This window comes from Rhinopithecus bieti, unplaced genomic scaffold, assembly GCF_001698545.2.
Source record: "Rhinopithecus bieti isolate Rb0 unplaced genomic scaffold, ASM169854v2 scaffold_7398, whole genome shotgun sequence".
NCBI lineage: Eukaryota > Metazoa > Chordata > Mammalia > Primates > Cercopithecidae > Rhinopithecus > Rhinopithecus bieti.
Window position 1 is genome coordinate 657,587 of NW_016805783.1, and position 72,089 is coordinate 729,675.

A 72,089-nucleotide genomic window follows, 5' to 3' on the forward strand; every position below is an offset into this window, starting at 1 on the left:
TGGTGGACCCTTGAGAGATTACTTAGCCCAGATCTTCTCAGCTGACAGATGAGGAAACTGAGGCCCAGAAAGGTTAAGTGACTTGGCCAAGACTGCACAGCAAGGGGGCAACAGGACCAGGATGCACTGTTGGAACCGTAAAGTGCTCCTTTTCAGCCCCCTATGCGACCTTGGGAAGAGAAGCATCTGAAGACTTTTTTATTTTTTTATTTTTTATAATGGCCATTGTGTTGTAAAGGCTAAACTCAGTAAGAATAGAGAACAGGAAAGAGCAGTCTTCTTATTTTAAGCACTTACTTTGGGCCACGCCTCTTATATAATGATCTTATGAAAGCCCAGCAAGAACACTGCAAGGCAAGGTATTGCCCTGCTTTACCAAAGAGGAAACAGTCCCAGAGAGGATGATGCTGAAGACAGCTCGGTAGGTAAGGGGGCTGGGGTGGGGACACAAATCCAGGTCTGTAACTACAAAGACTCCTCTTTCTGTTAAGCCATTCTACCTGGGGAAAGGAAGAGCAACTGGCAACGGGAATTCATTTTCTTTATTCTTTTTTTCTTTCTTTCTTTCTTTGTGAGACGGAGTCTCACTCTGTCGCCCAGACTGGAGTGCAGTGGCGTGATCTCGGCTCACTGTAACCTCTGCCTCCCGGGTTCAAGCGATTCTTCTGCCTCAGTCTCCGGAGCAATGGGACTATAGGCGCCCGCCACCACGCGGGAATTCATTTTCAGGGACTCTATGTGAAATAAGAGAGGCGTGTCTTTAAACATGCGTTTACTGAGTTCCCATATTAGGTCTGGTACTGCGAAAAATGCTGGATGATTGAAGAAGCAAATAAGCCATTTGGCCTGAATGGCTTTAGAATCTGTGGAAACATTACAGGTGTGCCTGGAACACAGGAACTAGGAAGCGCGATGTCAGATGGGAACTGGGATCGTTTCCTCTGCTATAAACGTGACAGGGGCAGGTCAGCTCCAGCCATGCCCACATGGGCCTCCCAGAGGATCAGCTGCTCCTATGCAGAGGGCGAGCAGTCTTAGGAGGAGGAAAGAGAAATGGCGGGCTCAGCCAGGCTGTTGGGTGGCCATTGCAGGGCCGGGTGGGGAACCAACTTGGCAAATAGGATACTCATATTCTCAGAAGTCACAGGGCATTGTTGCAAGTCCCTAGGAAGCAGTCGTTGGATTCAGCGGAAGCTCTGGGGCTACAGTGCTGATCTCAAAGCCCAGAAGCAAGGCTTACAGTCTGTATGACCCCGGCACGGCACTTAACCACTCTGCGACCCAGGTATTTCATCTGAAAAGAAAAACAGTAAAAGTAGCTAACCTCATGGAGTTATTGCAATTGTTAAGTAAGATTGATAATACAAACCAGGCACTTAGAAAAAATGAGTGGCCCAGGAGGGGCACTCCACAAATGTAAGCTGCTGTTGCATAATGGCTGCTCCCGTGCTTGGTACTGGCTTATTTTCAAGATGCTGCTCCTCACGTGGGTTGGGGGAGAGTTGAGGGGCAGTGGTCTGCATCCTACTGGACTGGATTTGCATGTGGGCTCTGCTGCTCAGAGTTATGTGATCTTGAGCGGGTTGCTTCACCTCTCTGAAGCTCTGTTTCCTCATTGACAAAGGGGGAATAATGTACCTATCTTCTAGGGTTAAGGAGAGAATCGAGTGGCGCAATCTACACTGAAGTACCTAGTAGAAACTCAGTAAGCATCCTTCTTCCTCCTCTGAGATGTAGGTGCTACATTAAGATTACATTATACTTGACATTATTAGAACCACTTTGCTGCTGGTTAGATAACGATGCTTTCCATCTTGAAGAAGCAGATGTTCTTCAAAGGCTTTCTCTTTGCCCAGAGGAGACCTTGCCTCCTAAAGTTACTGTGATTTGCTGAATGACTTTATCTCTACTCCTCCTTTCAGTCTGACTTCCCTGACACCCAATGTGGGCCACTGTCTAACCCTGCCTTGAGGAACCCTCGTAAAGCTAGGGACCAGGCTGTGAGCGGGAGAGATGGATTTTTGTTGATTGATTTTTGACTTATGAATCTTCTACCATGTGATTTTCTGGTTAGGACCTTTAGCCTCAGCTCAGCTGCTGCTTAAAATAACCTGTTTTGCCTAGGAGAAAGGCCAGGGCTCTGGGAATCACTGAAAATGGCCAGAAATAGCCAGAGCACTTAGACATGAGCAGAGGTAAAATGACACGTTCAGCTCTGCCTCTGACAGGCAGCTGAGATGTGCTGTTTAAGGAGGGACTCTCACCCTCTGGGTATGAGGGAACATAGGTAGCATGGCCAGCTGCTGGAACCCTCATTGGTTGAGATATTCAGCACATTTTTCCAAATCAAGGGGGAAAAATCCCCAGCTTTCCATGTGTAAGTGGATGGAAGAGACTTTTTCCTTTTCGGATCCTTGGTGCGACCTCCCTGAAAGGCTGGAATGTCATCTCTTTCTTCCTTTAGAAGAGCAGTTCTCACAGCATTCCCAAACAAACAGGAATCTACATTACCTCCAGGGGGATAAAGGACATTTGAATGAGGGTACAAGAATGCAAGGGAACCAGAGAAATATGTCTGGGAATAGAGAACCCAGCAGGGCACATCCTGTGCTGTGTCATTAGGTTTTATCTCTTTCATCTTGAAGTTTGAATTCTCTGCTTAATTGGGTCTCAGAGGATGTTTGTATACAGACCACTAGGCATCTATACAATTGCATTGGAAATGCATCTTTAAGCCAAAAATAAAGTCAATCTAACAAGTCCACCAGCTATGAAAATTGCATCATATTAGAATTTACTAAAAAACAAAACAAAAAAAAAAACAAAAAAAAAAAAAAAAAACCCAAAAAAACTAGTGCAGAAAACTCAGCTTTTAAAGGAGAAATTAAGGCGAGATTATTGGTTGTATAAAAGGATTTGCTTCAGGCCACATTTAAATAACAAATTCCCTAGTGCTTGTAGAGTAGAATTTCAGCTGAGAAAGAAAAAACCCATCAATTCCTACAGAAATTTTAAGAAGAAATGATTAGGTAAAATGAAGCATGTTTCCAGACCTTATGACATAAATTTTATCTTAACATGAAATAGGAAACAGATGTTTCTCCTCCTTTGCTTGCAGTATTTTCCTCTCTTATAGTCTAGATTTGTAGATTTCTAATTATAAATCACTTTTTTTTTTTTTTTCTGAGATGGGGTCTTACTCCGTCACTCAGGCTGGAGTACAGTGGTACGATCATAGCTCACTGCAGCCTCAAACCCTTGAGCTCAAGCGATCCTTCCACCTCAGCCACCAGAGTAGCTGGGACTACAGGCATGCACCACCATGTCCAGCTAATTAAAAAAAAATTTTTTTAGAGACAAAAATCTCTCTATGTTGCCCAGTCTGGTTGTGAACTCCTGGCCTCAAGAAATCCTCCTGCCTCAGCCTCCCAAAGTGCTGGGATTACAGGTGTGAACCACCATGCCTGGCCTAAATTGCTTGTTTATAATCTTTTGGTTAAAACCTTTATTGAAACTTAACAATGAGAAGGAACTAATGGATTAGGAAGAGTAAGGCCTTTGGGATTAGATAAACCTTTACATTTTGCCTGGATCACTTACTTGCTGTTTGACTTGGGCAAATGTATTTATTCAACAAGTATTTAACTTCTAGGATGTGCTGAACAACGTTTCAGGCACTGGGAATAGAGGCAAAGGGAATAGGCAAGGGCTGTGTTCCCTGGGAATGTATTCCAATGGGGAGGACAGTCAACAGGCAAATAAACAAATAAAACTCAGGTTGTGCAAAGAGCTAAATTTAGAATATTTAGTAGTGACGGGGGAGAGAAGATGCCAGTTGCCCTGAGTTGGTCAGAGAAAACCCTTTGGCAAAGGTAATGTTTGAATGAAAGGAAGGAAGGAGCCAGCCTAGAGACAGGGAAGTTATCTGTGTTCCAGAGAAAATGGCAAGTGCAAAGGTCCTGAGGTCAGACTGAGCTCAGTGAAGTTGAGACCCAGAAAAAAATCTAACATGGTTGGAATATCATATGTGAGGAGTCTAATAGGAGACGAAGGCGGAGAGGGTTTTAGGGATCAGAACACATAAATGTGTAGAAGATGAGAAGGAGTTTAACTTTTCTTCTAATTGTAAGAAGAAATTAGAACTTTTCTTCTAATTGCAAGAAGGGTTACTGAAGTTTCTGAGCCTTGGTGCGCTCACTTGTAAATGGAGATAATCATGGTGCTCACCACTTGTGAGGACTGAGGCAGCTAACATAGGTGAGGCGGCTAACATCCCCTTGGCACTTTGGTTGCAGAACTTAGTCCAGGATTTTGCTTCCAAGGATCAGCAATCCACTGTGTAAGCTAATGTTTAAAGGAGTCACTGTAAAGATTCAGAAGACTCTAACAGCTCAGTTGCAGGAAGTACAGAGAAATCTCAGAGGAAACAGAGTCAGCAGGCTTCTTTCCAACTCTGTGTCTCCCTTCATGTTTACTCTGTTTTCCTGGTTCTCTCTTCTCTCTGCAAGACTTTTAATTTCTGTTCCTTTTTTTTTATTTTTTGGAAATGCATCTTTAAGCCTGTCACCCAGGCTGGAGTTCAGTGGCATGTTCATAGGTCAATGCAGCCTCAAATCCTGGGTTCAAGTGATCCTCCTGCCTCAGCCTCCTGAGTAGCTAGGATAAGAGGCACATGGCACTGTGCCTGGTTATTTTATTTTATTTTTTGGTGAGACAGGCTTTTGCTTTGTTGCCCAGGTTGGTCTCAAATTCCTGACTTTAAGTGATCCTCTCACCTCAGCCTCTCAAAATGCTGGGATTACAGGTATATACCACCATGACTGGACTCAATTTCTGTTTCTTCCAAGCTTTTCTATATGCCCTTTGGATTCAAGAGATCACCATCATCAGACTGGCTCACTTTCTCAGTGCCTCAACTGCAGATGCCTGAGAAAGAGGGTTTGATGGTCTTTGGTCTGGAGTCCATATGTATCCCCTTCAGATGGACTTTGGAGGGTGGTGACTCTGGAGGGTGGGGTCTCTAAGAAGAGGTAATGGGTAGAGCCATCAGGACTGATGTATATTCTCCTCTGTATAAATAAATACATGAAAAATGAATGAATGGTTGGATGATTCACGTGTGTATGAATGGAAGATGAATAAATGAATGAGAGGTGCCTGAGATAACTGACTACCAAGCCCAAACCAACCCATTTAGGAGAGAGGTGGGTGGGATTACATGGCTTTTCTCTGTGTCATGGGTTCTTAACCAGAGGTTCGTGGATAGGCTTGGGAAGGTCTGAGAACCCTTCAAAATCATCTATTAAAATGTTGTGTACATGTGACTACATGTATTTTCTGGGGAGAGTGTTCATAGTTTTCATCAGAATCTCTAAGAGCTCTACAATCTAAAAAAAACCAAGGATCCCTGATTATGAATCCTTGGGATTTTTGTTCTTCCTAAATAGGAAATGCTGGTTGGGCACAGCGGCTCGTGCCCGTAATCCCAGCACTTTGGGAAGCTGGGGCGGGCGGGTCATGAGGACAGGAGTTCGAGACCGGCCTGGCCAACATAGAGAAACACCATCTTTATTAAAAATTCAAAAAAATTAGCCGGGTATGGTGGCAGGTGCCTATAATGCCGGCTATTTGGGAGGCTGAGGCCAGAGAATCACCTGAACCTGGGAGGCGGAGGTTGCAGTGAGCCGAGATTGCTCCATTGCACTCTAGCCTGGGTGACAGTGTGAGACTCCATCTCAAAAAAAAAAAAAAGATGTTAACATGGTGACATCCTGAGAAGCATTCCTTCAAGCCCAGTATATTGCAAAACAAATTGAGGCAGAAAAAGTCAGAATTCATTCATTCCCTTTTCTGCTATCCCTTGTCCATCCAATTGACTCACCAAGTTTCTTACCCCTTCTTCAAGACTGAAAGCCCCTGTCCCTCCATGTTATCTACTTTTCCCATAAATAAAGTCTAGTTAAAAAGTAGCTGAAAGGGCCGGGCACGGTGGCTCAAGCCTGTAATCCCAGCACTTTGGGAGGCCGAGACAGGCGGATCACGAGGTCAGGAGATCGAGACCACCCTGGCTAACACGGTGAAACCCCGTCTCTACTAAAAAAAAAATACAAAAAACTAGCCGGGCGACATGGCAGGTGCCTGTAGTCCCAGCTACCCAGAGGCTGAGGCAGGAGAATGGCGTGAACCGGTGAGGCGGGAGCTTGCAGTGAGCTGAAATCCGGGCCACCTGCACTCCAGGCTGGGCCACAGAAGCAAAGACTCCGTGTCAAAAAAAAAAAAAAAAAAAAAAAAAAAAAAAAAAAAAAAAAAAAAAAAAAAAAAAAGTAGATGAAAAGCAGAGAGTTTTTATTTATTAACTTTGATCCAAAAGGTTGCCTGTCTCCCCACTTCTGTCCCGTTCCTGACCACAAACGCGTTTGCTGGTTCATCCAGCTGCCTGAAACCACAGCCCCTCAGAGCCAGAAGGGCCCTTAGAAATCAATCTAGTCAGAGCATTTCACCTGGAGGACTCGGCCTCCAACAGATCATATGAGAATATCTGTGGGAAATTCTAAAAATATAGTGAATATTATAATATTAAATACACAAAGCAGAAGTGTTTTTTTTTCTAACAAAAGCTGTTGACGGTAAAGCTTAAGAAATATTTTTGTTTAGTAGGACTATATGGAAGATAAACTTTTTTCTTCTTTTCTTTTTTTGAGATGGAGTCTCGCTCTGTCACCCAGGCTAGAATGAAGTGGCGCGATCTCAGCTTACTGCAACCTCTGTCTCCCGGGGTTCAAGCTATTCTCTTGCCTCAGCCTCCCGAGTGGCGGGGATTACAGGCATATGCCACCACACCCAGCTAATTTTCTTATTTTTAGTAGAGACAAGGTTTCATTATGTTGGCCAGGCTGGTCTTGAACCCCTGACCTCAAGTGATCTGCCCACCTTGGCCTCCCAAAGTACAGGGATTACTGGCATGAGCCACTGCGCAGGGCCTGGAAGATAAATTTAGTAGGAGTAGAAACAGATATCATGAGGCCTGGAGCTTATATACTGTGGGAAGCCTCCTTTAAAAAGAATATAATTACAAATAAAACTTTAGCTACAAAAATAAGTACTTTTTTAGAATTAAGGAAGAAAACTTTAAAGCTGACAGATAACATAAACATCGAAAGCTGAAAACATGTTTTTATTATTACTATCATAAATTAACCCTCTTTTAGAATATGCTTTCCTGCGTCTTTGGCTGTATTTTGCTTTTTCTGTTCATCGGACAATGATTTTATAATGTCATTTTCTATAAAGAGGATAGAATGAATATTCTAGCATGGCTGACTGAAAATTGTTTTTATTGTATTTTGTTTTCATTGTTAGTGTAGACAAATTTCTTTATGCACATCCATAACTTTCTCAGCAGTTTCTTACTGAAGTGTGCTTCTTTCCTGGTGGCAAGTCCTGGGAATACTCCAGCCTTTGATCTCCCTCGACCTGTTCCACCCCTCTCCCCTACTTTTAGGCAAGTCCTCTTGGACCAGGCAGTCCCCACTGGGAATGTGCAGTCTCTCTTTCAGATGCCTTTTTAGGGGTCAGAATAGAGTCTGGATGTGTGTTGAGTCTACCAGAAGCAAATGGTCCTGAGGACTGGGTGGTCTGCAGCCCCACCCACAGGCACCCAGGACCACCATCAGGGCATATAAAGTGACCTCTCAGGCTGGGGATGGCTTTTAGCTAGAGGGGGCCAGGTGGGGCTGCTTCCTCCCTGTCCTGGAAGCCTCAGCTTCATTAGCTTCCAAAGCAAACCTAAATCACTCTTGATTTACATCAGAAGTTCTTAAACACTTTGGTCTTCAGAAGCCTTTATACTCTCATAAATTATGGAAGACCCCACAGAGCTTTTGTTTAATCTATGGGTATTTATGGTATTAGAAATCAAAACAAACAAATTTTAAAAAACATTTTAAAATTCATCTAAAATAATTATATGTTATAATATATAATTATGGTATAATACATAATACTTGTTAGTGTAATGTATTTTTATGATAAATAACTATATTATTCAAATAAATGAATGACAAGATGGCATTACTTTACAGTTCTGGAAATCTCTTTTAATATCTGATGAAGTAATGGAAGTGGGATTCCATCTTCCACAATGTATGTATTCTGTGATATGATTTTGGTTGAAATTTATGAAGAAAATATGGAAGGAAGAACAACTTTAATACTCTTTTCAGATCATTGTGGCTATTCTTTTAAACCTCACAAAGGCTTGACAAGTGGTAGTTTCTCAAAGGTCAGTTATAATGTTGAATCTGTAACTGTACGGATGACCTTCTTCATACTCTGTTATATTAAAATCTCTTGATCTGTGTTACATTTGGATATAAATTTTTAACATCATTTGGTACTAGCTTGCATGAGATATTTGGAAACTTAGCTCACTGACTTGTGCTAATCTTACAAATGTTGACATGTTCCACTATACAATATCAAAATTGCATTTGTCAATATCATCACAATCTTAGCCTCTAAGGATTGGGATGCTAATAAGCTTACAGTATAAGATGCAATTTTTTCCCCCATATTCTTATTTTTGTTTCAGAGCATGAGTTTTGTCACTGGCAACACATTCTGCCAGTTATTTTCCTTGAAGTGACAGGCTAACTTTGTTCTTTTCTTAAGAAAATGTCTGCCAAATATCCAAGTCTGAGTAACCATGGTTCGTCTGTCAGTGGTTTTTTAAGTGGAAATGATGTTCCATTAAAAAAAGTGGCTAATTCAGCTCATAACTCAATCGTGTAAGTCCTTTTCCTGGAAGTGGCCATTCACACTCCTGCATATAGGAGAAGTACTTTATTTGAGTGTGTACTTCTGATTCTGTTACACAAAATATTCCAAAGATGTATACTCAGGGTCAAGATTTCATAACACTGGTAATTTTTACTACCTCAAAATGAACAACCTAAAGTGAAACTGGCATTTTTTTTTTTTTTACTGCACATATGTGACAGTGAAGAATATGATGACTATAAATAATACACTGAAGATTTAAAAAAAGAATATAATAAATAATATAATAGTTTTGTGCCACTGTCTTGATTGATGCTATAAGGCACCAAATTTTACTCACCAAAGCTTATGGGCCATTAGTGCAAACACCAATAAGTACAAAAGGCAAATAACGTCTTAATTTGGTTTTGAAAATAGTTTGGCCTCATGGATTCCTAAAAACACCTTAGGTTTTTGCACCTTAGGGTTCCATGGGTCATACTTTGAGAACTGCCGGCTTAAATGTCTTAAGCGTCCTTCTAAGTGAATCAGAGGTCAAAGAAGGAGACATCATTGGTGGCTGAGGGAGAGAAGGGGAGGACCAGACATGACAGTCTTCATGACAACAATGACCTAATTGAATACTAACATTGTAAAAATGAAGAAATGGAGGCACAGTGAGATTGGCTCCAAGTCATCCAGCTGGATGGTGGTAGAGCCAGGGTTAACTCCTAGGTCTCCTCCCGACACACAGAGTCTGTGAGCCTCTGCCAAGTTAGGTCTCTCACCTAAATTATCTTACAATTATTTATTGAGTACCTGTTGTGTGCCAGGTACAGGGCTAGGTATTGAAGATGTTAAATCAAATGACATTGTTGCGATCCTTCCACTTGGTAGTCTAGGAAGCGTGCAGATGGGCGAATCAATTCCATGCACAGTTAGCCCGAAGACAGGTGATACAGAGAGCCACGGGGGCTCAGAGCAGGGATGCCCGGATCTGCAAGTGGCTGAGAATGTCCAGAATTGGGATTCCAACACTGAGTTCGGAAGGAAGAATCAAGTTAGCCAGATCAGGGGAAGTGAGAGCTTTTCCAGTGGAGCAGAGCCTGTGGGAAGTCAGGGAAGAGAGGAGCTTGAGAAGCTGGAGGAATGAATGTATGGGAGAAATGGCTGGAGGTGAGGACTGGGTGCAGGGGCTGGGTCACGGAGGCTGGGTATGTCCACCTAAGAAGTCTGGATTTTATTAAGAAAGCTGTGGGGAGCCAGACAGGCCAGCTGGAGGACAGGCTAGAAAGACAGTCTGGTGCTTTTTCTAAATACCAGATGGTAGTGACACCAGCACAAATCTTTTGCCTTTCTGGGCCTGTCTTTCCCAAGTACCCCTTGAGTCACACAGTGACAGGCAAGTTTGTTATATGAATTCCCCACCTACCATTAAGAGAGCTGCTGAAAAATGAGTTCCTATGGCTTAAATTGATCCCATTCTCTTGGCCTGAAACTTGCTACAAAGTGCTGTTCATTTTTCCTATGGGCTTTATAACTCACCCTGGACTCTGAAAAACCATTACATCAGTTTAGTAAGGTTGAACCACCTAAAATGTATCATTTGTAACCTGTTGCCTTGCCAGACTGAATCCTAGAAAGTGTTTCTGTGCAGTGGTTATTAAACCTGGACAGTCATCTGAGGCAAGTGGTTAAAAAAATATGGATTTTCAGACACCACCTCCTGGGGCTCAGGAATCTGTGTATTTATTTTGCTCTGTGAGTTGCTCTGCTATAGGCAGGCTGGCCCTGATTTTCTGCTCAGATATTTTGGGTATCGCTAGTTGGAACTAACTAAAGAGGAACATGTATTGAATGCCTGCTGGTGCCAATTAAACACTGATTCCTCAGTCTTCCGCACATGGATGCATACAAGCACCTATGTGGCTGACATTTTTCATGTTCCATGACAGGTGCTCCTCTTTGTGCGAGCTGGAAACATCTAACTCTTACTTCATTTCCTACATTTGTTGCATCTTCAACTCTCAATCTCTTCAAAACACTTTCCAATAGTCATTTTTCTCTCTTTCCCCTCTGCACACGAGAGGCTTTGTCATCTCATTGGAAGATATCAATTGGTTTATTTATTTTTAAAAAATTCTTGGTGAACAGACTGTTTTATTAAAGCAGCTTGAATGACTACATATGCAAGTGTGCACTGGCTCTGTGGGAAATGTTATATGCAGGATTGTGGAGATCAATAAACAAGGCTGAAAATCCCTGTATAATCATAACAGTCTGGGCACGTCTGGCATCCCAGCAACGTGCAACATATATACAAACCCAAATAAATATTTGACACAAAAATATGATCAGTGCAGCCTACAGGAAAGAACAGGCTGCCAGATCCAGAGATGGGTTAATGGGTGGTCCTATGAGAGGGCTGGGGAGCGCCATGGAGTTTGTTACATTTCTGACAGTCCTGGAGGTCACTTAACCCTTTCTAAGGTCTTCAGAACACATTATGACAATGTGTCAAGTTGAAATCGGGGTCTTGTCCACGTGTTTCTGTTTTGCTTATAGGCGCAGAAGGAGGGCACATGTTTTCACTGAGACTTGTGAGCCCGTGGGGGCGAGTAAGAGGCAACTCCAACGTGGTGGAGAATACCCCACTTAGGCAGCAGTGGTGGTGTACAGTGCTCCTCGCCCGAGCAGGCCTACAGCTGGTTCTCTGAACAGCTGCCTCCAAAGATGCTTAGGAAGCACTGTATAGGCATGGGCCAAAACTGGAACTCTTACAGGCAAAGGAGAATTCAAGCAGCTTCTAGTCCAGGATCCTTAAGTGCGTGCACAAGTGTTTCTGGGGATGTCTGAGAATCCCTAGTGGATGCGTGTGTTGCAGAGGTTAAAAAAGGTTGAGAAACACGAATCTTGCCCAGTATCTCCCTTATTTTACAGATAAAGAAATCAACGCCCAGAGAGAGAAGTGATTTTCCCTCAGAGCTTATTTGTGTAAGGCTTAAGCTTGGAACCAACGTCTCCTAAACCCCAGCCCTGGTCACCTCCCACTCACCACGCAGCCCCTTTGTTCTCCTTGTCATCACAGCTCCCCTTGGATTTGCATGGTGGTTCTCATTTTCCTCAAGCTCTTTCACATTTGTTGTCCTGTTTTATCCTTACCAACACTCCTGGCAGATAGGAACGGCAGGTAATAATAATTGCCACATTTTACTGAGTGGAAGATGAAGTCCAGAAAGATGATAAAGAGATAATTAAATTTAGAGGTGAATAAGGATCCTGAAACATTAGAAGGTTAGGCATTAAGAGGAGGGACCAGCCCAGTCTGCATTTTCCTAAAGGGTAGAACTAAGGGCAGTGAGTAAATTCCCAGCAGCACAGTACAGGAGTGATGTGGGCTTTGAAGTCCAGAGCCCAGATCCTTCTATGGTCAACTGGTGACCATAGCAAGACATTTAATCCCTCTGAGCATCAGCCTTCTCAATAGTACGAGGAATGATAAGTAATAAATTGGTCATCTCTTGGGCCAAAAGCTCAACAAATAGGAGTTATTATGAGGGCCCAGAAGGGGGTTTCAGTTGAACATAAGAAAGACGTTTCCGGCCGGGCGTGGTGGCTCAAGCCTGTAATCCCAGCACTTTGGGAGGCCGAGACGGGCGGATCACGAGGTCAGGAGATCGAGACCATCCTGGCTAACACGGTGAAACCCCGTCTCTACTAAAATACAAAAAAAACTAGCCGGGCGAGGTGGTGGGCACCTGTAGTCCCAGCTACTCGGGAGGCTGAGGCAGGAGAATGGCGTAAACCCGGGAGGCGGAGCTTGCAGTGAGCTGAGATCCGGCCACTGCACTCCAGCCCGGGCTACAGAGCAAGACTCCGTCTCAAAACAAAACAAAACAAAACAAAACAAACAAACAAAAAAAAGACGTTTCCATCAAAGAGAGCAGTTGGTAAGTGGAATGTGCTGTCTTGCAAAGGAATGAGCTTGTTGTCACTGGAAGCATTCAAGAAGAAACTGGAAAACCAGCTGTCAGAAATAGCATGTAGTAAGAAATTGGACATTTAGAAAATCGGACATGTAGAATATTCCACACTTCTTGCAATGCCAAGATTCTATGGTGTGTTCTGGATAAGCTTGAATGCTCTGACCCCTCTCTGTTCTCCAAGCATGCTCTCTGCTGCCTAGGAGCCTATTCTCTCTGTCCAGAAGGCTCTTCTTTGCCTTCCCATCCTTCAGTCTCAGCAAAATCTCCCTTTCTTAGAGACACATTCCCTGACCAACCTCCTTCCCCATTTGTTAACTCAATTGCCAGTTACAGTTTGATGACTCACATAAGGGCCAAACCAAGGGTGCAAGTCTCAGACTCCCAGGCTAAGCCTCTTTTCAGCAGGCTTGGCTAGCTGTTGAAGACTAAAGTCCATCAATAACTCCTGCAACATTGCCAACTACACTGCAAAACAGTGAGAAACTCAAGCAGTCGCTCTACCATCCAGAGAACAAGACTCTGTGACCACTGGGTTCCAGTTTACTACCATATATTAAGTTCTGAACATGTGCTCAGTACAGTGCCACTTGCTGGGGGTTCAAAGATAAAAATAAGTCACAATGCTTACCAGGCTAGTGGGTAAGGCCAACAATCTTTACATAAGTTGAGGAAGTGCATAGCCTATCCTGGGTACTTGAGAAGGGATCTCCAGGCTCAAACTGAGGTCCAGGGAAGGCTTCTTGGAGGAGCTGACACCCAAACACTCCAATGTCTCACATTCCTTATGATCAAGAAGGTTATTGCTATGTATATCTTGCTGGGTCAGTGGATATATTCCTGGGGCAAAGCTTCAGCTGATGAGCATTCATTGCACCTCGATTTATCTTCCAGAACTTCTGCAGAAGTACAAGATGCCTTCATGACCTACACAGTGTATGATGACATCATCACCATTAAGCTCATCCAAGAGGCCTGAAACATTCTGGGTAAGTATGAAAGAACTTGTTTTGCTTTCTTAGAGCTGCTGTAACACAACCCAGTTGATTCTCATTTTTGCCGTGGTTATAGTCTATAAAGCTGCTGCAATGCTGAATTAGTGAATACTGAACCGTTGTTCCCAGGGGAAATACCGGGTTAGTTTCCTGAAAGTCTAATGCATAACTTTGTTTCATATGTGCTTCTGTGAAAAAAATATATATTTAATATACATAGCTGATTGATTCACATTGAAGTGCTGGCCAACAGTACTGTAAGTCATGCTTGAAGGAGGCTAATCTAACACTGCCTGTTCTCTGGAAGGATGTGACAGTCTTCTTGTGCTTAAGGACACTAGAAGGCACTTCAGCCTACACTTTGGGGTCATTCTAAACAGCAAAATCACTAACAAAAGCAGAAAATGTGAAAAACATGACACTAAATAGATTGCAACAAGGACACTTGGTTATAGTTCGAACTAAAATAAGAACATAGAGCACAGCCTTGTTCTGCCTTGGCTAGAAGCATTCATGTTGGCCAGTGGAAATTCTATGTCTGTGAATGACCTTGACAGCTCTGTGAGTATTGATGTTGGGGCTACAGATAAATAAGTAGCCAAATTTGTGAATATGAAATCCTCAAATAATGAGGATCGATTGTATCATAACCTGGGTGGCTTAAAACTACAGAAATTCATTTTCTTGTGATTCAGGGGACCAGAAGTCCAAAATCAGGTTGCTGGCAGGGCCATATTCTCTCTGAAGGCTCTCAGGAAAAATTCTTCTTTCCCTCTTCCAACTTTGGGTGGCCCCAAGCTTTCCTGGGCTAGTGGCAGCATAACTCCAATCTCTGCTTCTGTCTTCACGTGGCTGTCTTCTCCCTGTATTTGTGTCTCTGTGTCTAAATTTCCTTCTTCTCATTAGGACATCAGGCATATTGGATTTAGGGTCCATCCTAAATGACATCATTTTAACTTGATTACCCAATTTCCAAACAATGTCACATTCACAAGTTCCTGGTAGACATGAATTTTGGAGGGCACTATTTAACCCAGTACAGGGCTCAGGCATGACCCTTTCCATTTGAGTGACCTTGGGCTTCTTACAGACAAAAATGATGAGCACCACCGTCTGCACCACTACCATCATGTTTGGCTTTGATGTTGGCTTTACAGGTGTGCTAATGACTTTAGAATGGTCTGCTATGATTACCTCTGGTTGTCAGGAGGAACAACATGGAGAATCCACGTATGCCACCCACACTCATGCTTACCTGGAAATGGATGTGGGGTGCTCTGCAGCGTGCTGAGGGCCCTTTCCCTGTCTGCTCTCCATCGCATATTTTCCCATCTGCTTGGACATGAAAATGCCATTGACAGGGTCATAGGAGGGGGACTATGTGTGGATGGTCCTACTGACAACATACATGTCCTCCCAGGATGGTTTTTCCCATGGATGTATTAGCATGGATTTTTTTTATCTTGTTAATCTGCTCACTCCCCAGGCCCTGAGGCCATGAGGGGAAAAGGTACAGAACAACAACAACAACAACAAAAAAAAATAGAAAGAAAAAATAAATTAGCTCTGCCTCATTCTAGTTTAATGACCAGAGACAAATGACCTAAACAGTCATAGTTTTCTCATCGGTTGAACAAGATCTACTCTTCAGAGTTATTTGGAGGATTAAATGAGAAAATGTATGTAAAAATATTGTATGTGGTACCTGGCATATAATAGGCTCTCAAAAAACATTCCCTCCCTCCCTCCCTCCCTCCCTCCCTCTTTCCCTTTCTTCTTTCTTCCCTCCCTCCCCTTTGTGTTTCCTGGGCTGCTGTAACAAAGTACCAACAACCAGGTTGCTTCAAACAACAAACATCAATTCTCTCCCAGTTCTAGAGGCCAGAAGTGTAAAGTTAAGGTGTTGGCTGGGTTCATTCCCCTGGAGGTTCTAGGAAGAACTTGTCTCTTGCTTCTCTCCCAGCTTCTGGCAGTTGCTGGCACCCCTTAGCCTGTAGACATATCTCCCCAATCTCTGTCCCCATCTCCACAGGCCTTCCTCCCTGTGTGTTCACGTGGCCTTCTCAAGTGGACAGCAGCCATTGGATTTAGGGCCCACCCTAATCCCTTATGTCCTTAACTTATTTTAACTAGCTACATCTGCTCTCTTTTCAAATAAGGTCACAGTCTGAGGTTCTGGGTGGACATCAATTTGGGGGCACACTATTTAACTCAGTATACGCTCCCTGTCTTTATCCTTCCTTCTTACCAGCACCGAGTCCACAGTGAGCCAGGGCAGGCCTGAGGGGAGGGAGGGGCAGGCAGCCTCCAACATCCCAGGCTCCAGGGATCTATGCAGGAAGCGGAAGCCCCACTCTGTACTTCCAGGATCTTTGATGAAGTCCCTTTTTCCATTCCCATTGAACTTCCTTTACCCGTTCCTCACAGGCGGTGCTGCCTTCGGTCACTGTGAGAGTGTGAGATGGCATTTAAGGATGCTCTCAGGCAGACGCTGCATCAGGCCTCATGCTTGGCACCTGGAACCCGGGTATAGCCTTGTTGGAAGTGTCTGACTAGGCCCAGTCCCTGGGAGCATTCAAGCTGGCTCTTATGCAGCCTGCAGAGGGTCCGGCAGCAGGGGCCATGGTTTTGAGTTGGTTTCACGGTGCCTCTGAGGGCCTAGCAAATTGACTTGCCATTCTCAGGAACAATAAACCTAAACAATGATATAGGTTTAAGTCAGTGGCAGGTACCACAGTCATCAGCCCAGCAGGCGTGCCTGAGAACACGCCAGGGCAGCTAGCTAATGCTAAGCCCACAGGGACAGGCAGCTTCTCCACAGCACAGCAGTGATGTGTAAAGTGCCTGTGCCATGTGAGGCATTAAGCGTATTTCCCTTTCCTTTGGATTTCAGAAAAATTCTTTGATGATTAAAAAGATAGTGCCAGCTTTACTCGCAGGCAACTGGATCTGACAGATGCGAGGGGTTTTCCCATGGCTTTCACAGGGTGATGTGACTGACATCTACATCTCTTCTCATGCTCCTGGTCATCTCCTGAATGCAGAAGACCTTCCAGGGATCTGTATCCAGGAGAGGCCCAAAGACTCTGCCAAGCTGGGAGGGGGAAGTCATTGAGGCTAAGGAAGCTAGATGTGTGTGGTGCTCAGAGTCCTCTCCGGTAACAAGTGGTCACCTGCTTCCCCTGCCCACTCTGGGCCACCATCTCATCATGCTGCTTTCTTGGAGCCACAGAGCCAAGAAGGGGCCAGAGCTGCCAACAAGACCTGGCAGGTATTAGTGATCAGAGCTAGGAGGAATCTGGTGCCCCAACTGGTTGTTAAAACAGCTTCCAACCAGATGTATGTTAGCCCCTGGTCACTTCCCACCTGCATCTTTCGATAGAACCAAGGTTGTGTCTGAGGCTGGAAATAAGGCACAAGGAGTGAAACAGTCGTTTGCTCCTTCAGCTCCTGGAATTCAGGCACCAATAGCAGCAACACCTCCCGGATGCTTCCTAAAGCCAATTCCCAGCCTCCCACCACGGCAGCACTTAGAGGGAGGACACAGGCATCTGGCAGACAGGGCTCATGTGGCCTCCCAAGAATCACAGCTGGGCCTCTGCCCTGAATCCACCAACGAACTCCGCTTTCCAAAAAAGCTTACAGAGAGATTCTAGGCCGAAGCTGGCCCAGGAACTGGGACGTGTCAGTGATACCTGTAAACCTCACCCCTATCCTGTCTGGCCTGTTTTGGGGGGACTCCCAGGCCCCTTTGTCTCTCCAGCAGCTGACACCAGGGGAGGTTTCTGTGGGGCCGGGTTATCAAAAAGCACACAGCATCGAGCTTTCTGCGCTCGAGTCTGAGCGCGGGGTGTGTGCTCTTTACAGCACTGTGCTGCTCCCAGGGGCTGCAGGCCTGGAGACCTGGGTTCTAGACTCAGCTCTGCTCCCCAGCTATGGCCTTGTTCAACAGGTGGCAGCAGCACAGCCACCCTAGAGGGTCACCTCTCAGCCTTCGTGCTTGACACGCCTGCCAAAGAGATTACCTCTTTTATTTTCTTAAGCATCACTTTAGTTTTTTAAAAAGTATGTGATTACAATGTTAAATATACTTTTGCAAACCAGACAGACAGATCCCCTCTTGATCCTAATATGTCCACCCCATATAGGCAAAGCCTAGGTGCTGCCCTTATGGCTGACTGTGATCCCAGTGAGGGCTGGAGGCCCACAAGTAAGTCCAATGGTTTGCAATTGCCTCCTTTCTTCTAACTAAGAGGAGCATCTAGTAACCTTCCCTCCACAGAAAGAATACGCAACATTAGGTGGAAATTCTGTAATGAGAGGTGATTGCTTTTGGGCTGAAAATCTGGAGTTTTGACAGAGCTTAGGAAATAAAAGGGCAAAAAAGCTTAGAATGGGTAGTGAAATTAAGCCCACCTTTAGTCTTTTCTTGATTTTATTCCAAGGGATCCCAGCAGCAGAAGGACATAGTGGCTGTATCGCGTAGTCTTGATTTGGCCTGAGCCCTCTGCCAAAGAGCATCTCGTTGTTATTCCAGAATGAGAATGGAGGGTGGATTCTATTCTGTCACACCAGCTGTGTGACCTTGGGCTAGAATTTCATTGAGAGTTGATCTCCTGCAAAAGGAATAATACCTTACAGGGTTGTGGGAAGGAATGAATTAAATCAAATAACAAATGTAAGGCACTTAGCAACATGCATGGCACAGATTGGGTGTTTGGTAAATGCCAGCTGAATGTTGAATCTGAAGGAAGGACGGGAGTCTTTCTATGTTTTGTACCTCTGGATACTGTCCCTTATAAGAAGAGACAGGCTTTGCTATTCACTTCAAATGGCTGTGGTAAAAAATTATGTTCTATATGTACACAGGGAGGGAACAACACACACTGGGGCCTGTTGTGGGGGTCGGGAGTAAGGAGAGCATTAGCAGATTTAGCTAATGCATGCTGGGCTTAATACCTAGGTGATGGGTTGATCCATGCAGCAAAGCACCATGGCACACATTTATGCAACAAACCTGCACATCCTGCACATATTACCAGAACTTAAAATAAAATAAAATAAATTATGGGCCAGGTGCGGTGGCTCATGCCTGTAATCCCAGCACTTTGGGAGACTGAGGTGGGTGGATCACCTGAGGTCAGGAGTTCAAGACCAGCCTGGGCAACATGGTAAAACCCTGTCTCTACTAAAATGCAAAAAAAAAAAAAAAAAAAAAAAAAAAAAAAAAAAAAAAAATTTAGCAAGGCATGGGGGCGTGCCCCTGTAATTCCAGGTACTCAGGAGGCTTAGGCAGGAGAATCACTTGAACCTGGGAGGTGGAGGCTACAGTGAGCCAAGATCATGCCACTGCACTCCAGCCTGGGCGACAGCTCTCTGATTAGTGGTCAGCAAACTACCTACAGACTAAGGGCCAGATCTGGGCCTTTGCCTGTTTGTGTAAATCAAGTTTTATTGGAACATGGCCATGCCCCTTTGTTTACACATCATCCATGGCTGCTTTTGTGTTACGTGGCAGGGCTGAGTAGCTGCACAAAGACCATATGACCTGCAAAGCCGAAAACATTTACTATTTACTATCTGCCCTTTACAGGAAAAGTTTGTCATTTCATGCTCTCAAGGGTAGATGCAGATCTTTTCAAGATTCTAAAATATCTTTTAACCTAAGAACTGCTCTGGACTGAATTGTGCCCCCATTCCCCAAATTCATATTTGGAAATGAAGCCTTTGGGAAATAATTAGGTTGAGATGAACTCATGAGGGTGGGACCCTCTTGATAGGATTGGAGCTCTTATAGGAGAGATACCAGAGCGCTGGCTCTCTCCCCTCCCTGTCACATGGGGACATGGTGAGAAGGTGACCCTCTAACAAGCCAAGTAACCATGTTATCACCTTGATCTCAGACTTCTGACCTCCAGAACTCTGAGAAAATAAACATCTGTTGTTTAAGCCACCCCATCTATGGCATTTTGTCATGGTGGCCCTGGTGGACTAATATAAGAACTTGAATCGGCTTGTTATCTCCAGAAAGAAATACTCTGTATATATCATATCACCCCAGTCCATTTTTGTGGCTGTCTGTGCTCATGTACATCAAATGGTGTGGCAGTACCTTCAGCAGTGAGATGCCATCACATACCTGCCCCACTGCCGTCACATTCCCAACCCAACCAACCTGTGTAGAGGCAGCAGCCAGTCTACAGACCAATGTGTGGGCTGGCCCACATCACCTTTTCACCTAAAGTCAACGTACATCACTGTAGTTTCTCTCTGCCTAGCTTTGAGTGTCAGAAGTGTTTTCTTCTTGTTGTTTATTTCCATAACATCTATTGGCCTATATCTATCTGAAAGAGCAAATGAGTATGGCGAATGCATTTTTCAAATAAGAAGTTGAGAGGCAAAATCGAGTGAACACATGTATGAGATGTGAAATCAGGACAGCTCCAGGAAGCCCGTGGTGATTCTGTATGTCTACAACGCCCATGAGTATGAGAGAGCAAGAGCAGGACCCAGCCAAAGGGAAGGCTACAAGAAGGACATTTTACTCTCTAACAAAGTACACTGGTCAGTTGAAAATCCTCCCCTTGACAAAGGAAAAAGTGTGCTTAGTCACCAATAGCAAGGGCTTTGCTTTCCATGTGGGTTTCAGAATGCAATTTCCCTACCTTGAAGCAATTGCTGGGACTTTTCCAGACCGCTCTGTCACTGCATAGCTCTGTGCTTTCCAATTAGCATAATTCAGGAGGGGACCAGATGGCAGGTTGAGCACTGCATAAGGAATTGTTCTGTGTATGAATAAGTGCCTACTTAGTGTGTAAGTGGGTTATTAGTGATCTGAAGTGACAAAATTCAAAACAACACACAACAGCCATTTGGCACAGCTGTGTCCGTCTAGACTTTGCTTGCGAAGACACCCATAGTAAAATGTGTTTCAACAGTTAGCTATCAGCAAATGCCAGCAAGCCTCTCTGCACTCACATCTTTAAAAAGAAGAACAACATAAAATTGACAAAGTCTTGAAGTCAGGCATTGTAACATTTGCTCTGCACCATACTCCTCTGAGGGTGGGACAAGTAACTCAGGCTGCAGAGCCAGCCACGAATGGAGACCTGAATTCAGGTCTGCTGATTCCAAGGCTGGTGCTTCATGCTGCAGACTGGAGGGGAAGTTGACAATGTCTGGAGCAAAGGCTTTGGAATCAGACTGACCTGGATGAGCCCCCTGGCTACACCAGCTCCTGATAATGTAACCCGGGGCAAATGTTCCCCTGGTTGTGCAGCAATGATACCTGTGACACTTTGCTCACCTTATTTGATTTCGTCTGTAGGACAACAACCCAGGGAGTTTCATCTGTCCTACAGAAGAAATCAAATAAGGTGAGCAAAATGCCTGACACCCCGTGGGTACACAGCAAGGTACCTCACCCTATCCCTCACCCCTCCTCACCACCCGATAGACCCCTGGCCCTCTGCTGTGGCCCTGGTAGGGCTGATTACTCTGTTCCAAGGTTTGACGGGAATCAGGCAGCTTCTTCTCTACCAGGCTTCAGTGGAACTGCTTCATCCCTGCAGGGCACCACTTTCTGAGCTGCCTTAATCGACTTCCAGTTTATTTTTTCTCTATGCCTGAATAAACTTACTACTACTTCTGAAACTCAACCCTCCCAACTGAGAGTCTTTTTCCTCCTTGCAAACTATGGCATGGACACAGGTAGATGTTTCTTTCCTTCTCTTAAACTGCTCTTTCTCCTATTCCAAAATATTTCCCCGTAAATTAACTGATGCCTGACATTAGTGATATAATTGGAGAAAAAGAGTATGTGAGATTATGGCTCTTTTCAGGTATCTGAAGAGTAATCCTTTGAATACCAACGCTTTGGGGGAAAAATTACCACTTTTCAATGGAAAACTTTGTCAAAGGTAGAGCATGTACTTCCCTCTGCTGTTGAAGAGCATACGTTTTGCTGGGTGACTCGGGAAGGGTGCCATGAGGAATAGCTCTTGTTGCCTGTGACTTGGGTGACGGGAGGCGGGCAGGGGTCTTGGCAAGTCTGGCCCTGAGTGAGCTGTTTGCCTAGGAGGCTCTGCTTTGGTGGCTATGCTGTCCCTGCCAGCCTCACTGGGGCTTCAACAGGTTCCCTCTGTCCCCGTGCCCTAGACAGGCCAACTCTACTCTTTCCAGTACCTTGAGCTGAAACGCAGCAAGAAGCAAACGTTTCCCAGCGACAAAGAAGACCCATGCTTGTTAAGTCAGAAAGTTTGAGTTCATGCAACATTCCAATGTAAAAGCTTGTTAGAAATTTCAACACCTGGGGAGCCAAGCATAGAAGCTTTGTGACCATTGTTTTCCTTCCGGAAAAAAAGTCTTGGCTGGGTGCTGTAATCCCAGCACTTTGGGAGGTCAAGTCAGGTAGATCACTTGAGCCCAGGGGTTTAAGACCAGCCTGGGTAACATGGCAAAATCCCCATCTCTGAAAAAATACAAAAATTACCCAGGCATGATGGCACACATCTGTAGTCCCGGCTACTTAGGAGGCTGAGGCAGGAGGATCACCTGAGCCTGGGGATGTTGAAGCTGCGTGAGCCATGATGGCGCCACTGCACTCCACCCTGGGCAACAGAATGAGACTCTGTCTAAAAAATAAAAAAATAAAAATAAAAAAAAACAACCAACCAAAAAAACCCCAAGTCTTTTATTTATTTATTTAAAAAAAAAGAAGTATTTTTTTTAAAAAAAGAAGTATTTATTTATTTAAAAAAAGAAGTATTTGTACTAAAAGTAGTACAGAAGTAGAGAGAATTGTGTACAGAAGCCCACATACCCTCCACCCAGCTTCACTAATGAACAATATTTTGCCAATCTTACTTCATCTATTTGATTCCTCCACTCTTTTTCTGGTTTTATTTTTTCTGGAGTGTTTTAAAGCAATTACCAGGTTTCTCACAATTTCATCCATAAATATTTCAGTATCAGTCTCTAACAAGATAAAGACATTAAAAATATACTGATAATGCCCCGATTATAACTAACAAAATTCATAGCATTACAGATGCCTGGGCTGCAGGTGTATTTCAGCTGGCCATGGATAAACGTGGTCTTTATGGTCTTATTATGTAAAATTCTCTATGGTCTTTTCAGAGCAATCAACAGAAACTTTTTTACTTTGACATAATTTCAAACTTGCAAAAGGCTTACAAGAATAGTACAAAGAATTCCCATGTAGTCTTTATCCATATTCCCCAAATGTTGACATTTTACCATATAGTGTCTATCCTTCTCTTTATGTCTAGATTTATACTTTTTTCTTGAAATTGTTAGTATATTGCAAATGTGATGCCTTTTGTCCTTAAAATTCTCTTAAATAACTACAGTACAACAATCAAACTCAGGAAATGAACATAGATATAGTGCTATTATCTAATCTATAGAACTTATTGAGATTTTTCTAATTGACCCAATGATGTCCTTCAGAGCAAAAGAAAATCCTGGATCATGTCAGTTATCATGTCTCTTCAGTACTCTTTGGCTTGGAACAGTTTCTGAGTCTCTTTATGTTTTATAAAATTGGTATCTTTGGAAAGTTCTGGTCAGACATTTTGCAAAATGTCCCTCAATTTAGGATTATCTGATATTCCTCATGATATAATTCAGGTTATGCTTTCTTGGCAGGAAGATCACAGACGTGATCTTTTGTCCTTCCCAGTTTATCATATCAGGAGGCATATTGCATTGATGTGTCCTATTATTAGTGAGGCTAACCTTGATCACTTGATTTACTTAGAATTTGCCAGCTTTCTCCACTGTAAAGTTACCTTTTCCCTTTGTAATTAGTATCTTGTGAGAAGATACTTTCAGATTATGCAAATATCTTGTCGTTTCTCAAACTCCCTCTTTCATAATGTTAGTATTTATTTGTGATTTTTGTCTGAATCGATACTTATGATGGAAGTCAAATAGTAATTTTCTAAAATATTATTCCTTTTGTATTATTCATTGAGTTTCTGTAAGGAAGAATTTCCCCTCTCCCCTGTTTTATTTACATATTTCAATGTAGATTTGTGATACTTATTTTTTAAAAACAGGCTGTAATACTTTCCTTTTATTATTTATTTTGATGCTCAAATTCTGCAAGAGTTAGCCAGTGACAGCCTCCCTAAGCTGGCCCCTGTGTCCTTTTGACATGTCCCCATTATTCTTTGATCACTTCTTTACCTTCTTGCATAACAAGATGTTATGGGCTGATCTCATCCTTTCCCTGCCCCAGCCCTTGAATCTGCCATTTCTCCAAGCCCTGATTCCTTTTACAGGAGAAGGGCATTTAAAAACTAAGATCTAGACATTAGGCAACCCCACTGCTACTGGGGTGTCACTGCTTTTAGGCCCTCTTAGTGGACAGTGCTGGAAAATAGATGTCATATACACACACCCACCCACACACACACACATACACACATCCATCTCTCTCTCTATATATATACATAGGTTTTATATAATATTATATGTCTAAAATTTATAAAATATGTAAACATATTAGATACATAATATATTAGATATATATATATCTAAAACCATGATACATTTCATTGTCTTATTATGTTAGATTTTCTAATCCAGAGGCACAGGGTTCATTCTAGTTTTCTCCTTTCCATAATTGTAACTTCGTTCTCAGATAGTGAAAAACCTGGCTCCCACTATCCACAACATATTACTTGTTCAGAACATAGTTTCAGAATTGCTAACCCACACTGCTGTGAAAAGGAAGCCTACTAACTGCAGTAAAATATTTGTTTAAAGTTCTTTTTGCTTTTGGCCTGAGGACACAGTAGTGTAAATACTATATTCAAATATTACTGGGTTAATTTTTTTCCTGGGTAATTATGTTATTCAAAACTGTTCTGTTGAAATGCTGTTCTGTGAATTTGTTTCTGTTTGTATTCCATCTTAGGGGTTTTCTCTATCCTTGTTGATCTTATATTTTATTTGTTTTAAGCATATGAAACATTAACGTGACCCCCCAAACCAGAACTGTTCAAAAAGTTATGCTCAGAAAAACGTCGTTTTCCCCAACTCCACAATTTTTCTAATCTTTCCACCTCATTCCTTACCAATGTCCTGTAGGTAACCAATCTCAATAGATCCAGGTTTATCCTTCAGGTTTAATTTTGCACAAGTAGGCAGACAGATGATTATTTCCTTGTTTTCCCTTCTTTCTTACATGAAAGAATACTAAGCATAGCATAAGTTGTCCCCTGCACTATCAAAAACCATTTTAAGGCACTTTAGTTTAGTTCTTTCTTGCAGTTTCTAACTATTTCCTATATATCTTGGATCCCCTATGACTTAGCGGGCTCTTGGAATCTTAAATACACTGAGGTGAAAGTGTATAAAAGACTAAGACAGGTGTTGATTTTTTTTTAAAAAGTGGGCTTTATTCTCTGCTGGACAAGCATTCTCAACTAATAATTCTAGAAAAAGCTCCAAACCCATTACAGGTGGAAAGCACCACGCTCAAACCCCAGATCTTTGTTTTGGAAACAGTTCATCTCTCAGCCAGATGTCCTTTCCTGTTAACAGAGCTGGTCATCCACAAACAAAATAACCAGAGCCTGGAACAAACAGCTTCATGGATTTTTGTAAGTTTAAAGATTTAAAAGTCAAACAGGCAGTCCTTTACCCAAAGCTGCCACTCTCACTTGAATATAACTTTGCTTGGCTTACAGGCAGCCCAGTCCTCCTGGCAGAGGTTCTTGGGAGAAGGGGGGCCACTGGGACCCTTGCTTTTCCTGGCAGGTAACAGGATGCACCTGCTCAGAGCTCCAGCCTCCAGGATGCACAGCACAGCTGTTTTTTCTTAGTCTGAATAAGCTAGATTTAGAGGTAACAGAGGGATGGAAGCAGGAGAGCAGAAGGACAATTTCCCATCTGTCTGTTTACCTTTTAGCAGTTCTCCACCCAGAGACTCAAGCATTGAAAAGGAACGTGGTAGAATTTGTCTCAGATCCCCTAGGGGTTAGCAGGTGGCCCCTGAATACTGGTATAGACAAGCCTGCCTGCAGCCGGCCAGGATGCACCCACAAGCAAAGAATCCAACGGAGGCAATTAACACAGGCCATTACCACTGGTTCCTTTACCATCCCAAGCTTTGTCTAGATTCAGATCGGACTAATAAAATTTTGGAAAATATGTGTAACTCATCTTGGAAAATATGTACAACTCATCTCTGACAAAACTAGACCAATTCAGTGGGGACTCTATCCTGCTCAGATTACAGAACAATGATCTGCCCCATGGTCTGGCTGTGGATTATGAGCTGTAGGGAAACTGCTCTTCAGACCATCCTAGGAAGCAAGCAGGAGCTGGAGAGTGCCCAGACCTCCTTGGTCTGTCCTCTGTAGGATTTAGCCCTGGATAGCTCATGAGACCTGGAATGTCCCTTGCTGTGAATTTCAAATCCAGCCAGAGCATCAGAGTTTTTCAAGGATGTAACCATAGATACTGGTGACGGTGAGCTCTTCAGGCCTTCTATAAACCTGGGCAGTACAGACATTCGCCCCAGCCCCCAGGACTTACATGTGTCACAGCCCCATTGTAAATAAGAGGGCATTTCTCACAGGAGCTCCAGACCAGCAGCATGGATGGATGCCCTCTCTCCCTTGTCAATGATGCCAATGCATAAGCAGCCCTCGCCTTGGGGAGACTCCTTGCTTCTGTCATTGCTGCTTCAGAGGCTGGGGGATGTGGTACAAAAAGCACTGAACTTAGAGTTGGAGCCTCTTCAACAAATCTGGCCTCTGCAACTCTATGTGACTGGAGTCAATTCACAAAGATGGCTCAGCCCCCATAGGCTCAGCTGTAAAAAGGACATGAAAATAATGTTAGCTACTTTGTAAGAGCTGGGTAAACATTGAGTAACAGAACCATAATTAATGTGTGTTGTCAGAACTATAAAATATTCTTTTAAAATGTTTGCTGTCTCTCCCATAAAGTGGACACTTGCCCAGTGTCTATTCCAACAGTGCAGCCTGGGGAGCAGGGGGGTGAGCAGCAGTCCCAGCTAACGCCGCAAATCTACCTCCAGGTGTTCATCAGTCACCTACGCTGTGTTTAGCACAGAAAACATGTAGGACCAGGTTGCTTCTCTCCAGAATTACCATGAATTAGGAAGAAAAAAATGCAACATTTAGGAAGAGAGAATTCCGTGTGACCTGGACTCTTCAGAGAAATCTTTATGGAGAATAGAATGTGAACACTGGGCCTCACAGGGAGGCCAGGATCTGATGAGATCAAGAGAGAAAGGAAATGTCACTGCAAGTATTTGGTATCATCTTTTTGGTAAATCAGGATCCTATAGCCTTGAAGGCATAGGTTTTTCACTGTGTATTAATTATTTCTCAGAGACATCCTTGTAGTCTTGTTAGAGACTGTTACATTTAAAGATGTGGGAGGTGTTGGGAGTGATCGTGGAGTGCGGCGCCCTCCCCACCCAGAGTGAAGCTTGTTCTGGGTACTGGCTTCAGCAGCTAAGCAGGTGCAGCATCTCTGCATCCCCTTCTTGACTTTGAGGAAATATTTGTCATGGAGACTCATGTTTCACAAGCACCTACCCAGTGCCAGGCTGCACTGGGCTCCTCACAAAGGCCCCATGATATCAATGTGGTTATTGGCATTTTACCGATGAGGCAAGTGACGGCTTAGAGAGTAGCTCAATAGTGTCACACAGCCAGGATGTGAACCCTCTGGAAATAAATGAAGACCACGCAAAGGAGAACACACACCTCCCAGGGATTTATTTAGGGGGCATGCTTTGGTTTCTACAGGTGTCTCCATGGAAGCCATCCTGAAACTCTTTGGAGAATACTTCTTTCAATTCTGTAAGATGTCTGGCTGTGACAGGATGCTACGGACACTGGGAGGAAATCTCATGGAGTTTATTGAAAACCTGGATGCCCTCCACAGTTACCTGGCACTCTCTTATCAGGTAAGGCCACTTGAGTCTGGTCTTGGCTGCCCAAGAGGAAGCAAATACTGTGGCAGTCCTGGGCCAGCTCCCCACCTCCCCCTACGGAGGTGCAGTTGCAGGAGAACCCTCCCATCTGCAGAATCCTTGGTACCTAGTATTGGTGGGCCCAGGAGTTCTTTTTGGAAGAGAATGAAAAAGAAACACCTGCTGGCCACTTTTATAAACTGGGTCACAAAAACCAAAGGGATGGCCTTTTCAGATAGGGTGTGGTGTTGATTTGGAATTAAATCCTGGAGACTGATTACAATTGGAACAAAGGCTGGAAAACAGTCAGGTTTCAGTGCATTTGCAAAAGCTCTCCTAAGGTTTCCTGGCCAGGATGGAGCTGATAAATTGCATATGCAGCCAGATTCATGTTATTCATGTATCAGAAGGGAAGACTTGACAGGGCTAAGAGCCAGAATCAGAAACCATCCAACTCTGATTAACCCATGGGTGACCGACTGAGGTGTTAGGAAACTAATTTCCCTACTGGGATATGCCCTCCTGGAGTTCTTTCCTTGGGTTTCTTGTTTGTAGAGATCACTGGAAATTCAAATATCTAGATTCTCTTTTATTTTTTAGACAAGAAAAGGTGAAAGAGCATTTATATATATCATAATAACAGTTTATTACTTTATAGAAAATAGTTTAATTTTAGGGCCTTTGTACATCACTGAGATCTTCCTTCACCATTTCTATACTGGTGTTCATATCCTCCCTTTCAGGGTTGTCATGGGGACAAAATGGGATTGTGGATGTTAAAAAGCCTCAGCAACCCTTACACCTCTCATAGACAATACATGGGAAAAGTATTATTTTCTCCATTTTCCATATAAGGAATCAGAGGCTTGGAAGCCTTAACTGACTTCAATTACGAGTCATGAATAGTTGGGCATGAATAGCCAGGCCTGTCCTATTGTTATCATGTGAACTACTCAAGGGTAGAGGGAGTGGAAAGAGCCCTGCTTATGGGGTCAGATGGGCCCACGAGGCTGTCCCACTGGCTCTACAATTTAACAGCTATGCGATTCTGGCAAGTTAGTTGCGGTCTCTGAATCTCAATGTATTTTATTTAATAATATTTATTGGGTGACCAATATTTATTGAGTGATAGTATGTATCAAGCACTTTTTAAGGTATTGGACACAAACAGCCAAAAAGAAATAAGTAGGGAAAAAAATAACCTACCTCATAGCAATATGTGGATTATGAGAGATAGGATGTAAAAGTCTCTAGCATTGTAATCAGTCCAGAAAAATCAGCTTTCCATAAATAAATAATAACTCTATTCCTTCCCCTTTCTTTTCTCTCTATTCAATATGGCCAGTTTAATAATTACGATAATTTGCATGACAACCTCCTTTCAATTTCTTAGCTAAAGCACAACAATCAGGATATAAAGAAATACAGTTAGGCCCTTTTAATATTTTTTTTGCATATATTTTTTATTCTATGATCTTTTTTCTTTGCTTTTTTACAATTTCAATTTTTTAAAAAAGACTCAGAGGGTACATACGCAGGATTTTTACATGGGTATATGGCATGATGTTGAGATTTGGGTATGATTGATCCTGACACCCAGGTAATGAGCATAGCACCCAATAGTTTTTCAACCCTCGACCCCCATCCCTTCCTCCCTCCTCTAGTAGTCCCCAGTGTCTGTTGTTGCCATCTTTATGTCCATGTGTGTTCGATGTTTAGCTCTCACTTATAAGTGATGCTGGAGAAGCAATAGAATAGAACTTCTCTGGTGGTATTTGAGGACATTTTGCATATAATGAGATAAATAAAATATTTAAATATTATAATATACAAGTTGGAAGAAGATACATGCAATGATACCTAACAGCTATATAGTGCTTTATTCTGGGAAAAGTATTATAGATTGTCTCTTTAGGCAAAAATAACAAATTAAAATAATGTTCACTTTTTTTGTGTCTGTCTAGTAATTTGGCAGTGCCTTTGAGGCATACATTTCTGGTTATAACTGAGCCTTTAATCTTCTTATGCTTTAGCTAACCTTTATTGAGCGCTAATTATGAGGCAGGTGTTGGGCTAAGTAATGTGTCAACATTGACTTATCTTCCTGATGCCATTAGAGTTGGCAGTCTTATTTTTCCTATTATGCAGATGAGAAAACTGAGGTCCAGAAAGGTCAAGTAACTGTCCCCAAATCACCCAGGCATGGTGGCTGAGCTGGATCCAAACCCACACATGTCAAATATCACATGGCTTTAGGTGTACAGCCTTATTTCTGGGCTTTCTATTCTGTTCTGTAATGTTACCTAACAGCTATATAGTGCTTTATTCTGGGCAAAGTATTATAGATTGTCTCTTTAGGAAAAATTTTTTTTATTCTGTTATTCTTTGCCCTGATTCTCCACTTTTAAAAAGTCCTATTTGAAGCAAGAAATAAAAGTATAACTATATTATTTAGAGACTTAGTGACATTGACCAGAAGAACTAAAAGCACCAACTTTTGGAAGTGTCTCTGGGCAGGGGCTAAGGAGTGAGGGGCATGAAGCAGGATCATGTGGACTTTCTTTCAGGCCTCTGTATTCTGTTACTTTATTTTCACTATGTAGGATTTGGATATAATTTTAAAATTAACTGTTAATTTCCTATTTTATTGATGCTTTTTATATGTGCTGCCTCAACTACTCTTTATATTTTGTCAAGATATAAACACACATACATACAAATAAATATATGTACTTTCTCTAGGTACACACTTTTGAAATTATAAAAAAAAATAGTATTTGAGGGCTGGGCATGGTGGCTAATGCCTGTAATCTTAGCACTTTTGGAAGCCAAGGTGGACAAGATCATTTGAGCCTAGGAGTTTGAGACCAGCCTGGGCAACGCAGCAAAGCCCCCATCTCCACACACACACACAAAAAAGGTAGCTGGGCATGGTGGTGGTGTGCCTGTAATCCCAGCTACTCAGAAGACTGAGGTGGGAAGATCACTTGAGCCTAGGAAGCAGAGGCTGCAGTGAGCCGTGATCGTGCCACTGCATTCCAGCCTGGGCAACAGAGCATGACCCTACCTCAAAAAAGAAAAAAGATAAAAAAGTATTTGGGGAAAAAAAAGAAACCCATTTTCACTAACAACCTTTCACCGGAAGACGACAAAGATCTTGGAAGGAACCCATCTCCTTTATCTATTCCCTCATGGCCAAAAGCTGTGTGTCCAGGGTACTGAACTGTCTACTAACTAGCTAGAGACTCCCCCAGGCAAAGTCTCTATTCTTCTTCCCTAGTATACATCTCATTTACTGTAAAATGATACGTACTTGAATGTCAACATTTCTGGAGAAAGGGGATCTCTTCTGATGTATCCTTGAAGGTTCTACTTTTTTTTTCTTGAGATTGCTCTGTCTGTCGCCCAGACTGGAGTGCAGTGGCGCCATCTCGGCTCACGGCAACCTCCGTCTCCTGGGTTCAAGAGATTCTCCTGCCTCAGCCTCCCGAGTAGCTGGGACTACAGGCGTGTGCCACCATGCCCGGCTAATTTTTTCATATTTTTAGTAGACAGGGTTTCACCGTGTTAGCCAGGATGGTCTCGATCTCCTGACCTTGTGATCTGCCCGCCTCGGCCTCCCAGAGAACTGGGATTACAGGCACGAGCCCACTGCACCCGGCGGAAGGTTCTACTTTCTAAATGTTCAAATTGACATCACAGATGACATTATCCTTTTAGAACAAGAAACTGATTAATTCTACTTGCAAATTCTCTGATTCCCTGATGTGTTGGAAAGTGAAGATGCCCATGGTCACTTGGTGACAGGCCAAGTGTGGCAGAAACTCACTAAGGCTTCCTGTTACCAGCAGGCAACTGCTTTTGGAATATGGGTAGAAACAGCATGGCACGGTGCAAAGGCTCATTTGGGAATCAAATGTTGTTCTACCATTAACCTAGGTTTACCTTCCCTAAGCCTCAGTTTCTTCCTCTTAAAATGGAACTAGTACTTGCCATATAGGGTTGTTTAAAGTATAGTAGGTATAGTATAAAATTCCTGACATACAGGAGCAGAAACAGTGGGAATTTTTATGTGATTGGAGAGAGGGTTGGGATATAGTTCCGTAGGAAGCCTCAAAAGCATAATTTACGCAATTTGTGTCCACTGGGAAAAATGTGTGTCTTTTAATTAGGAGATGCATGCACCGTCGTTTCGTGTGGAGAGAGGAGCAGATGGGAAAATGTTTCTCCATTACTACTCCGATAGAAGTGGTCTCTGCCATATTGTACCAGGTATGGAAATGGTTTAGCTGAGCGCAGAGCTATGGGGCTTCTGAAGTGAGGAAAGTTTCCCCACAGATTCTCCAGGATGGCTAATAGCTGGCTACGGGTAAGAAGTTAAAACTCTCTTAGAATGTGTGACTTCATATCATCTTGACCACTGCTCCCAAAGTCCTTGAGCTTTTAAAATAAGTTTCCAAAATTCCACAAAACGAATAATTTGTATTTTCTTTCAACATTTTAAATTATACAGGTTTTTACATAGCTGTGATAATTCTGCATATATTATTTTGTATCAACTCTTTATTTGTATTTAGCATTGTAGAAAAAGCATGTTTCCACATAATCTTTAAAACCACATATTAAATGGCTGAATGATATTCCATATTGTAATTATCTTAACTAATCTCCTATTATTAAATTTTCCATTGATACTAATCTTTTGCTTTTGTAAACAATGCTATCATGAACATCTTCATGCATGCTTTCCATATATATATATATATAGATAGATATCTATCTATCTATCTATCTATCTATATATATGTATATATATATATATATTTTTTTTTTGAGATGGAATCTCGCTCTGTCCCCCCAGGCTGGAGTGTAGTGGAGTGATCTCGGTTCACTGCAAGCTCCGCCTCCTGGGTTCACGCCATTCTCCTGCCTCAGCCTCCCGAGTAGCTGGGACTACAGGCGCCTGCCACCATGCCTGGCTGATTTTTTGTATTTTTAGTAGAGATGGGGTTTCACCGTATTAGCCAGGATGGTCTCAATCCCCTGACCTCATGATCCACCCGCCTTGGCCTCCCAAAGTGCTGGGATTACAAGCATGAGCCACTGCGCCCGGCGCTTTCCCTGTATTTTGTATATAACCCTGGGATAGATGCCCAGAGGAACACTTTTAAAAACTTGATCCTTAATGCTTTTACAACTGAATTTTGCTTACATTATCTCTAGGTTTGTTTGCTTAATGAGTTAAATGCCTACCTGAAATAACAAACAAATGAATAGATGCCAAACTAGAAATTAAAGTGGCATGGATATATTTGGTATCCAAACATGTATAACTTCAGTCTCTGCATATTTTTATTTAATTGGCTGTCGCTGATGTCTGATTTGAAGCAGGGCCTGGGCTTGGTGAACTTCAGAATATTCATCAGAAGTTTTACAGTTTGATTATTTTACAATTTTTGTTGATAAAATTGCCTTCGGCCATCCCTCAACAATAGGTGTCCTTCTGCTGCAGGTATCATTGAGGCTGTGGCCAAAGACTTCTTTGACATTGAGGTAACCATGGACATTTTTGACATGAATGAAGAAGTGGAGAGGACAGGGAAGAAGGAGCATGTTGTGTTTCTGAAGGCTCACAGGAAGATGAGAAAGGCAAAGTCAGAAAGGCTACAAGACAGTCAGTGCATCGAGAGAGACCAAGAGGTACTGGGTTTGCTATGCCTTTAGAAAGAACAGTTGCACTTAAGTAGAGCTATCAGTCTTGGAAAAATCTATGCAAACAACAGAATCAACTGGACCTTTTGATTTTTTTGTTTTTGTTTTTTACATTTTCCTTTAAGTTCTGGGTTACGTGTTTTGAACATGCAGGTTTATTACATAGATATGTATGTGCCATGTTGGTTTGCTGCACCTATCAACCCGTCATCTAGGTTTTAAGCCCCACATGCATTAGGTATTTGTCCTAATGCTCTCCCTCTCCTTGCCCCCCATCCTCTGACAGGCCTCAATGTGTGATTCTCCTCTCCCTGTGTCCATGTGTTCTCGTTGTTCAACTTCCACTTATGAGTGTCTACAGCTATACCACCCTGAACATGACTGATCTTGGAAGCTAAGCAGGGTTGGTCCTGGTTAGTGCTTGGATGGGAGACTGACTGGACCTTCTAATAGTGGAATTAAGGCAGAGCTTCTCAATTTTGACACAACTGACATTTTGAACCAGATAATTCTTTGGTGTTGATGGTGTGTCTTTTACATTATAGTGTCCTTAGCAGCATCCCTGGTCTTTTCCTACTATAGAACCTCCTCCCTTCATTTGTGGCACAAAAACAAAAAAAAAGAAAGAAAGAAAGAAAGAAAGAAAAAGACATGTCTTCTGGCATTGCCAAGTGTCCGCATAGTGGGGGTAATGGATAAAATCATTCCCAGTTGAGGATTGCTGGGTTAAGGTTAAGTGGATATATACTGAGAAGCATTCTGGAATGTACCTGAGCCTGGAAAATTGTTCACCTATAAGAATAACCATATGAAGGATTTGAAATTTGAACTTGATGGTTTTTTTTTTCAATCCTTAAATTGATCTTTCCAGTCTTCAGTGCCCACTTCTGCAGCTGGAACCATTCATAGGTCCTGAGTCAACTCAAGACCCTGTACTTGGCCACCTCAGTTGCACCTGGTAGGGTGACCATTACCTGCTTAGGTTACCACTACATTAGGTGAATAGCTCTCCATGACCATAGGTTGTGAAAATACTCAGATTAGGATTAGTCTGTGATTCCTTAGAGTATTTTCAAAGTCCACCTCAGAGTCTGTTCACTGCAGAATCTCCAGCCACAGGAAGAAATGTTCATGCATGATTTTCTTGCCAGATAGCATCTTAGTTCCGTCTTGAGATTTTCTAAACAGTTATGGCTTTCTTTAATGGAGAAACAGTATGAAGACTAATTTGATTTAAAAATATCGGGAACGCTAAAATCTTGGTAGAATTGATCTTGTAAGCCCTCATGCTGTTCCTCTGGCCATGGCACAGTTCCTTAGTTAAAAGTGGACCCCATCACAGCAAATGGGGTTTGTGCTTCTCCAGTCATGTGACCAGGTGCCTATCTCCCTGCCATCTGCAGGCCCTCCAGGCAGCTTTCCTCAGGATGAAGGAGAAATATTTGAATGTTTCTGCTTGTCCTGTGAAAAAATCCCACTGGGATGTTGTGAGAAGCATGGTCATGTTTGGAAAAGGTAAGTGAGTGGTTCTCCCAAGCTCAGCTCTGAGATCAGAAAGACTGCTTGATTCTCGGGAGTAGCTGCCAGTGTACACTGACGGGGCCAAGCCCTCTGCGATTATCATGGCACTAGTTTCCGCAACACTTGGACTTGGCGACCATGGTTTTTAACTTTAAAATGCCAGGCTCTAATTGTCCTTCCATTGCCTCTCATTATTTGTGCTGGGTCACATGGAGACATCGTCTCTCCTGTCCTAAGAAAAAGTTTTTGGAGACACAATTGGAATCACTCCCAACAGGTGATGAGTGGAGAGAAGGAAGATGAGCACTGATGTGCCATCAGAAACAATGAATTTTCCACAGCTCCTCTTCCGCAGTCAGGCCTTCTCCATTTGGACACATTTCTGGACTGGAGATCTGTGGATAGCAACCCTAGTCACCCAGCAAGGCCACTAGATCAAGAGCCAAGAAAGCAAGTTTCTGGCTCTGTGCCTAAGGAGCTGTGTGACCCTGGACAAGAGTCTCCATCTTCTCATTTGCAAAATGCAGGCATTAGGCTTGCTAAGGTAGCCCTGTGGGCACTGAGCCCATCTAACGATTAGCACCTAACGCCTGAATCTGAATAAGGGCTCTGATCCACTGAGAGAAGGGAGTTAGGGTGCTCTGTGTCAGGGCTCAATGGGCCAGGTGACACGCATCTGGGAGAAGGTCTGCAGGGCTCAAAGGGCTGCATTTTGCGTCCTTCAAGCCATGGCAAGTGAGTCAAACATGCAATTGACATCCTTTGTCTAGGAGATTTTCATATCAAAAAGGCTCCATTTCGAATCTCTACCCCCTGCCAAATAGGACTGTTGGTTAAATTTTCACGTGCCACCCAAAACTGTCAGTCTAAAAAGCTCCATGGCAAATGTCCCTGATGCTGGGCCCAGAGCACACGCTCTGCTCTGCTGGCTCATTGTCTGGCTGTCACCATTTCAATGCCGACTCTGTGTTCATGGCGAGACGTACTCAATTGGCCCAGAAACTCTTCAGCGGCAGGCAGAAACTTGGCAGGGGGCAGAAGGGCTTCTCAACCTGGTAGCAAGTTTTCTGTTTGTTTTAATTTGGAAGAAGAATTGCCGTGGCCATCTGGAGATGCTGAGGGAGCCCATGCAAAAGAAGTGGGATTGCAGTTTGCTTGTGAAACACTTTAGATACTATCCCTATCCTGAGCTCTGCTCTGTGCAAGGGTGGCGGCAGGAGCTGCTTCTCATCAGTACTTTCTCTACATTCAGGGCATCTCATGAACGCCTTTGAGCCAATTTATCCTGAGAGACTCTGGATTGAAGAGAAGACATTCTGCAACGCTTTTCCTTTCCACATTGTATTTGATGAATCAGTAAGAGACGCTTCCCTCTATAGCTTGGGATTGGGGCTAAGCCAGGGAAGTGAGCATGATTTATAGTCCTTCATGAACAGTGGAGATTTTCAAGTCCCTGAGAAATCCCCAGGACTTGGGAGACTAGGCTTTACCCTGGCAGGACTATTGATTTCCTTTTCGTATTGTGGTATCCTCCAGAATCCAGAATGCAGGAGCTTCTTGCTAGGGTAGAAAGGGAGGTTTGAACTAGTAAAAGCATGGGAAAGTTTACCATTAGAAAAAAGGGGAAAAAGAAGTGACACTAAAATTCACTACATAAACAGACAGCAGAACACAATCAGTAGCAACGACAGGGTGGAATTCTACCCGTGAATTCTTCCCATCCTTGTGGCCACCAGGTATGTCTCTATCCCACCCAGCTTCACATTCTGCATCTTGAACATGGGGAAGCGCTCATGCCAACTCAAGCCACTGCTCTGTGAGAGTTGTGAGCATAACTATTTAAGTTTGATTGTTAATCTATTTCCATGGATAAAATGTATGTCAACTGAATTGATTAGGAACTCATTAAAAGGACACTTATTTTACTTCCTCCTTCTGTGTGTTCACTGGAGATAGCAGTGAAAAGCATCTCCCCCACCCCCTTGATGAATTTCTTCATCCAGACCTGGGTAATAGAGCCAATGCTATAGAATTTGCTAGTTTCTTCATTAGCAAATGATAGAGAGAGTGAGAGAGAGAGAGTTGTCTCAGAGCTCGGGAGGAACTATTAGCCCAATAGAGAGCTGTAACCTCATTTCTCTTTAGTTTAGCCTCTGAGCACTCTCATACTATTCTTTTCTCTTTCAGACATTAGCACAGATTTGATTGTTTCAAAAAAAATTATTACTTCCATGATGTTGATTCCATTACTGACCCCCTTTCCCGACAGTGAGCCACAGAACATGGCTAGAACGTTATTTCCAAGGGGAAGTTTATGGGGAGGGGGGTCACCTTCTATTCCTGTCTTGTATCTGTCTTCTGTGGATAGCTACAGGTGAAGCAAGCTGGAGTGAACATTCAGAAGTACATGCCAGGACTCCAAACCCAGAAGATTCAACTGGATGAGTATTTCTCCATCATTCATCCTCAAGTTACCTTCAACATTTTCAGCATCCCCAAATTTATCAACAGTCAATTTGTCCTGAAGACATGAAGAGAAATGATGCCTGTAGCATGGTAAAGTCAGACCACACTCAAATTTCGAGGTAATCACTCACTCCTTTCCTGTTGCTCCCTGCCTATTTGAGAGATTGATCAGAAAGGGAAGATGCAAAGTTTTCCAGTTTCCTAAAAAGTGGGCTAGGGGCTACATTGAGAACACATTTTCTTTTTTCTGACATTTCCACTTGACTTGATCTGTAAAGAATATATTTTATTTCCTCAACCATCTCTGGGTTAGACATAAACTATATATGTAATATAGTTACATACATAAATATAAAATTATATACATTATGTAATTATAAAATTCTGATGTTACCAAAATTTTCAGAATGTATGAGGTACTATTGGTATTAAATTAATGTCTGTATTTTATGTAGTAACATGATCATCTAACTCACTGTTAGTAGGGCACACATTTTGTTTTTAATTGAATAAAATGTACATAACAAAATTTACCATTTTAACAATTTTTAAATGTACAGTTCATTGATATTAAACACATTCACATGTTGTACTACCTTCACTACCATCCATCTCCAGCACTTTTTTTATATTGTGCAAAACTGAAACTCTACCTATTAAGCAATAACTCATTTGTCCTTCCTCAATTCCCTAGCAACCAGCATTCTACCTTCTGTTCCTATGAATTTGACAAGTCTAGATACCTCATATAAGTGGAATAATACAGTACCTGTCCTTTTATGACTGGCCTATTTCAATTAGCATAATGTCTTTAAAGTTCATCCATAATGTACCATGTGTCCGAACTTCCTGCCTTTTTAAGGCTGAATAATATTCCATTGTATGAATATACAACATTTTCTGTATCCATTCACCCATCAATGGACACTTGAGTTTCTTCCACCACTTTGCTATTGTGAATAATACTACTACTATAAGTGTGGGTGTACAAATGTCTCTTTGAGTCCCTGCCATCATTTATTTGGAATATATATCCAGAAGTGGCATTGCTGGATTTTATGGTAATTCTATTTTTAATTTATTAAAATTAGGAACTTCCATACTGATTTTCATAGTGGCTGCTGTATGTTACATTCCCATCAAAATGGATGAGTGTTCCAATTTCTCCACATCCTCATGAACACTTATTGTCTGCTTTTTAAAAGATAGTAGCCATCTTAATGGGTGTGAAGTGGTATCTCATTGTGCTTTCGATTTGTATTTCTCTAATGATTATTGATATTGAGAATCTTTAATGGCCATTTCTACTTATTCTTCAGAAAAATGTCTATTCAAGTCTTCTGTCCATTTTTAGTTGGGTTGTTTGCTTTTGCGGTTGAGTTGTAGGAATTTCTTATACATTCTGAATATTAACCTCTTATCAGATATATAATCTGCAAATATATTCTGTGTGTTACCTTTTCACTGTTGGTTATGTCCTTTGATGCACAAAAGATTTTAATTTTGATGAAATCCAATTTATCTATTTTCTCTTTTGTTGCCAGTGATTTTGGTGTCATATCCAAGAAATTGTTGCCAAATCTGATGTTGTGAAACTTTACTTCTATGTTTTCCTTTAAGAGTTTTATAGTTTTAGCTCTTACATTTAGGTCTTTGATTCATTTTGAGCAAATTTTTGTATATGCCATGAAAGGGCACACATTTTGAGCTATCTTTCTATCAGAGGAATGATTAGGTATTCCAGGGATAAGCACAGGCAGAGCTGGGGGGATGTCTGACGGGAGAATGACATGTTCTGGGAACCCGAGTGAAGTGTAGAGTGGAGTGATGGGAGAGGAGGCTGGCAAGATGAGGACTTGAACTCTATCGTGCAGCTGGAAACATGTTGAAGTGTCTGCCATTATCAGATTTGATTTTAGAATGATCACTCTGGAGGTGTGTGAAGGATGGGTCAGAGTGTAGAGAAAATGGATCCTGGGAGGCCAGACAGAGGCTGCTTCTGGAGTGCAGGAAGGAAGCTCTAAGGTGCTGTACTCCGGCAGTGGCACTGGGGTGGCAGTTGGAGGATAGACTCATGAGATAATTAAGGCAGGAGTTGCTGACCTGATGTGGGGGGTGGAAGAGAATCATTGGGATAATTATTAGCTTCCTTGCTTGGGTAACTGTGTGATGAAGGTGCAATTAACTGAAAAAAAGATATAATGTAATGTCTTGAGGCAGAGATTTTTGTCAGTTTGAGTTACTGCTGTATCCCCAGTGCTTAAAACGGTATGCCTGGCTCATCGCAGGGACTAACTACATGTGTAATGAAAGAACTAATAGAAAGAGAAGATTTGTGGAGGGGATTGAAGATGAGTTCAGTTCAGATATCCATGAACAGATACCTGATAGGGAGAACAGAAGAAAAAAAAAACACTGTTTATGGAGTTATTAATTTTCACAATCATCCTAGAGGGTATTTTGGCAATATGTATCAAAAGCCTTAAAAATGAGCATGTTCTTTGTCTAAGTATCCCGTGTCTAAGAATATATCTTTTAACAAACTAACTAACCATGATTATACACAAAGACTGCCTCAAGCTTATTCATCACAATGTTGTTTATACAATGATAAACTAGATATAATATACTCAATACTAACTTATTATTTAATAGTTAGTATGAGCAAGGTAACCAGCAAAAATTAAGATGCATATCTATATTTAATACTATGAAAGAATATGTTATATATTTTAAGTGAAAATTCAGATTATGAAAAGAAGATGCCATGTAATCCCTCTTTTTTTTGTAAAACAAAGATGCACTACAAAATATTAACAGTAATTATCCATGTGGTGTGATTGTGGGTTATTTTTACTATTTTCTTTCACTTTTTTTTGTTTTCTGCAATGAATGTGTACTGCTTTTACGATAACAACAAACATATCTATTTTTAAAGAAATACACATATTGAGTTCAGGAAGCAAGGTTTCTCTGGAAATTCAGATTCAGTCAGCATGGTGTAGGATGCAGCTGTGTGATGCTAAACGAGAATACCAAGACAGAGCCCTCAGGAACACTAACGTTTAAGGAAAGAGATTAAAATAATGTAAATAAAATTCAAAGAATTAGGGGACATCTCAGTGAGAAAGCAGTGCAGAGAAGTCCTAGGAAGTGAGATTTCAGGAAGGAGGGTCTGGTTAACATCATCAAACAGCAGAAGGGCTGAGTAAAGAAAAATCCAAGAAACTTGTGTTGGTATCAGTAGTATGGAGGCCCTTGATAGATGGGAGCCACTTCAATGGAGGCAATGGACAGAGCTGTTGGGGAAAGAGGGGAGATGAGTAAGGTCTCATGGACCTTGGGTAAAAGAGAAGGAGTGTGACTGTGCAGTGACTAGAAGCACACAGTGTGGGAGATGATTGGTTGTCTAGCGAGCTCGTCTCAGCCCCTACTGGTGACATACAATATTGTTGCATTTCTCTCCATGATGGCAAGGCCAGATGATCTGGATGGAGTCCATGCAGTGCATGGTGTACCTGTGCTCTCTGAAGCTCCGCAGCCTGCACGAGCTGGAAGACTCAATATGCATCTTTCTGACATCGACCCGATGACACCACCAAGGATCTCATCCTCCTGAACCAGCAGCGGCTGGCTAAGATAGAGTTGTCCAACCAGCTGGAAATGAAGAAGAAGGAAGGGCTACGGGTCCTCTCCAAGCACTTGGCCACTGAGAAGAAAAAAACAGAGACCTTGCTTTATGCCATGCTGCCCAAACATGTGGCCAACCAGCTGAGGGAGGGCAAAAAGGTGTCTGCAGGTAAGGCACCCTCTCCTGCACAGGGACCTCTGAGCAGAAGGTGGTATGTCTTAGTGGTCAGGGCCACAGGTTTTGAAGCCAGACAGAAGTGGTTTTGAATTCTGGTTCTGTCACTTGTAAGTGACATGATCTTGGGATAATTACTCCACCTGTGTATTCTCAGCTTTGTTCTCTCTACATTGATAATAATAAAAATAATACAGGAGTAAAACATGAATTATATAAAATTGGTTGTCAACTACACACACATTAGGTTCTCTAAGAATGTAAGGATGTATCCTGAGACTGGCCTCATTACTCAGTGACAATGAGTAGGGTTCTTAACTGTAACTAAAAATAATACACTCGCACACTGGTTAAACCACAGGGTTCCTCTGAGGACCATTCTGGGACAGTATACTATTTATGGAGGCAGGGATGCCGTGTTTACCCTGAACTCACTTTCCATTTGTCATGGGACTGTGTTCATTCACCAGACACGCCTGGTGAACTTACTCTGTGCCAGGGTGCTGTTCCAGATCTGGGGACACAGAGGAGTTTATAGACTTGTGAGTTTCATAGATATATGCAGAATAAATTAATGGATGTAGAAATGACCAATGGCAAAGAAATTAATTTGCATTAAGGAGCAATTATTGTGCCAGGATCTGTGTTAGACATTTTACATGTGCTGTTTCATTAAATTTTCTCAACATTTCTGTGAGGGTGGTATTGTCCATACTATATTGCTGAGCAAATTGACATTCAGCACAGCTGATACGTGAAAGAGCTGGAAAGTAACTGTGTTAGGGCCATCTAACTTCAAAATCCATACTCTTTCCATCACATAAGGTGCTATGGCAACACAGGGACAAGGAAATTAATAATAAAGAGATGTCAGGAGAGAAAGAGATAGGGTGGCCAGTTGGGGTTGTGGAGGCACCTCTCAAAAGTGTGTGACACTTGAGTTGGGCCTTGAGGCTGAATTTCAGCAAGCAAAGAGGAAAAAGGCATTTCCAGAGAATGGGTTACTAAGAGCAAAGGTAAGGCAATGTGCAAATAAATACCATGGGGCATGTTCCCAGAGCATGAGGTATGTGGAAAAGTGGGGTCTGGTGAGGCTGAGTGGGTAGGGTGAGGTTCAGGTGATGCAGTGATTAATCTGGACTATTAAGGAAAAGGAAATTCTTTTATTTTGTAGGCAGTGAGAATTCACTGAAGTTTCTTCTTATTATGGAAGTGACATGATGAGTTTTATGAATCCGATTTGGGCTGTAGTGTAGTGAATGCGTGAGGTGGGGCTGAAAGCCTGTAAGGGCGCAGCTGATTGATGGTAGAGGCCTGAACTAGGGCAGCCTGAGGAAGAATCAGCAGGATTTCCCCACTGACCAGATGGGGAAGGTAAGACAGAGGGGGCAGGCATGGATCTGAGGCTTCTTGCATGGAAAAATGGGATGATTTATCCTAAGACAGGGCCAGAAAGAAGAGCAGGGTTGGGGGAGAATGATAAGGTCCATTTTAGAACCACTGAGCTGGAGATGTCTGTGGGATACTCCACATAGGATGATCAGAGGTAGGAATCTTAGTGAGAGCTCAAGGGAACATTGTGGCATGGAGCTATTCATCTGGGAGTTATTGCAATATGGGTGGGGTTAATCATAGACTCTGTGAATGGTGGATAAGATCACCTAGAGGACAGGAAGTGAGAAGAGAGTGGAGTATTACTCTTTAGGGAACATCCAGTACTTAAGAAGGTTGAGAAGCCAAGGAAAGATATAAAACAAGGAGATCAGAAAGCTAGGAGGAATGTGAAGAGAGGATGATAGGCCAGAAGCCAAGGAGAAGAGAAAGTTCCACGAAGGGGGAATTACAATTAGAGGCTTAACTAACAAAGAAGACACCCGGCTGTGTTCAAGGAGTCATTGATTCACTCACTCAATATTTATTGAGCATCTACTATGTGCCAGGCCCTGCTTTAGGTGCTTGGGATACAGCAGAGATCTAAACTGACAGTCTCCCATCTCATGGAGCTTTGTATTCTAATGCAGAGGTAGACAAAAACCAAATAAACCATTCCATACAAAATATTGGACCGGGCGCAGTGGTTCATGCCTGTAATCCCAGCATTGTGGGAGGCTGGGCTGGCGGATTGTCTCAGCTCAGGAGTTTGAGACCAGCCTGGGCAACATGGTGAAACCCTGTCTCTGCTAAAAATACAAAAAATTAGCCGGGCATGGCAGTGTGTGCCTATAGGACAGCCCAGCTACTTGGGAGGCTGAGGCAGGAGATTTGCTTGAACCCAAGAGGCGAAGGTTGCAGTGAGCCGAGATCGTGCCACTGCACTCTAGCCTGGGTGACAGAGCGACACTCTGTCTCAAAATATATATATATATATCATGTCACATGTGTATGGAGTGGGTGAAAGGCAATCAAGCTAAGAGGATAGCCAGTCTAGGGGCTGTTTTATACAGGGTGGTCAAGAGAATTCTCCCTGAGTTGGTTACATTTGAAATGTGAGTAACAGGCCCTGTAGATATTTGAGAAAAGTGTCAGGCAGAGGAAACACCTCTTTTTTTAGGTGTAGAAGCCCGAAGGCAGGAGGTCCTTGGCATGTTGGAGAAACCCCATGAGGCCAGTGTGGCCAGAGTGGAGGGAGCTGGAGGGACATAGGGTCAGAGAGGCGGCAGGGACAGAGGTGGGGGGCCTCCTCTGTAGGTCAGGCCTGGGTTGCATTGGGTTGCACTCTAAGTGTGATGGAAGTCATGCAAGATTGGAGATTGAAGAGTGGGAGATCTGACTTAAACAGGGCATCTGGGCCGGGCGCGGTGGCTCAAGCCTGTAATCCCAGCAGCATCTTTGGGAGGCCGAGGACGGGTGGAAATCACCGGACGGTCAGGGGGAGATCGGAGACCATCCTGGTAACATGGAGTGAAAAACCCCGTCTCTACTGAAAAATACAAAAAAAAAAAAAAACTTAAGCCGGGCAAGGTTGGCGGGCGCCTGTAGTCCCAGCTACTTGGGGAGGGCTGAGCAGTGAAGAGCAATGGGCGCTAAACCCATGGGAGGCGGAGCTTACAGTGGAGCCTGGAGCATTCGCGCCACTGCCACTCCAGCCTGGGTGGGACAGACCTGAGACTCTGCTCTTCAAACAAAAACAAAAACAAAAAACAATAAATAAAATAAATAATAATAAATAAAAATAAATAAAAAATAAACAGGGGCCATCTGGTTGGAAGTTAGCATGAATGGGGGCCAAGGTGGAATCAGGGGCATGACTTACGAGCAAGTGTTGAGGACAAGGTAGCTTCCCTGCCATACAAAGACGGGGAGCTACCACTTCACAGTGACCAGTCTCTGTCAGCCCTGTCCCCAGGTCTCCTGTAGCTCAGGTTCTGCTTGATCCACTTACTAGGAGCCCTTTCTGTCCTCCCACAGCACTGGTTGCATCTTACTAGAAGCATTTGTTCACTTTTATGTTTCCTTCATTCGACTGCGGGCTCCTTGGGGGTGAGGGCCTGGTCTGCTTGCCCCCTGTGATATGATTCTCCTAGTGTGACTAGCTTGCAGCGGGCACTCAGTAAACGTTTGCTGAGTGATGCTGAATGGGGAATGGTGTCTGGCTCCTTTTCCCACAAGGCACAGGCAGGTTTGATTCTCAAAGGGCCTCTGAATCCAGAATTCATGGACTTATTAGTCTATCTCCTTGGTTCTCACTGATACCTGGTTTCTGTTGTAGGAGAATTTAAAAACTGCACGATTCTTTTCAGCGATGTGGTGACATTTACTGACATCTGTGCTGCCTGTGAACCTATACAAATAGTGAACATGCTGAACTCCATGTACTCCAAGTTTGACAGATTAACCAGTGTGCACGCAGTCTATAAAGTAAGCGTCTGTGCAGTGTGGGGTGTTACATGGTGTGCTCATGCAGGGCAAGTGCTTGATTCTAAGTCTTCCTTTGCCTCTGTCTTTACTGGTCTGGGGTTTGGTGTGGATGAGTGTGGGCTCAGAATAAGAGCTGAAAGGGAATTGGAAGTATTTTAGGAATTCTAGTTTTTAGGAATTCTTTTTACAATACTCAGTGCTAAGATGGCACTCTGGTGCCCTTGAAGGGCAAACACCATTGCCCTAGAGCATCGTTCTCCTACTCCTAAATTCAGCAGAAAGTCGAATCCAAACAATGTGTTATCTCATATATGGCATCACATGACTACCCCAGGACCTTCTTCTTCTCTGGAATTTGTTTCCACCCAAAGCAGAAAGGCCTTTGGGCTCTTTTATGGTTGTTTCCTGAGTCCTTTTCCTTCTCACTTCCTCCCTCATGCTCTTCATACCCTTAGCAAAGAATCCATCACCAGCTTTAATATAGTCCCTTTGTCAATATATGCAAAATGAAAAAAAAAGCGTAGTGACATGTTTAGTGCATGAAGGAAACCCTCTGAATACCTATTTTTTTTTTTTTTCCTGACAGGTAGAAACAATAGGAGATGCATATATGGTGGTAGGAGGTGTACCAGTGCCTACTGGAAGCCATGCTCAAAGAGTGGCTAATTTTGCCTTGGGGATGAGAATTTCTGCAAAGGAAGTGATGAATCCTGTTACTGGAGAACCCATCCAGGTAGAGGGCAACTGAGTACTTGGTTTAATGCCAAACATCTCATACACAAAAGTAGAATTCTGCTTATGTGCTTAGGTGATTACTGGGTAAGTTGCCATCATTAAAATGGGTAATGCATCCTAGTCCTTTTCTTCTCTTGCATATGTTCCTAATAGAGATATTCCTAAGGCTACTATAGTCTCAACTTTTCTCAAATTTCAGAGGAGGCTGCGGTGCTCAAGGTTTTCCTACAATTGACTGTAAGCTTCCTTTGTCAGTAACTTAGGACAGTGCTGAGCAGTTCTTCCTATTTATCTAGCAGGGCTCAATCCATCTTAAAACCCAGCTCATTTATAATTCCTGCTTTTTTGTTCAAGCATTTCAACAAGTGGTTCAGGTTTACTGAGCAGCCAACTTTTCCTGCTTGTGAAATTGTGTCTCCAACATGCCATCTGACAGGTTCAGAACTCAGGCTGAGGTGTGAAGCTGCCTGCAGTCAGCAGGCCAGGCACCGTGATGCCATAAGATATTCAGAATGGCTTTCCTTCCACCACGTGGTCACTAGCGAGACATCTGCTCGCCTTTCTCACAGAAAAGTACGTTTCCAAGTCTGGAAGTTTGTTCACACTCTAAAAGTTGAACAGTTTTGGAGATGAAAAATGAATGTCCTCCTCCCCTGGCTCAGCAGATCCTAATGCTCCTAGGATGGCTGAGAGTGGCGTCTGTCTGCCTTTGATTTCTAGATCCTTCTCTTGCTAATATCATCAGAAATTCGGAATAAATGAGTCAATTCAAAATAAAGCCAATTATAAGATGGACTATGATTTTTCCACATTATAACCTTTTTACAGGACAGTCTGAAAATGTGCTGCACTTACTCTGACCATGGTGAGTTAGAAGCTGAGAAACAGTGCAGCTCATGGCTACAGAGTTCACTGTAGTCTTCTAAGTAGAAGCTGGCCTTAGATAGTCACAAGAACAAGACAGCGGCCATAATGACTCATTGCAAACACTGTGTGCATCAGTGGAATAAAAATCCAATGTAATAAATAAAAAATCAGGATGGGAGGTAATGAGGGAAGAGATATAAGAACGTTAGATAAGAGATAAATGTTTCAGTTAAGGGACCCTTGTATAAGTCACTGGTGAAAAAATAAAAATAAAATGGAAAGTGTGGTGTGTGTGTGCGCATGTGTGTGTGCATGCGTGTGTGTGCATGCGTGTGTGTGTGTGTGTGCATGTGTGTATGAAAGGGGCATAGCACCAGAGATGAAAATAATGCTACACCAATAAGAATGAAATAGACAGTGAATTCTGGGAAACACACAAGGTGGATTTACCAAGAAAAAAATAGGAAAAGATGTTAGCAGTTCCAAGGTAAGAATATGGACATAATTAGGGGCATCATTAAATATCCACCAGAAAGAGCATATCATATGGGTTTATTCGAGGATGTAGGGGAACGAACTGGAAACACTTTCTCTCTTAACAGAATTATGCTGCCATTTCTACATTTAAAAAACTATTTTGCACTGAGATATTCTATCATTTTATTCATATAGCTTTAATATACATTTACTGAGATCCGTCCATGTATGAGACAGTATTACTAGGTGCTTTGAAGGGTTCAGAGAATCCTCTTTTTCTAGAGGAAGTTACAATTTTATTTCAAGGAGAAGAAAATCTAGCAAGTAAAAACAACAAGCAGCCTGATTAGGATGTAGAAAGCTGCAAGAGACTATTGCTCCCATGCTAGTAGTTTTTTATTTTTTATTTTTATTTTTATTTCCCACCAGAAAGCAAAGGAATCAAAGTAAACTAAATTCCAGGAAGTAACAAACCCTTTCAAAAAGAAGACCCTCATAATTGCATTCAATCCTGGCAGGGCAGCAGAAGAAGTAATCTTCCAGAGGTGAGGGTAGGGATAAGCCCGTCTAAATTTTAGTGGATTTTTAATGGTCACAGGGCTGAAACAACAGGTTACAATGCCAGAGAGCAGCAGACACAGAGTCTGGACCCATCTACCAACTCTTCCTCATAGGCCAAGTGCAGGGAGTTAGTCAGCCAAAGACTAGGACAGGAGAGGAGAGCTGAGAGAACTCCCGAGTCCCTGAGGTGTTTGGGGCCTTTCCCAAATGCAAAGCGGTGGCCCATTAAAGGCTAATGTTAGAGTAAGATAACCGAGAGAAATCCAACTGAAGTACTCTTCATCTTCACCAAGTACACTACGATGACCTTTTGAAGTCTGAGGGCAAGGAGGAATGGCAGAGAAAATTTTCCCAAAGTGCAGAGGGCCAGGGTGGGACTGAAGAGCAAAGAGACTTCTGAAAATCTCACTGTTGGACTGTACTGGAGAAGGAGATCTCCTACAACTCCAAAAGCTGGTGGATGGGCTGTACAGCACTCAAGGTCCTCAGAGCCTTGCTGGTGCTCAGATTCTAAGTTCTGCTGTACTGAAAGTTCTGATTCAGCCTTCATAATATTTGAAACCTGTGGTGCATGGAATCTCCCAATATTTCCAGAAAAGCCCTGACCCAACTCAAATATGGATTAGATTACTCCCCATTCCAGCAGCCTAATTCTGAAGGGATGTAACATTTTCTGGGGGATAAATGTTATCTACGTCAGTCTCTACTGTATTTTCACCCACAATATGGATCATTCAATTAAATAATGAAAAATATGAGATGCAAGAAGAATCAAGAAAATGGTAATATAGTGGACAGCCAATAGAGAAAATAGTCAATAGAAGCAGGTCCAAAAATAGCCTAGATGTTGGAATTATCAGATAGAATCTTTAAAATAAGTCTGATAAATGTTTTAAAGAGTCTAAAAGAGGCAAAACAAGTGTGAAGATATGGGAAATACATACATACTGTCTATATTTATATCTCTATCTATATCTAATAGAAAACAATGATCTCAGAAATCAGAAATAAAGAATTAATTTTATGGGCTTAACAAAGACTAGGCACAGTAGAGAAAAAAATCAGGGAATGTGGAATAGAAATCATCCTAACTGAAATTCGAAGAAGAAAACAGAGTGAAAAAGGGGAACAAGACACTCTATATCTGTAGGACAATATCAAATGGACTCCTATATACATAACTGAAATGCTAGACTAAGAACAGAGTGAGAATGGGTAAGAAGAAATATTTGAAGAGATAATAGTCAAGAATTTTTCAATATGAAGGCTATCAATGCACATATCCAGAGCTCAGCAAACCCAGGCAGAATAAACACAAAGACAACCACTTCTAGTTAAAGTATACCAAAAACCCTACCCAGTGCACTAAGGTAAGAAGAAGAAATATAAGGCATTAAGTTTGGAAATGAATGAAGAAATGAAATTATCATTATTCACAGAACAAATAATGGTGCACCTAGAAAATCTTATACAAACTACAGGAAACTACAAGTTCTAATAAATGAGTTTAGCAAGGTCATAGCATAAATACAGGAAAATTATTTAAATTTTTATATGCTAAGGACAAAAAAATTGAAAAATGAAATAAAAAGAAAATAAAATTATTTGGATTTCTAGGAATAAATCTAACAACAGATATACATGGCCTCTATGCTTAAAACTACAAGATATTGCTTAGGGAAATTAAAGAAGACCTAATTAAATGGAGACATACACCATATTCATTGGAAAACTCAATATATTTAAGCTGTCTGATTTCCCCAAATTGATGTATAGATTCAGCAGAATACCAAACAAAATCCCTGCAGGCTTCTTAGAAAATAGTCATAGGTTAATATAAAAATTTATATGGAAATGTAAAGAACTTAGACTAACCCGAACAATCTTAGAAAATAACAAAATTGGAGGATGTACACAACTAATTTTAAGACTTATTCTAAAGCAACAGTAAAAAAAAAATACAGAATTAGATTGGGAGAAGAACAGAAAAAGAGACCACTGGAGCAGCACAGAGTGTCCAGACATAGACTCCACGTTTAGTCCATTGATTTTGACCAAGGCATCAAACAATTGAGTGGGGAAGGCAACCTGTTTTAAAAAAATGATTCTGGTACCATTGAATATCATATGGAAAGAAAAAATGTACCTCACTTCTACCTCACCCCATATACAAAAAAATCATTTGATATGTATCGCAAATCTAAAAATAAAATCTAGAATCATAAAGCTTCTTGATGGAAATAAAGAATAGCATCATGACTTTGGGGAAATAATGATTTTTTTTTTTTTTTTTTTAGATAAGACACAGAAAGCACTGACCATGAAGGGAAAAAAAAAAAAAATGATAAATTTCATTGTTACAGGCTGAATTGTATCCTACCCAAAATTCTTATTTTGAAACTCTAGTATTCAGTACCTCAGAACATGATTGTCTTTGGAGCTAGAGCCTTCACTGAGTAAAATGAGGCCTTAAGAGTGAGCCCTCATGCAATGTGCCTGATGTCCTTATAAGAAGATGAAATTTGGATATAAAGAGACACTAAGAATGCATGTGCACAGAGGAAGGACCATGTGAGGACACACAGCAAAAAGGTGGACAATCTACAAGCCAAGCAGAGAGGCCTCAGGAGAAACCAACCCTGCCCACAGCTTGATCTTGGCCTTCCATGCTCCAGAATTGTGAGAAATAATTTCCATTGTTTAAGCTACACAATCTATGGTATTTTGCTATGGCAGCCTAAGCAGATGAATACATTCATCAAAATTTAAAAATTCTGCTTATTAAAGAAAATAAATACACAAACCCACAGACTGATAAAATATTTGTAATACATACATATATGTATACAACTCATACACATTAACAATAAAAGACACAGCACAATTTTATAACAGGCAAAATTTGGACAGACTTTTTACAAAAGAAAATATGTGAACGGCCAATGTGTGTGTGACAAAGTGCTTAACATCATTAGTCACCAATTTAACACAAATTAAAACCACAGCGAGATATCATTTCACACCCTCGAGAAGACCAAACGATGGTGAAAATGGGAGCATCTGAAAGTGTTGCGTCGCTGATAGAAATGTAAAACAGTAAAACAACTTTGGAGAATTGCTGGGTAGTTTTTTTGTTTGTTTTGTTAAAAAGTAAAATTAAATATGTATCTACCTTGTGACTCAGAAATTCCACTTCTAGATATTTACTTAAGAGAAAGGAAAACATGTCTACAAAATATCTGTACAGAAATGCTTATAGCAGCCTTAATTTTAATAGATTCAAACTGAAAATAATCTAAATGTTCATGAAAAGGAGACTGGATAATGAATGTGGTGTATTCTTACAATAGAATACTATTCAGTGATAAAAATAATGAACTACTGATACGTAAGACAATATAGATGAATCTCAAAACATTGTGTTGAGTAAATGAAACCAGATAAAAAGCAGTTTATACTATATGATTGTACATATGTGATATTCTAGGACAGGCAAATCATTCTTTGGTAAAATAAACACAAAAGGCCGGGTGCAGTGGCTCATGCCTATTTTCCCAACACTTTGGGAGGATTAGGCAGGTGGATCACCTGAGTTCAGGAGTTCGAGACCAACCTGGCCAGCTGGCCAACATGGTGAAACCCCATCTCTAATAAAAATACAAAAATTAGTCGGGCATGGTGGCGGGCGCCTGTAATCTCAGCTACTCTGGAGGCTGAGGCAGGAGAATTGCTTGAACCCGGGAGGCGGAGGTTGCAGTGAGCTGAGATCGCACCACTGCACTCCAGCCTAGGCAATAAGAGTGAAACTCCATCTCAAAAAAAAAAAAAAAAAAAAAAAGAGAGAGAGAGAAAAGAAATGAGAATGTAGTTATCTCTGCTGAAGAAGATGGGGAGAGAGCTTAACTAGAAGGTGCACAAGATAATTTTGCAAGGTAATGGAACTAGTTTACATTTTATTTTGGCTGGCGGTTACAGGGATATAAGCACTTGTCAAAACTCATGGAGCTAAACACTTTACTATCTGTTTTTTAAAAATTTTATGTAAATTATATCTCAACTTACAAATAAAAGCAAGAGTATTAGATGGTCTCTTTTCAGTGATGCTCTCTCTGTACAGATCAGAGTGGGGATCTACACTGGACCAGTCTTAGCAGGTGTTGTAGGAGACAAGATGCCACAGTACTGCTTATTTGGTGACACTGTGAACATAGCTTCTGGGATGGAAAGTCATGGGCTTCCCAACAAAGTGCACCTCAGCCCCACAGCCTACAGGTAACCTTCCATTTATTCATGACTTCCTTTGTCCCTCCCTCTTTCCAGATCTTATAGAGTGCCTAGCAGCTGTGGGATGGGGTAGTGGAGGAAACTCGTGCTTTTTCTTCCATGTCTCAATGGCTTACAGAAGATATTGTGGCAGACAATAAATTTTGTTGCGCTTCTAACTGTAACACAGTTTTTACTCTCGAGGAGCATGTAGTTTAGTTCAGAGAACAGCAAATTATAACCCCACAGACCAAATCTAGTCTGCTGCTCATTTTTGTAAATAAGATTTTCTTGGAACACAGCCATGCGCTTTCATTTACATATTGTCTATGGCTGATGTCATGCTACAAAGGCAGAGTTGAATCATTGCAACAGAGACCATATGATATACAAAGTCTAAAATATTTACTCTGTGGTCTTTTATATAAAAAGTGTGCTGACCTTTGGTCTAGCAGAAGAAAAAAGAAAAGTTGCAGTTAATTATTTTTAAAGTGAGAGGAGTACAATGATACATATGTGCATAAAATAATGCAGTTTCTTGAGCACTTACAATAGGCCACATTCTATTCTAAATTCTTTCATATGTTAATTCATTTACAGTTGCAACAGCTCTGTGAAGATACATTATTATTATGTACATGAAAGAAAAGGCACAAAAAGGTTAATCATTTGCCTCAGGACCAGGTAGGCTAGGAAGGAGAATAGCCTACATGCAGCCCACGAAGTCAGGGTACACAGTCCTCCCTGTAACTGCTGCACTCTTATCCCCAGGGGAGTCACAGAGGGTGCCATGAGAGCCCAGGCAAGGGTGCTTGACCCAGTAATAAAAAAGGGCTTTGTGAAGGAGATTCCTGAGCTGAATCTTGAAAAAGGAGTTCCAGAGTAAAATTTAGCCAAAATTGGGGTATTGGGAGTAAAAAGCAGGTACAGGCTGACATGTAGAAGAGGTGCAGAGAACTATAAACACCTGAGCTTTTCTGTGTTGGAAAATATGAGACAGGAGTGGACAGCTGCACATGCCTTGCTGAAGGGCAAGGGCCCTATGCCGTAGGTGAGGAAAAGCCCCCAAGGAGAGTGAGGTTGAAGACAGTGACAGGGTCAGGGTACTATTTGACACTGACCACTCTAGAGACCCTGAAAGGACATACTTGAGGACCAGAAAATGAGATAGATGAGACCTGTTAGGAGTTTGATCTGAATCAGAACATTAGTGGTAGCAATATGGGGGAAAATAAAACCAGCTAAACTAGTTAGAAATGGGGGAGGAGAAGAAGGGAGGAGCCCGGGTCTCCATTCTGGGTGACTAGGGCTCGAATGGTGGCCCTGCCATCTGCAATGGGACAAGTGAGAAGTATCCCAGATCACAGGGGCAGACAATGAGTTCAGGTTGGACACATTGGGTTCAAAGGAACTGTGGAACACTCAGCTAGAGGTACCACAAAATGGATGGATGAAGTTTGGAGTTGAGTTGTTCAAGATCCAGACTTGGAGTAAGCAACATATAGGTGGTAATTAAAGTCATGAGAGTTGATGAGATCAACCCAGGGAAGGATGCAGTATGCAAAGAACAGTGGGAAAAGAAAGAAATCCTGTGCAGAACCAACATTTAAGTGGCATAGAAGGAAGAGGAGCCCAGGGAAGAGACAGGAGAAGAAATAGTTAGAAAGGACCAGAAGAGTTCAGGATGAGAAGCACGCTTGTGGATGACTGTAGGAAGGAGGAATTGAACAAAAATGTCAATTGTAGTAATAAGGATGGAAAAATACTCACTAGAGGTTTTGGGGACATTCTCAAAAGTGGTTGTAGTAGAATGGTGGGATAGACATTGGGCTGAAGAATAAAAAGAAGAGAAAATTTGTATGGGATTAAAGCAGGTGAGAGGCTGTTTGTTTGCTTCTGTTTAGGATGGAAGAGACATAAGCACACTGAAAAGCAGAAGGAGGAAGGCAAATGGAGTGGGAGCTGAAGATAAGGGTGGGGTGGCCAATGGAGCAAGGCCCAGAGGTGGTGGGAAGGGGGCATGGGTGAGGAGCCCCTGGACAAGAAAGATACCTCATCCTCGGAGATTGGGGGACAGGATGGTGTGGTCATGGGTGAGAAGTCACAGGCTCTCACCTGTAATTAATGTAATTTTGTAGATGAATCAGGGCATAAAGTAGGAGGCACAGCCACCAGCATATAAGTGAGGGGAGCAGATGCCAAATGGGAGCACATGAGGAGTGTGGTGAAGGTCTGAACTCTCTACCAACCTGGCCAAGGACAAGGGAAGGCTCGATGGACTGCCGAGGCAGGTGGTCATGAATTTGAATCCTCGTTGGTCTGAGTGGTTCTTTGGCTTTTCTCCAAAATCACTTGGTGGCCAGTAAATAAATAAACAGGAAAACATTTTGTAATTACTCTGTAGCTTTGTCTCTTTTCATGGTCCCTACCCTATAGTCCTCCTCTTCAGTTCCTCTGCAGACAGAAATTATGGTGGAGAAAGCTTGGGTAGTTAGGATGAGCATAGTAGCAAGCGTGGGGTATATAGTGCACTTGGGGAAGATGGAAAGAAAAGTATTGATACCCAAGAGCCTTACGTGGCAGAAGCATGAAAGGTGGTGTTCACATGGGCACTGACAGCACGGTGTGTAGAAATGTGAGCGATGCCCATATGAGGGGTGAGCTGGAAGGAGGAAAATTGGTGGCAGGGTTGGGAGGGTTCTGGTGGGTCCCTGTGCTCTCTTTTGGCCTGTGGCATCCTGTTCAGAATATCTCATCCTCACTTTCCCCACGGCCTCTGTCCCCCTTCAGCAGGCTGATGTCTGGGATCCTCCCTCCTCTGCTGTTGTGTGTCCTGTGTCCTGGACTTTTCTTCTTGAGTAGTCCTTTGCATTGTAGCCAACTCTTGAGTTACAGACCCACAATCATTGATGTCTGATGCATTTTTTTTTCTGTGCAGTGCCTTAAAAAATCAAGGGTTTGAAATCATTGAGAGGGGTGAAATCAAAGTGAAAGGTAAAGGGAAAATGACCACACACTTTTTGATCCAGAACTTGAATGCCACAGAGGACGAGATCATGCAGAGATCTAAAACCCCACTTGATCACAAGGGTAAGCAAAAAAGAGAAGCTTTGCCATTAGTGTTGAGTAGTTTTTCCACTAACCACCTCAGATATGTTTAGTATCTGCAGGGTCAACACAGATGGTGTCCCTGCCCACCACCAAGTTCCAAGGCTCAGTTCAACCATCTTGCCCTGAACACTCTTCTCTTGTATCCTGGTTATTATGATGTTCTTTGAGCTGGGCTGATAGATCCAGCTGAAGAGTTCTACATACATTTGTCTTCAAGGTTCTTCTCTGGGCATTTCCCATGCAGCTCTCTGGTAGCTGGGGAATGATTTGTGAGTGCTTCCTCTGCTCCCCAGCCTCAGAGGCTCCAGCACAGGCTTCCCTCGCATGCTGGAACATTTTGCCTTTCACATTTTGTTCTAGCTTCCAAAACTGGGATGAGGGACAAAATTTGTGACTCAACCAACTCCAGGAATGACAAGAGGGTGGGAGTTTAGGGTAAAACAACCCAGTGCTAAGCTGGACCAGGGATTACTGTGTGGCTCATGGCACCCCCAAAAAGAAGCTGGAATCCAATGGCGAGGTCTCCATCAGCTGCAAGGCTGATCAATCCCACACACTCAGGGTCCCTTAGCCATAGCCTGGCTAAGACGGAAGTGCTGACCTGAAGGGGAAACCTGGTAGCAGGAGGCAAGCCTTTCTGAATCTCCAAGAAAGGAATGAATTCCTTCTGACATGAACTAATCTGTAGCCACTCCAGAGGCCCACAAGGGGAATCTCAAAGTCCAGAGATTCCTTATTTACACAGCTATTATATGCAGTATGTCTCTTTGGGACATGTGGATTATGATGACTATTTTTTAAAGTGGGACTATCCCAAAGAAAAGATGGATTATTTGAAGAATGTTTAAAATTGTTGTCATAATGCTTTCATTCTAATATCAGCTCACCTTAGTATCCCTGTGAGTTATAGTTGGTTTAGGCCACATTTTACTGCTGTAGACACTGAGATACAAAAATCTAAACAAAAAACGAGAAATAACTTTGGCAATAAGGACCAGGAGCAGTCCTCACTAGAGCTTTTAGCCCCAGAATTTCCAGGCTCTGGGCACCTCATCCACTGATATCTCCTGCTCCCTCCCACCCACCATCATGCCAGCCCCACAGTACAGAGGGTTTCTAGAGAGAAGTCAAACAAACTTTCCCCCCTTTTCTCTTCTTCATTGTCAAGAAATGGACAAAGTAAAGTGGGGAGAGGGCATCATGCCACGTGATCATTGGAGAGGGGAAGGCAGGGCTGGAGGCTTTGCCACAGGACAGAGCAGATAGGTCTCAGCTGTGCCTGGCTCTAACCCCACACTGCTCTCTCCCACTCGTCCGCTGAGGGTTCCCACACTTCTTAGAGAAACAGTATTCTGGAGCAAGGTCTGAGTCAGTAGAATCAAACCCACTTTCAGTTCTGAGCTAGGGAAAAGCAACCCCAAGTAGAAAGTGAGGAAGGGTGCCTTAACCCGGAGCCCTCAGAATGGAGCCTGAGAAAGAGGAGGGAGGGTGGGTGTGAAAGGAGGGCAGGGGATAGCAGCCCCCATCCCCCCAGGCCCCAGTCAGTGTCTCTGCAAATTAAGAACAAGGACCCCTTTGTGGGCTATGGGGTCGACAGCCCCCAGACATGGCTTATCGTAGAGGAAAACCTTCTGTGTGGGCTGAGGTCAGTCCTCACCCTGAAACCCTTGGCCAGGTGCCTCTATGTAGAGAACACTGCACAAACATATATGTGGTCCCAGGAAGGAAGGATCCCAACCCTTTTCTTTTCATGCTTCTGTGCATTTCCCAGTCCCCTCTCCCTTTCCCCAGCAGCCTTGGATTTCCTGCTGTGAGCCTCAGCCCCAGGCTCTGGGGACGGTGAGTCTGTCTCTCCCTGCCTGCCTTCATCTGCCCTGAGTGCAGCACGGGGGTGGGGGGGCTCCAGCAGGAAGGCCAGGCACTCTCAGGGGAGACCTCATGCAGATACTGCTTCCTAAGGAACCCCATTAACTTCCGGGGGCCAGGATGTTTTCTCCCAGTGACCACTGACAGCTCCATGAGGCAAGATAGAGCCTCTCAAAGACAGTGATGGGGGAGGGGCATGGAAACACTATTATGTTCACTGATACTCTTTTCACATGGGTCTATTCCCTCAGATTATCTCCCATGGGGGGTGGTTACTTAGGGAGGAGCAGGAGTGAGGGCACTTCAGTGATTCTAAGGTGCAGTCAGCATTAAGAACTATGTCTAAGACCAAACCAATGCAGAAGAAAGGGCCCTACAGGGTCTTTCTTGTGCCCCACTCCACCCTAGCACAAAGAGACCCAGAAAGTGAAAGGAACAAGAAAGGATAATGTCCAGGAGAGCTATTCCTCAAATGAGCGTCCTCTCCTCCACTTTGTTCTCAGACACTGCATTTTCTCGTTCTAGGCAATGAGTACATGAAACATGTTAAATGTCCTTCAGCCTCCCTAGCACGACATCCAACAGCTGGAACTTCCATCCAGTCCTTCACATGATGGGCACCTGTGGGAAACCTGCCAGGGGCAGCTGATGTTCAGAGGCATCCAAAAAAAGTCTCCCACTTCGGCCGCCATGAAGCCCACTCATGCAAGCATCCTCACTTTTCCTTCCTCTCACGGTTTCTTTGCAGAAGCAAGTGCTCAGGTAAATCAAGACAGGAGAACTGTCATGAGCTATGCTGACAGTCAGCAGCTGATCCCCGACAGAGACACAGCAGATGCAGACGGTGAGTACAGCAGGCCTGGTCTAAAATACTTCTAGCCCTGCATTGCTCCTACAGACAATCGGACACTTCAGAGGTCACTTCATGGGCAGTGAGAAAGAGCTGGGAAGGGATAGCACAGCTGGTGTTTGGGGTTCGGGGGCAGGATGCTACTGACTTGCTCGCTGTATTCTGAATAAACTGTTGTTTTGAGCACCCCCATCCCAGGTGTCCCAAGGGCTCTCATTCTGGCAGGGCCTTCTATACTAGCTTCCAAAAGAATCTCTAATAGCAGAAAAACGTATTACTTTCTGTGCATCCACCAAATGAAGTTTCTCTGGACAGCGTGGCCCTCAGTAGCTTGCCTTGTCTTACTAAGGAGAGCTGAGACCTCCTCTTCCTGCACTATCTGGTGCTTTACAGAGACCTCAGGGCATTGACACTTCCGCAGAGTAGCCCAGTTACCCTCTTCTCCACTTTGTCCTGAGGGTCATAGGGACAGGAGGGTTTGCTTAATTCATGCTTATTGTGGATGGCCTTGGCAGTCACTCAGCTCCCTCAGAGCCAGAGCCATTCTCAGGACCAACAAGGCTTGGTTTTGAGTATGGAGTCACAAAGTAATAATGAAGAACCAGGGATGGGTGGACAGCAGGAACCCCTGTAGCAGCAGCTCCCCCATCCCTTTCTAGAACCCCCATGCTAGGTGATCCGTGTGGAGTTAAGTGAGGCTCGGCCACAGTGTATGTCTGTTAGAGGGGATCACATCTCACGCATTTTCTAAAAACCATCTCTAGTCACTGAGGCAATTTCTTAAGACAAATAAAAGGATCCATGTGATGAGTTAGAACAGCTTAATAATCCATATAAAAAGTCCAGCTCTCGTTATCTTTACTAGACAATATCTCTAAAGTTGAGTGTTGCTTGAGCCCTTGGTGTTGGCACTGCCCTGATGGCCGAAGGCTTCCCTCTAGCTTCATCCTAGAACCTGAGGTTGAGGGAATGAATAGCAGCCTTCTGTTCATTTCAGGTGAGAGGAGACAGAGCAAAGCTTCTGTCACTCTCATCCTGGGGTCAGACAGACGTTCGAATTCTGGGACATGAGAAGCTCAAAGCAAAGTTTTTGCCTTTGCCTGGAGGCATTTCCCTCCTGTCCCCACTCCTCTCCTTCCTGGAGTTGCATGTTTCTGGCAGTGCCCAAAACCCTGAATAGTTGTCCAACCTATTACAGGATAGAATTATAACACTCATAGATCCATTTGATAGTGTTCCTTGGAAAACTGTTGCTGCTGCAGGTATGGACTAAGCATCTAGTCACTGTCCAGGGATCCGCAATGCTCACTGAACTAAACACATGAGGTCCCTGCCTTTGGGAAGCTTGTGGTTTAGTAGAGGGAGACAATTAACATGTAACTAAACAAATAAGATCATTCAGGTAGTGATAAATGTTAAGAAAAAAAATAAAACTGATTTAAAAAAAAACAAAAAACTCAGAAGGCCAGTGAAGTCTTCTGAGAGGGAGCAGCATTTCAGCTGAGACTTGGATGAAGGAAGAACCCCCATGTGGCTACCTGGGTAGGGGCTTCCAGGCAACACTGTGCCCAGGGCAGAAACAGCCTTGGCAAGTTCACAGAAGACAAGAAGACCAGTGTGCCTGGAAAGGGCTGCAAGAGGAAGGGAGCCATAGGGATGAAGTCAGACAGGTGCATGGGTGCCTGGGACAGTCTTGGCCTTGAGACCGCTTATTGACATGCAAAAAAGCATGAACATGAAATAAGGGGTAGGTGAGGAGGTGCTGGAGCTCCCTGGGGACCTTCAGAGGGAGAATGGCTCTGCCATTTGAATTCCTAAATGGCAGTTCCATAAACAGATCAGAAGGGAAGGTCTTAAAACTCTTTATGCTCCAGGAAGATGAGTAAATTCATTTTTCAAACTTCTGCTGGGTGGGAGATGGGGAGGTCCCACCACAGGGACCAACAAGGCTGGATGTCTTGCTTACAGGTGAGAGACAAAAATTTCACAGCACCTCTTCTAACTGCGGCTTTCCTGGACGGAAAGCAACAATGACAACTAGAGAAGGAAAAAATTGAGGCCACCTCAGATTTGAGGAAAAACTTGAGGGGTGAACTGGCATTTTTTTTGGCAACTACTTTGTGCCAGGCATTTTACCCACATTATCTTATTTACACAATAGTTATATAAGGTCCCACAACTAGTAAGTGGAAGAAATAGCATTTGATCTTCATTTCAGACTTGTTTGTCTTGGGCAGATCAGGTCCCTGTGAGTTAGTTTTAAGCATCAGACCAAGACAATTTCATAGTTTCCCTAAGTGGTAGCCACTGCACTTGAACGCTTGGGTTGACAATGGCCCAGCCATGTATCTCTCAGATCCTCCGGGCCCCATCTGAACAGATCTCTGATTGTTCAGTGTGATCAGCAGCTGTTTTAATGAGGAAGCACTCCCACACTGTGGGTGCATGACAGACAGGTGTGCACCAGAGTGCCATTGGACCCAAAGCTACTCACACCCAGACATACTGAACCAGAAACTGCCCTTTCACAATGTGCCCCAGTAATTTGAGTTTTGAGTTTGAGTTTACCACCGACATGGGTTTCTTCCTTATCTCCGACAGTTGGCAGCAGACATAGAATTTAGCAATGGAGGACTTATGCCACCTGCTCATGGGCCCTGCCTCTTCACTGTGGTTCAGGTCCTGGTTCTCATGGGTTTTCAGGTCCAGGTAAGTCTCCTATATCATGCTTAGCTCTGAAGTCAGTGAAGGCTGCCAGAGGGTCACTGTGGGAGCCCCCACCCTCGCCACTACCCCTGGGCCATCCTGCTCGGTCCCTATGTGGGCATCACGATGGGGAAGTGTCTCCATCAGTAGCCATGACCTGTCAGGACTCCTCAGAGACCAGCCTGCTTCCCAGGCTCCAGGCAGCTGGGCAGACATTCAAGACTTACTTCATTCATCATCTCTGCCACCAAACTCGTCAGGTGGTCACCTGGCTGCCAAACATCATGGCTCTCCAGTTGCACATTCTTCCATCTGACTTGGCTCTCTCGGATGGGAAACAGGCACTCCTGGCCTCCTCTCCCTGGAGAGGACCGTGGATTCTGACAAAGTATCTTAGAGTCTTGGTAGTTTATGCAGCTGCAGTGCACCTAGACTTCTTTCTGCTCGCCAGCTGAGGCCTGGGCCTCACCATCTCTCGACCCTCTTTAAAAAGGGGGCAACATGGAGTCGCTGCAAGGCCCAGCCACCTTCTGCCAGGGCAGTAGGGAGCGCTCAGCGGGACCCAGGCCTGCAGGCTGCACGAAGGACCTCATTTGCACTTCAATAACGTGCTTTTCTTTCACTTAACTATGTATCTTGGTGTTAGATGTGTCAGTGGAGAGACTCCCCAGTGCAATTAAACGGGAGTATTGAGCCGGAGAGAAATCAGTGTGTGTTGACTCAGATATTTAAGCAACCACCTTTCAGTATTGACTCAGAAATTGGCCTTCCAGCTGTCCCTGCTGGCAGACTCTTCTGGCATCTCGTCAGGCCTCTGTTAATGTGTTTTTCAAATTTCAACTTGCTTCAACTTGTCTCCTAACTGATCCTCCTGATGATGATAATAATGGTTTCCAGGCTGACCTGCACACAGCACTTAGGCAAGTAGCCCAGGCCCCTCTCTGGAGGCGACCCCTTCCTTATAAATCACAGTCAGAGGGCGTCTGCTTGCTGGGTTCGTGGCAGGTTAAGTCAGCTTGGGGGACTTCTCAAGCAACTCCTAATTGTTCCTCTGGAGAACTTGAGTGGTGAGGGTCTGTCTCCTGATGGGGTTAGACTTTAGTGGTCTGCTGCTGGAGGGGGGCAGGTTGCTGATTCCCTCCAAATTTTACTCACTCTTCCAAACAGGAAGAACTTTCCCACCATTTGCAGTCCCCCTGATGAGTAATTATTGGATGGGTTTGTGGTCACTTAATTGCCAGGGCCTTTGCCCCTTGCTTTACAGAGTCGTGACTATACGAGCACCTTTCCCAGACGTGGCCAATTAGCGGGGGCCCAGCTGGTTTGGAGCCAGGCTTCTAAGGAAGGCTGAGTCCCTGTTCTCAGCTCCGAGGCCTTTCTGCAGCCTCTCAGGCCTTCCTAACTGCGGCTGTCAAACTTTGCTGACCTTTCCCCCTTGGGGCTAATGAGTGTCACAGCCATTTTTAACCTTGGGGTTTCTAGGAGTTGAGCTGTTAACCTAGCTCCTACAGAAGGAGGATCCTGGGAGGTATAAGTGAACTCTTCACACACAAGGAGGCGACTAATGGAGGAACATAGGATTTTCAGTGTCAGGGCTAGCTTTGAAGTTTTGCATTGACACCCTTGATAACATCGACCAGATGTCAAATCAGAGCGGGTCAGCACAGGCAGCATGGGTGGGAGGGCAGCCGGATCATCTGTGGAATAACCTGTTGACAGTATAGATGGCTGAGCCTCACCTGAGAGGGATTTGGCAGGTCTGCAGTAGGGCTGTGACTGGTTCGTTAACCAACTTTATGGGGGATTCTAATGAGCCAACTGGCTTGGGGATCACCATCGTGATGGAAAGAGCATTAGACTGAAATCAGAATTCCAGGTCCTGGCACTGAGTGACCTGTGTGTTACTATGGGCAAGTCCTCTTCAAGCCATTTTTCTTATCCTGAATGCAGGGGTAATGGAGGGCCTTCTTCACAGGGTTGCTTTGAGAAATAGATGAGATACTATATAGCATCTGAAAACAGCAGAGTGTCAGGTGTTCGGACTGCTGAGTCACTTGCGCATTCGTTCGCTTAACAAATATATGGGTCTTAACACAAAACTGTAAGAGGTACTGCAGAGGTGTTTTCTGTTTGTTTGTTTGTTTGCTTTTTGTTTTTTAAAGTATGATCTGTTGCCTACAAAGAGCTTCAGACAAACGGGACAGAAGAATCCACATGGGAAGTCAGGATCTCAGCCTTGTGCAGGGTGCTCCAGCATGACAGTGTGCACAAGCGATGCTGAAACACACACTGGGATTTGGAAAACCTCTTAGACAAGGTGCACGCAACAGCAGAAACGAGAATAGGCAAGGATCTGCTCTGGTCTCTGGAAAATGTGGGGACTTCTGGAAGCTGGGAATTTATTTCCTGCACAGCATGGCCTGTTTTGCCCATGGATAGAAAGAGGCAACCAGGTAGGATGATCCCAGAACAGCCACCCCTCCCCTCATCCTGGAAATGCCATTGCACTCTTTGTATCACTAGGGTAGAAGTCTACACTCACTGGTAGACTTTCCCCTAAAATTTCATTTTTGAAATTTGTATCTCTTTTCTCTGTTCACACTTCGCCTGTCCTTCCTCTGGGATGACGGTGAACCCTGGGAAAACTGAGATGGAAGCAAGCGGGAGGGGTACAGAGCTCTGTACAAGTGGAGACCACACTGAGCAAAGGCCAGTCCAGGGTGGGGAGAGAGGTGGGACGGTGGCATAGGCCCTGTGCTGTCAAGGACCAGGATTGGGTGAAGCCATGGGTGGGGTGAAGCCATGGTGGTGCAGGGCCCTGGAGATGACTGAGTGTCTGATTTCAGGCTCAGGCCAAACCCTTCACCCTAGTCGTGGATAATCAGTGTTGAAACCAAGATGTGGTCTTCCATATCTTATTCTGTTTAGAAGGTTAGAAACAGATGCAGAAATGCTATGAAGGGATTATCTTAATGGAGAATGCAAGAATCCTTCTTGTAACCCCATATCATATCGTGTATGACTCATAGAACCTGCCTGTGATAGCAGGTGATGATCCACATCCCACCTCTATTCCCCAAGGCAACAGCATTTCCTCACATTCCATGTTGCTATCGCTGCAGCCACTACCACCCCCAACTCCCCAGCCTCCAAGTTTGTGTTTGACAATCTCACATGATAGGTGTTTTCCAAATGGGAAGAAGTCTTCTGCAACCATTCTTTTCATTTAATCTGTTCTTGATCTATATTGAGATAGATTTCTGTGCTGATTTTAATACTGAGCTATGTGATTTGTCCAATTAAAGACTATTTGTTTATTTGTGTTATAGAAGAAATATTTAATTTTTAATAAGTACGGATAAACCAAAAGAAGAAAACAAAAGCACTTATAATTACATTACCCAGAGAGACTACTATTAAAATATGGGTCATATCTTACCTGACTTGAGTGTGGGAGGTTGTGTGTATGTGTATACATACATGTTTTTTCTTACAAAAATGGAATTGTCATGCATATACTGTTTTGTAATCTGGAAGGTCATGAATTTCTTTCCTTTGAACATTTAAACACACATTAATACTGAGGAGGAAAATTTTAAAAAGATATAATGTGCTTCACATGGTACCCTTATTTCCCATGTGACTTGTGCTATTGCATACCCCCAAACCACTTTTACATTGTACCAAATGAAAATCCCAATTATATTATACTACCCACATCTACAACACATCTTTGGTACCCTTGATGTTCCATGAGTCCTGAAGTTTCCTCTAAAATTTCCAAGAATGACTAAACTTGTTCAAGTTAGCTTTGGTGTTTAGAGTATCCCAGGTGTCTAGATGTCAGCAACCCATGGAAGATGTACCTTATAAGTTCTATTAATGGGAAAATGTAATTAACCAGAAGGCTACATTTCCCAGCTGTGCACAACAGTGAGCATTAACTGTAACAAAATGATGGTGCTCATAGGCAGTCCTTGGGGGTTGTGAGCAATGGTCTTGTGGGAGCAAAAGATGATGGATGAGAATTTGTCTCAAGTAAACAAAATTCTTCCACCATCTGGACTGTGGAACTGAATTGGAGTAGAATGTCAAACATATATGTGTGAAAATTCCATGACAGCCTTGTGGTTCTGTGCTGACCAAGTCTTGTTTGAATTGTCAGAGGCGTCAACTCAAATTGATGGAGTCAGGTTTGGCTTGTCCAGCTTTCACTGTGCTGTGTCAGTTCATTTTCTCAGCACAATCCTAGCTGATTGTCCTGTCTGTTGTCTGTTCACTCTTTAGGGAGAGAAAAGGGGAAGAGGAAAATGAATTTAAAGGAAATAGGAGTAGAAATGGAGGAGATGGAAGATCCAGTTAAGATACAAGTGAGAAAATGAAAATGGTCAGGCTAGAAGAGAGAAAAATGTGCTATGAGGCAGGAGAGATGAATCAACGCTAAAAAGCGACATTTCTGAGAAGAGAAATTGCAAGGGGAAAAAATTAAAGAGTGTTGAATAAAGAGGAGATGAAGAGATCTGTAAAATATTATTTCCTAGTGTTCAGCTTACTTCCAAAATACCTTATGAGACGTTAGGCCAGAAAATAGATTATTCCTCTTGGTTACAAAGAAATCATGGTGCTCTCAGGAAGCAAGAGCAGATCATGAACATAGCCTGACAGCTGCTGGGTACAGCGAATGGTTTCCTTTATCGTATTTCCGCTCATTTTAGCAATTCCAGCCCTTTCCAGCTCAGTTTTCATTTTTTACTAGAGTAACCTCCACTTTTCATACAATTACAAAGATACAAAACAAGTAAGTTCTGGGATTACAACACTTTTGTGGAGATTCTTTTCTCTCAAAGATTCTTATAACATTTCTTTGAGTTGAGGGGGAGACAGATGTGTTGAGTGGTGTTGTTTTACATCTGGAGAAACTGGGGCACAGAGGAGTATTGAGGGGGAATTCAGCTGCCCTTTGTAGTGCTGATGGGTGGTGATGGATGTGGAGGCAGATGACCAAGTCTTCTCAATAGAAAAAAATTACACTTCCATCTGTAATCAACTCTTTTTTTCTCTATTTGCTACAATGACAAAACAAAATGGAACCCAAATTTCACAAATACACTATCCTTATCATTTAACCTGCATGTTCCCATTTTGAAAACTTAGTTCTAATTATACTAGTTTTCACATCTCAAAAATACAATACTGCAATAAACTCCATAATTCAAAATGAAAGAGATGAGGGTTTTGGGAATAACAAAATTAGTAGAGAATCTGCAAAAAGCAAAAACAGAACACCCTGTATCTTTCCAAATAGCATAAAATACTGCTGAATATAATTCAGTTGTGTGTGTGTGTGTGTGTGTGTGAGAGAGAGAGAGAGAGAGAGAGAGACAGAGAATACGTAATAGCAATCAAATGAATCTATAGCTAATGACATCTGTACTTAGCTAACTCTGGGTGGGCCACACCCTATAAGAGGTCACTGTTGAGATTTCATGAACCTTAATTCCTTTTCGGATTGGCCCCAATCTATGCATAAGCTAAACGCTTCCTGTAAATCATTGCTGGAAATTGCCTCAGTGACACGGCCCTACATGTCCCAGGAACTCCCCTTTCTCTGCTCCAGGGCCCTCTCTCCAATTTTCACCTCATTCTGGGTCTGAGACTGAGATGAGACTGGGGAGAGGTCTGGCAGCCCCAAATTTTCCACATGTACGTCATCACTGACATTCCTCAATGAGCAGTACATTAGCGAATGGGGCCTGTTTCAGTCTCATCGTTTGTGCTCTTAGGATCTTAAAACAAAACTGATCACTAATCCAGGTTCAGGAAGAAGTCTGAGGTGCTAACAGCCTCTAATAGTGAAAAAACAAAGTCATCCATTATTTTGGGAAGATAAGGCCGAAGACAGGAGCCCCTCTTGATTTCCCACTTTCTATAACACTAGATACACATGAGCCTCAGACCTAACACATGCGACTTTCTGAACTTGAATGTCTCTGTGACAATGATTTATATTTTTGAAAAGGAAATGGGAATGATATATGACTTTAAAATCTTAGACGCTGCCCTTCCAAAGGAGACTGCAGGGAACACAGGGGGAGGTAGATTCAGTGTCCTCCACCCAGACTCTATCCCATTCCTTCTCTGATCCCACTCTCTCTCTTGCCTTGGTGCGCAGTCCCGGAGGCAGTTTTTCTCCAGGGCCTTCTCCCAGGGGTCCCTCCCATGCTTAGAAATACTAATTGGCATCTTTGAGTTTGTGCTCTGTGGGACATTGTGTGAATCACTTGGTATAAATCATCTAGTTTAATGATCATAACAGCCCTGGGAGGGCTTTTAGGTGTTATTTCCCCATTTTTCAGATGAGGAAAACTGAGGCCCAGAGAGCTTCAGTAACTCATCCAGGGTTACAGGGCAAGTAGTGGCAATGCTGGCTCTGACCTTCAGCCTCCGTGTCTGCTGCTCAGAACTCACAGACAGTCACAGGCCAGAAGACAAGGAGGCTTGGTGCTATTGTGTGACTTATGTAGAAGCAAAGATTTGGGCATGACCAAAAAGATGGCACAGGGCAGTTCAAAGAAATCAAATAGCCACAAGGCAGTGGTCTGTCTGGGCTGTTTGGCCTCGGCTGTGAAGACTTCTTCCTGTCCAGGGTCACGCTGAGTAGAAAAGGAGGCACATAGTGTCCACACATGTTCCCCAGGGTCTGGCCCAGACAGACAGTCTGAGGCTCCAACACTTGCTCACCCCTCTGTGTTCTTTCAGCTCCTGATGAAACCATCCCTGTGGGGAGTGCAGGGGCAGATGGGGACTCCATGGAGGCAACCGACCTGCGACAGCCTTCAGTTCCGACAAAGACACATCACCTTGCAAATGACACTCTGCCGTCTGGTTTCTGTGTTTTGTTGTAACAGGTTAAATGAACCCCTGGGCTTAATTTTCCCCCTACTTAGTTCTGTGGCAGCAAAGAAAAGTGACTTCTTTTCATTTCTCAGCTCAAAACTTCTTAAGCTGTGTCTCTTCCTCATCACCCCTTTGAGAATAAAAGTCTAGAAATGAAACACAATCCTGACAAGTTTGGAAAATGTGCTTTTATATTCTTAGTTCAAAGCCAACCCTAAACTTTGAGATTTTGGGTCAAATTTGTTCTCAGAGATGTAAGTTTGGCCTTGAGGCCTATTTCTGTCTTCTTCTAACAGGAATGAATGGCTTCAAGTTCTCATCACTATGGTTGGTTCCACTGAGCCTTTGCCTGAACAAGAGCCAGTGGCTGACACCCTGACCTGGAAAGAGGAAACTCCCACCTCATTTTAAAGGAAACAGAGAAAAAAAAAAGAAAATAAAAAAAAAAGGTGTGTGGGAAGGAGAAAGGAGGAGGAGGGAAGGAGGACGGAGGAGGGAGCGAGGAAAGGAGGAGACAACAAGGAAGAGGAGGAGGAGGATAGGAAAGACACCCAGGCTCTGCAGTTTATAAATCACCCCAGAACGCAGCCGGGCTGTGAAAGGCACTCAGCCAGAAGTTGTGAAAGGAAATAATTTTCATTCCCAGTCCTGGGAATTGCGTGAAGTAACAGAACAAAAGCTGCATTCCCCAGAGATTTTCTGAAAGTAAAATGAAAGGGAAAACACGAAAATCACCGGAAAGGCAGAGTTAGGAAAGCTAAGGAAAGAAGGCAGAGTACAGCCAAGACACCCAGGTCCTTTGGCTGGTTCCTCTCCTGCTTCCAGCTGTAGGTGCAGAATGCCTTCTGCAAAGAGGAGTGTTGGAAATGTTCTCAGAGGCCACCCCAACTAGGGGAAGAGAGGCCTGAGATGGGGCTACGCATCTGCATTTCTTGATGATAAGAAAATAAGTATTTTTTTGACCTAGACATTAAAGAAAATCTTAAGGGCACACAGGAGCTTGTGATCCATTTAAGCTAGTACCTTACCTGTCCCAAGAGGCATTAACTGTCTCAGCAGTTCCCAGGAGGGCACAGGCAGGACCTAGCTCCATCTTCAGCCAATCCCGGGGCCTGGAGACAAAGGGAAAGTGACAAGAGTTGAATTCCTTGCTCCAGTCTTTCTAGAGAGCAACTGTGTCTTGTGTCTAGAAATGGACAGGTGTGACCTGCAGTCCAGCAGGAAACGGCAAGCTCAGATTAGACAAAGTGCAGAGTCAAGAGATGGGGGTTCTTGGCTTTACCACCTGCTACACCAGCTGTACAATGGGGTTAGTGACAGCTGCCCCACCTACCCCACAGTTTTATGTGTGCATGTGTGTGTGTGAGAATTCAGTGAAATACAAGAGCACAAAGATAATGACAATGCTCACAGTAGTAGTAACCACAGATGCTCCTCAACTTATGATGAGGGTTCTGTCCAGATAAACCCATTGTAAGCTGAAAATACAAAAATGCATCAGGTTTATATCCTGATAAAATGTTTATATCCTGATAAACTCATGGTAAAGTTGAAACGGTAAATCAAACTATCTTAACTCAGATGCTCCTTGACACACGACAGGATTACTTCCCAACAAACCCACTGTAGAGTTGAAAAACTGTTAAATCAAACCATCAGGGTACCATCTGTACTAACATTTATGGAGCCTCAACCATGTGCCGGGCACTGGCCTTGCATGCATGTATGTTACACATTACTTCTGCTCCTGACAGCAACCCTATAAGACCACTATCCCAGTCCTTCCTTGACAGATAAGGAAATGGGAACTCAGGGAGACTTAGTAGCCCAAGATGGCACCACTGGTGAGCAGCCAAAACAGGGAGCCTAAAGCTCAGTTATTATACCATCTAAAGAGGCGGGAAAGCCTGGTGGTATGGACCCGGGACTAGCTGTGCAACTTTGGCAAAGTTGCTTAACATCTCTAGGACTTGGCATTCCATTTGTAAAACAAGGATAATCAGAGAACCTGCTGCGTAGGGTTGTCATGAAGATTACATGAAATGTACACAAAACACTTAGAAGCAGGGCCGACACTTTGGTAAGCGCTCCTTAAACGCTAGCATTTTGCAATTTTCTTAAATGCTCCTATTGAGTGACTGATCTTCCTGCGTAAGTGGAGGCAAGGAACGATGATGGAGCTCACACTCTTGTTACTTTAGTGATATGGTTTCCTTCGAAATCCTTAGCTCTGCTGTGAGTGAGAATCCTGTACAGAACGAACAACCCTGTTATGTGGTAGCAGTGCCTGGGAGATAAAGAGCAGAACAGTTCTTTGGTGGGGTGCTGGCTTTCCGTTTCATTTTTAGAAAGAAGAAAAGCCAGAGCCTGTGTTTTTAGCCCCCAGCTGGCAGCTTGTTTTGCTTCCTTGGCCCTGACAGAATATGCCAGCTTAATGTTCGGTTTTACCGACAACTGACAGGAATTGTGAAGCAGGTGCCCCCATCCTGGGCTGAAAATGAAGAGAATTGTGCTCAATATTTATTAGGAGTTAAATAATAGTTTCCAGCCGTAAATGAATGACTACATCTCCCCGCATTTGGTGTCACCCTGGAAACTACTATTTATTCTTTTCAGTAAACACTGCTGGAGACAAGCTTCAGGTACCCAGGCAACCTAGCCAGGCTGACAAAGTACTCCGTGAGCCCCTGCACTCACTCCCACAGGCACCTTCATTCTCTCTTGGTCTGCTTCTCTGGGTGGGGAGGCCTCAGGAGCCCTGGTACCAAGCTGGGTATGTAAACACTCACTAAGCGGGCAGATTCGCTCGAAGGAGGCCTGCACCTCTGCACACACCTGCAAGTGCTAGGCCCTAACACCAGCATCTGGTGGTCTGTCTGATGTCCACCAGCCCCCACGTGTGGCTGTCACTCCAGACAACAGGCTTGTTTATGAGCAGTGAATGCTTTGCTCAGCAGGGCAGGCAGAATGACCCCAGACCAGGCCCCTCTCAGCCTCAGAATCTTCAAGGATAGGAGCCCTCCCACACCTACAACCTGTCGGTTCCATTTGTCTGCCCCCCCACTCCAGCTGCCTCCACTTCAGGCACCTGTTCAGGAGCATGGCAGACCAGGATCCCAGCAGATGGCTGGTCCTGCAGGCTGAAGACTGACAGACTCATTGGCCTGTGGCCCACAGAGACAGGCAGACATTGTCATTAGGAAGAAATGAAAACATTGCTCACTGCCCCTTTCCAGTGGGGCACAGAACTTAACCCCATGGCCTCTACAGCAGCCTGCACCCCTCCTCCCAGCCTCTACACACCAAGCCTTCCAGGCAACATTGGATCATGGAGGTGAAGTTCATGGATGTGTATGGAGGAGATAACAATGTGTTGGGTGTCCCCTCTGTCTCCCTGTCTTCTCCTTCGTGGACATCTGGAGACAGTTCTTCAACGCTCAGGGCTGCCCAGGGCCTGGTGTCTCTCTTCCTCTGGGCTACGAGGACCTGCTTGTTCTTTACAATCACCCATTTTCCCCCACCCCTTCCTTTTCACCCTTTCTCTCTTTTCCAACTTCCCTTCAGCTCGAGTTGTGTGTGAGAGAAAGGCGGCGGCTCACGTGCCCAGCTGAGGAATGAGATCATTTCTCTCCCCGTGTAGCAGGCTTGCTGTCTGCTGGTCGGGGTTACTGGGAGAAAGCAGGACAGCTCGCTCTCCACAGAGAGCCATCTGGCTCCAACAGACTCACGCGGATGCTAATCTATTGGTTTCTTTTTCTTTTATTCTTTCATTCTTTCTTTTTGTTTGCTCCCGAGGAACACTTCATCTGCAGCTGTAAATTCAGACCTGGCCCCGTGAAGGCGAGCGTTCATTTGTGCATTTATTTATTCCTGCATTATGCCCCCTCGCCCCCTCTCCTCTGGTAGGTGTCAGGAAGCCATTGTTATCATTGGTGTGTCTATGTCGTTTTAATGTCAGGGCTGTACTTTCAAATGGAAATCAGGCAATTATGCTCCACATAGAGAAATCTGACAGATGCAGAGGTTTTACACCACTGGCCGTGTGGCAGGGACAAAAGCGACCAGGGCTCCCAGGGGACGGTTAAATAAATAGAATATGTTTCAAGAGTGCAGAAAAATTCAAGAATAATTAACTGCCTGATGAGAGTTCATAGATCCTGTGGCTGTTTATCTTCAGAATGTGATAATGATATGTCAACGAACCGCTTAACTCATCCTTGTAAAGGCAGAGTTAGAAAACTGATTACAATGTACATTTACACAGAGGCAGACTGCTCTGTGCATCTGTTTTCCGGTTTCTAAATGCAAAGCTTTGCAGTATTTTCACTTGCTGTTTCCCCCTCACAGGGGTTCTGGTTGGAGAAAGGAGATGGAGGCATGTCCGAAGCCTGATGTCTACCTCATGAAGCACTGTCATGTCTACATTCACTGTTAGCTAATCACATTTGGTATCTACAGATACCAATGGTGTGTAATATCAGTGTTATCTAATATCAGAGGTATCCACCTGGGAACTCAAGCTGAAAAACATGGCGACAATATCATTGTGGCTATTGTTGGTTGATGCTTGTTTTGCGTCAAGCACCCAGCTAAATATTCTCCATATGTGGCCTCCTATAATCCTGTGAGTGTGACGTCCATAGTATTATTATTCATGTTTCACAGAGGGGAAACT

The 72,089-nt window shown here is 43.4% G+C and overlaps 1 protein-coding gene across 1 annotated transcript; it reads left to right on the forward strand.

Annotated features, from left to right (window-relative positions):
• The first annotated feature begins 27,611 nt into the window (after nt 1-27,611).
• LOC108530715 (guanylate cyclase soluble subunit beta-2-like) lies at nt 27,612-55,252 on the forward strand. The gene is given in 14 exon segments (XM_017873739.1): nt 27,612-27,713; nt 31,892-31,991; nt 33,232-33,419; nt 34,835-34,946; nt 36,205-36,308; nt 37,321-37,537; nt 40,896-40,973; nt 40,976-40,999; nt 41,002-41,217; nt 44,933-45,081; nt 45,668-45,814; nt 51,839-51,993; nt 54,923-55,074; nt 55,155-55,252. Coding segments are annotated over 14 exon segments (1,842 nt in total).
• Nucleotides 55,253-72,089: the final 16,837 nt, after the last annotated feature.